At 40.2% G+C, this 71,155-nt stretch overlaps 3 protein-coding genes and 1 long non-coding RNA gene across 10 annotated transcripts; 2 read left to right on the forward strand and 2 right to left on the reverse strand.

The window, feature by feature from the left end:
• The first annotated feature begins 4,134 nt into the window (after window positions 1-4,134).
• On the forward strand, window positions 4,135-5,408 carry LOC137097277 (uncharacterized). The gene is made up of 2 exons (XR_010910109.1): window positions 4,135-4,882; window positions 4,968-5,408. It is a non-coding gene; the product is annotated as an uncharacterized lncRNA (long non-coding RNA).
• A 3,879-nt stretch (window positions 5,409-9,287) lies between these two features.
• CBX3 (chromobox 3) lies at window positions 9,288-27,786 on the reverse strand. Of its 3 annotated transcripts, none has more exons than XM_060782057.2 (6): window positions 27,679-27,778; window positions 24,413-24,463; window positions 19,823-19,965; window positions 17,788-17,953; window positions 15,709-15,803; window positions 9,288-9,888 (listed from the first exon to the last, which is right to left on the reverse strand). In XM_060782057.2, the coding sequence occupies exons 2-6, from the start codon at window positions 24,434-24,436 to the stop codon at window positions 9,762-9,764; spliced, it is 555 nt and encodes a 184-aa protein (XP_060638040.1). In that variant the 5' UTR covers window positions 24,437-24,463; window positions 27,679-27,778; the 3' UTR covers window positions 9,288-9,761. The 3 variants fall into 3 exon arrangements, with proteins under 3 accessions (XP_060638040.1, XP_060638038.2, XP_067326348.1); XM_060782055.2 differs by lacking the exon at window positions 9,288-9,888 and adding an exon at window positions 13,090-14,965 and having other exon boundaries at window positions 27,679-27,786; XM_067470247.1 differs by lacking the exons at window positions 9,288-9,888; window positions 27,679-27,778 and adding exons at window positions 13,090-14,965; window positions 24,211-24,303.
• Window positions 27,787-27,820: 34 nt separating this feature from the next.
• HNRNPA2B1 (heterogeneous nuclear ribonucleoprotein A2/B1) lies at window positions 27,821-40,867 on the forward strand. 4 transcript variants are annotated; one of them, XM_067470248.1, is made up of 13 exons: window positions 27,821-28,012; window positions 32,731-32,841; window positions 34,501-34,647; window positions 35,360-35,570; window positions 35,894-35,995; window positions 36,074-36,154; window positions 36,295-36,357; window positions 36,847-36,966; window positions 37,592-37,714; window positions 38,467-38,549; window positions 38,712-39,629; window positions 39,906-40,010; window positions 40,581-40,867. In XM_067470248.1, exons 1-10 carry the CDS (start codon window positions 27,836-27,838, stop codon window positions 38,526-38,528), a joined length of 1,197 nt encoding a protein of 398 aa, XP_067326349.1. In that variant the 5' UTR covers window positions 27,821-27,835; the 3' UTR covers window positions 38,529-38,549; window positions 38,712-39,629; window positions 39,906-40,010; window positions 40,581-40,867. The 4 variants fall into 4 exon arrangements, with proteins under 4 accessions (XP_067326349.1, XP_060638043.1, XP_060638042.1 ...); XM_060782060.2 differs by having other exon boundaries at window positions 36,092-36,154; XM_060782059.2 differs by having other exon boundaries at window positions 27,821-28,003.
• A 3,171-nt stretch (window positions 40,868-44,038) lies between these two features.
• NFE2L3 (NFE2 like bZIP transcription factor 3) lies at window positions 44,039-55,845 on the reverse strand. Of its 2 annotated transcripts, XM_060782061.2 has the most exons (3): window positions 55,209-55,845; window positions 49,623-49,700; window positions 44,039-45,395 (listed from the first exon to the last, which is right to left on the reverse strand). In XM_060782061.2, the coding sequence occupies exons 2-3, from the start codon at window positions 49,686-49,688 to the stop codon at window positions 44,319-44,321; spliced, it is 1,143 nt and encodes a 380-aa protein (XP_060638044.2). In that variant the 5' UTR covers window positions 49,689-49,700; window positions 55,209-55,845; the 3' UTR covers window positions 44,039-44,318. The 2 variants fall into 2 exon arrangements, with proteins under 2 accessions (XP_060638044.2, XP_060638046.2); XM_060782063.2 differs by lacking the exon at window positions 49,623-49,700.
• Window positions 55,846-71,155: the final 15,310 nt, after the last annotated feature.

A 71,155-nucleotide genomic window follows, 5' to 3' on the forward strand; every position in this document is an offset into this window, starting at 1 on the left:
TTGGATCTGCGTTCTGGATCAGGGTAGGTTTGGCAAGGCCTGTGGACTAGACAAGCTCAAGGCTTTGGGTTTATGTGCAATCAAACTATGTTAAGCCAATCAATAAGATCTTCGCACTATAGGACTTTTACCAACATGGATAGAAACACCTTGACATCACAAGAAAAAACACCACCCATCTGCCTCTCCAAGGACCCCATACTACAGTTTATACCCCCATGAAGACATGGGCTACATTCCTGTGCCTAAACAATATCCAGAGGACTCCTTAATTGTGGGGATCTAGAAATCTCTGGGAGGGCATAAAGAATGGGAGTGGGCGTTAAAAGGAGGAAATTGGAAATTGGGTGTGGGAAGAGGGTGGTAGATCTATATAGGTCTTTCTTAACTTGTAGAACTAGACCCATATAGGTTCTTTTTTAATTTGTGGAATTGTACAATATAATAATTTTAATTCAGACACTACCTGACTCAGACACTACCTCAGCCCTGTTGACTTGTAAATGCCTTTTTACATTTAATGTTTTAACTCTTTGCTATTATTAGATCTAGTAGAAAACATGTCCGAAATGTTTGATTTATATATTTAAATTTCTAAGTTTGTTATTTTTAGTTGTTCTATAAGTACACCTGATGTTGTTTATTTTATTGTTTATGAATTTAACTGTTATGTTATGCCGGCATTGAATGTTTGCCAATTTTCTGTTGTAAACCGCCCTGAGTCCCCTCGGGGAGATAGGGCGGTATAGAAATAAAGATTATTATTATTATTATTATTATTATTATTATTATTATTACATTTCATGACAGGCATAATTGGAAAAATGCTAGACTGAAAATAAAACTATCAACCTCATTCTGTCCTCATACTAATTTATGATCCAACTAACATGGTAAAATTCTGCACCTCAAAAGGAGTATTAAAAAGCTGGAAAGGGTGTGGAAAATTGCAAAAAACCTCATAAGTGTTGACATAACACTAATCAGAAGAAAGGTTATAGTTTAGAAATACTTGGGGGAAGGGAGGCAGAGACAATACATGAGCAGTTGCACACCTGGAAAGAAGGCCTTATTGGTCAGTGTAGACTCATATGATGCATACTGAATGGCACTGAATTAGATTATATGCATCTACACTGCCATATAATCCAGTTCAATGGAATTAATCTGCATTCTGAAACTGCAGTTTATGACAGTGTAGATGGGGCTGAATTACCCATGGAGTTGGAAGAGAACCCCAAGGACCATCAAGTCCAACCTTCAGCTATACAGGAACATAGACTCAAAGCACCCCTGACAGATGGTCACCCAGTCTCTGCTTAAAAGCTTCCAGAGAAGGAGTCTCCGCCATGCTGCTTGAACAGCTCTTACCGTCAGGAAATTCTTCCTAATGTTTAGGTGGAATCTCTTTTTCTGCAATTTGAATCATTTCAAAAATTGCTTGCCTTTTGCAGACAGGTGAAAACATCTCTTTGCCATCTGGCATTTAGGGATCAATAAAGGGGAAGCTGAGTGGGATTTTGGAGACTGTGTAGTTTTTAACTGTCATTTTAATTGTGTTTTAATTTTTATGCTTATGCTTTTTTTCTTTTTCATATTCGTATTTACATGTATTTGGTTTGAGTCTTAATTTATATTGTGTCATGCTTGCCTTGAGTCCCTATATTGTGAGAAAGGCAGGATAAAAATAAATTAAGCAAGTAAACAAACAACATTCCAAATATTTACTTGTTGGGGAATGAACTCTACAATATGCCTTGTTTACACTCTTCCAGATAGGCCCTATGTGATGGCACACCAGGAACATCTATTAAGAAACCTAAATGTGTCTGGCTATTTTCCCAGTGACCATCGGTATGCCCTAATTACTATAATTCCCCCAAAATAAAACTCTACAAACAAGAATAAGTTTAACAATTGTTTACTAAATAATCAAGGTGAATTACAACAATGTACAAAGGTGTGAATCTGAGGTAAAAAACAACTATAATTTCTATGAGGTAAATACTCTATAAACTCTGGGGTATGTACTATCTAAACTATCTATCTATAACTATCTATCTATAGGGCAAATACAAACTATCTATCTATAAACTCTAAGGCAAATACGTGATTAGGATGGCCTGTTCAAATTGCTAGGCCAGACCAGACACTATCTGGCAACTATCTATAAGCTAAGACTAACAAAGAATGGGAAACGAAGTTCTATAACCAGCCCATTCTGGCTCTGAGTCAGAATGGGCTGCACCAACCGAACTCGGCCTCTAGGGGGAACCTAAGCTCTCCCCTAAACTTGGTAAAATGGAACAGTCCAACTGAGAAATAAACAGGCCGAGACATCACACCCTATATCCCAGGATAAGATCCCAGTTTTTCTGTTTATCCCAGATTATCTGGCAGTGCGTAATGAGATAATGGATTATAACCTGTTAGGATCACAACCTATTGGGGATTATGGATTATGACCAGTTACTATTGGGTAGCAGGAGCCCCCGGTGTCATAGTGGGTTAAACTCCTGTGCCGGCAGGACTAAAGACTGACAGGTTGCAGTTTGAATCCGGGGAGAGGCGGATGAGCTCCCTCTATCAACTCCAGCTACTCATGCGGGGACATGAGAGAAGCCTCCCACAAGGATGATAAAAACATCAAATCATCCGGGCGTCCCCTGGGCAACGTCCTTGCAGACGGCCAATTCTCTCACACCAGAAGTGACTTGCAATTTCTCAAGTCGCTCCTGACACGACAAAAAAAAATTAAAAAATTGGGTAGCAGAGTAATGGATCATCGCTCAGCTCTTAGATATTTTGTTTCTATTAAATGCTGTCAGCAGACAAAGAGTCAAGTAGACTTCTTTTAAAATAACATGTATGTTTTACTCATAATTTAATGTATTTAAACATACAGGCACATTTCTTGTCAGGTTAAACTTTAAAACGTTGCAGTTTATAGTTTTAACTTATTATCTTTAACAATTTCTTTAAAAAACTATATTTTTCTGTACAGTTCTCTTTCATAAGTCTACTTTCAAAGGAACTCAAGCATCAAGTTTTCTAACTTCCTACACTGACATCTGACTGAAAAAGAGACTTCTGTACTCAAGATGACTCAAGGCTTAACTGTCTTCTAACACTGACTTCTGTATTCTAACAGACTCAAGCCTTAATTGTCATTCTTCAACTGTCATCATGTTTTAAAATGCATTCTAAACAGTCACCAGATGTGCAGCCCCTCCCTCTGCCACAAGTATATAGAGCTAAGGAAACTACAAGCCAAATGAAGCATACACTTCAGGAAATTTGGTCGTGTCAGGAGCAACCTGAGAAACTGCAAGCCGCTTCTGGTTTGAGAGAATTGGCCATCTGCAAGGACGTTGCCCAGGGGTTGATTTGATGTTTTTATCATCCTTGTGGGAGGCTTCTCTCATGTCCCCGCATGAGGAGCTGGAGCTGATAGAGAGAGCTCATCCCCCACTCCCCGGATTTGAACCTGCGACCTGTCAGCACAGAGGTTTAACCCACTGCGCCACCGGGGGCTCCGACTTCAGGAAATAAAACGACACATTATAAACATTAAATAGAGGAGGCTTGAGAAGGTTGCTATCTCTAACAGTGTAGACTCATTTAATTCAGATTAAAGCAGAAAAACTGGGATCAGATTCTGAGCTATAGGGCCTGTCTGGAAGGGTCCTACATCACCCCGACTCAATTAAAATAAAAGCCATTATTCCTGGTCTAATGTGCGTTCAGATCGCAGGCCCTTGAACTGTTTTCTGCCTTTGTTTCGGTCCTGCAGGGATTTTGGACTTCAACTCCCAGAAGACCCATCCGGCGGATCCAAAAGCCAGGAATTCTGGGAATTGAAGTCCCAACTCTAAGAAGGCAAATTGTACATGCTCCCACTCTAAAGTGTGCATGGAACTAAGCGCCATGGACCTCCGTGGGGTTTACAGTGGACAGAAATAGACTGGACAGGACCTTTAAAAAAGAAAACATAATTTGGGATGGTCCTCTTTCTAATATGAGAAAGGGAAGATAGAGGATCATTTCCGGCCACGGGAAGGGAAGGAGGGGCGACTACAATTCTATTTGCGCATGCGCAATTCTCCTTCAGCTGCTCCTGGGCAGGATTTGTGAAGCTGGTGAATGCAAACTGCGCATGTGCGAATGGAAGCGTAAGGCCGAATTGCAGGTAGAAAAGTCTTATTGCAGGATAGGGATGCTCTGCAGCATCTTCATTGTAAGAAGGAATGCTGCTTGGCATCACTTTAACTGCCACCCCTCGATGTCAGGGACTTCTAGGAGTTGAAATTTGGTGAAGCACCAGCACTCTTTGGCAGAGAAGGCTAAAGACCTTGTGAAACTACAGCTCCCAGGATTTCATAGCTTTGAGCCATGGCAGTTATCAAACAGCGTCAATTCTACAGTGCATAGGTGCAACCCTAGTCCTCTGCAGTAATCAAATCACTAAAATATTCTAGTTAGTTTCTCTAATTTGAGTAGATCCATTCAATCTGTGGTTGGATAGTGGATTCGTTCTTGGAAATCTACTGATTCTGCTATAGCTGGGACTGACAATATGCTTTAGCTAGTGAATCATAGGTAAAGGTAAAGGTAAAGGTTTTCCCCTGACATGAAGTCCAGTCGTGTCCAACTCTGGGGTGTGGTGCTCATCTCCATTTCTAAGCCGAAGAGCCGCCATTGTCCGTAGACATCTCCAAGGTTGTGTGGCCGGCATGACTGCATGGAGCGCCGTTACCTTTCCACCGGAGCGGAACCTATTGATCTACTCACGTTTGCATGTTTTCGAACTGCTAGGTTGGCAGAAGCTGGAGCTGACAGCGGAAGCTCACGCCGCTACCAGATTTGAACCTGCAACCTTTTGGTAAATAAGCTCAGCACTTTAACCCATTGTGCCACTGAATCATATCAGTCTGTAAAACCACATTTCTCAAACTCTAATCTTCTAGGTGTGTCAGACTTCAGCTGGAACTCCTGATCATTGTCCAAAGCAGATTTCTGGGAGACTTGGCAAATTAGAATTTGGGACTCATTGTTGTAAAAAGGTAAAGGTTGTCCCCTGACATTAAGTCCAGTCATGTCTGACTCGGGTGTGGTGCTCATCTCCATTTCTAAGCCGAAGAGCCGGCGTTTCCATAGACACCTCCAAGGTCATGTGGCCGGCATGACTGCATGGAGCGCCGTTACCTTCCCGCCGGAGCGGTACCTATTGATCTACTCACATTTGCATGTTTTCGAACTGCTAGGTTGGCAGAAGCTAGGGCTGACAGCGGAAGCTCACGCCGCTCCCTGGAATCGAACCTGCGACCTTTTGGTCAACAAGCTCAGCAGCTCAGTGCTTTAACCCACTGTGCCACCGGTAAAGCAAATAAAATTAGAAATAAAACCTGTTCTAATGCTGCCGGAAGACTTTCATTTCACACTAGAACTAACAGGACTAGCTAGCCTTTGGGAAATTGCTATGATTCATTTAAAGGAACTAAAATGTTTCTTCCTATGTATCTAATTTTGCAGTACTTTTGAAAAAGAGTGTCAAGCCATATATGGTTGAGACTGTGGGTGCAAAATTGGTGGATACAGGGGGCTGTCTAGTTTGAATCTGTTTTGGGATGTAGACTGATAGGAATCAAAAGTAACTCTCAGTTGGGGTAATTCCACAAAAATATGGCAGAGTGCCAGAAGCACAATTCATAACCAGCAGATGCTTACGTGTAGAGAGCAAGGATTAATTTCCATTCAACAGGATGGAACAGGATTGCAGGGAGCCACAACTTTGTAGGTTTATATGTTTATTAAAGTCAAAAGAAATCAATTATGGATAGAAAAGGTTCTTGGAGCTCACTAGCTTCACTGAGCTATCTTCTAAGGAAAAGAAAAAAGATAAAATAACAAAATAGTCATGCATCTACATCTTGCCTGGAGAACAGCAAGATGCATCCTCACTCAAGGAAGACAAAGGGAAGTGAGAGGCAAAAATGGAGACAGGCTGCACGGCCAGCCCAGGGCAATACAAATATCTTTAGAAGAGGAAGTTACCACATCCCTCAAAGATATCACATTGGTAAGTATTCAAAAGGGGAGAAGATAGTGGCATGCAGGAGTAAGACAATGCCCTTTCTAGATATAGGCATGCATAGGGAATTTGGGGAAGGAATCCCTCACTCTAATCTTTGAGAGCTGGAGACTTGTGCAGTCAGTGATGTGGCCCAAGGGAGGGATCATTTCATATGACCCTACCTTTTGTCCCAATACAGACAGAAAGACAGACAGACATGCACACACATTTAAGGCTTATACTCTCACCCAAACTATTCAGCTTGTATGCAGAACACATCATGCAATGTGCAGGCCTTGACGAATGCAAGACTGGGGTGAAAATTGCTGGAAGAAAAATTAGCAACCTTAGATATGCAGATGACACCTCTTTGATGGCCAAAAGTGAGGAGGAGCCGAGGAGCCTTCTAATCAAGGTGAAAGAAGAAAGCGCAAAAGCTGGGTTGCAGTTAAACATTTAAAAAAAAAAACAAGATTATGGCAACAAGAATGATTGACAACTGGGAAATAGAGGGAGAAAACGTGGAGGAAGTGACAAACTTTGTATTTCTAGGTGCAAAGATTACTGCAGATGCAGACTGCAGCCAGGAAATCAGGAGACACTTACTTCTTGGGAGGAGAGCAATGTCCAACCTCGATAAAATAGTGAAGAGTACAGACATCACACTGGCAACAAAGATCCGCATAGTTAAAGCAATGGTATTTCCCGTCGTCACCTACGGATGTGAGAGCTGGACCTTAGGGAAAGGCTGAGCGAAGGAAGATAGATGCTTTTGAACTGTGGTGTTGGAGGAAAGTTCTGAGAGTGCCTTGGACTGCAAGAAGATACAACCAGGCCATACTTCAGGAAATAAAGCCCGACTGCTCATTGGAGGGAAGGATAGTAGAGAAAAAGTTGAAGTACTTTGGCCACATCATGAGAAGAAAGGAAAGCTTAGAGAAGACAATGATGCTGGGGGAAATGGAAGGAAAAAGGAAGAGGGGCCGACCAAGGGCAAGATGGATGGATGGCATCCTCGAAGTGACTGGATTGACTCTGAAGGAGCTGGCGGCTGACAGGGAGCTCTGGCGTGGGCTGATCCATGAGGTCAAGAAGTCGGAAATGACTGAACGAATGGATCGAATGGACAACAAAGAATCTAGAAGTTTCAGTTGACTTCTCTAACTCATAGATACAGCTAAAATTCATATCATGCACTGGAGGAAATGTATGCTGCCCATTTCATTCTGTTAGTCTAAGATATTCCAAGATCTCTTTACATAGACTCCACCCAAGTGAGATTAAATACTAATATAATCATATATTTCATCAGTCTACACTAAATTAAGCTGTGCCCTTTTGCAAATTGAGATAGCTACTAACATGAATGGGGGAGTATTGAGTATCTGTGTATGACATCTTGGGAAATTTGAGATGAACAGTGCCATTGCACTTTTATGTCCTCCTTATGGACTTCCCACAAGCAACCTGTGGGATATTATATGAACAAAATGTTTTAATTATATAGCTTTTAGCTTGATCCACTTTGAACTCTTATGGGGTCTTTGTTGTTAAAGTTCTGCTGAGGTGTAAGCATAATTCAGAAACAACATTCCTGCAGGGGTTATTTCATATTTTTGTTATTTTGTCAAGTAAAGATCAAAGTATATATAGTAATACTTAACATTCTCAAATTGGGATATGTACCTTGCATCCATACAGTAGAATGAAGAGAACTTTAATGTTTTGTGCCTTTCTTCGGTAAAGACTTGAATCTGGTGCCCTACCCTTAACTCACTTAGGTGATCCCTTGTTGTCTGAGTATTAAGGCTTCCCAAGTGTAGTGTCTTGGCAGTGGATACATAGGTGGCAGTAGAGTCGTATTCTTGACCCACATGTTTTTCCACAGTGAGGGCATCAGTTTCGAGGTGGAAGGTGGTTCGAGTCAGGGTTGGCTTGACATGCCTTCCTCTTGGCATGTTTCTCCCTTTTGTGCCTCTTCGAATTCCGCAGCACTGCTGGTCACAGCTGACCACCGGTTACAGCGCTCAAGGGCCAGGGCTTCCCAGTTCTTGGTATCTATGCCATCGTTTTTAAAGTTAGCTTCTTTAAATCTCTTTTCCTGTCCACCAATATTCTGTTTTCCATTCTTGAATTGGGAGTACAATAACTGCTTTGAGATATGGTGATCAGGCATTCGGACAACATGGCCAGTCCAGTGGAGTTGATGGTGTAAGAGCATTGCTTCAATGCTGGCGGTTGGGATATCAGAATGTTCCATTTCTTCCTATGTACTTCTTCAGTAATACCAGACATCTCTTCAGCTGTTTCCAAACTCCAGCCCAGGATAAACAGTTTCTCTGCCAATGTCACCTTCTTCCTAAGTCTGTAAACTGGGATGGTGCTAGTTGTGAAAGGTTGACGTTACCCCTAGAAAAGTTTTTGTTAGCACCAGGGGTTACATGACCTCTTCACAGCCTGCCTGCCCCAAAAATCTTCACCTGGGTCTGCTTCCTCAGACAAAAAGTCTGACACAGCAAATTCAAGTAAGGTAGTTGTTAATTGATGAATTTTCCTAAAAGTCATAAATTAGAATTAGAGTTGGAAGAGACCACACGGGCCATCCAGTCCAAAACCCTGCAATGTAGGAAAAGCACTAAGTACCCCTGACAAATAGATGGCTATCCAGCCTATTTTAAAGCCTCCAAAGGAGCTTCCACCACTTTGAAGCAACGAGTTCCACTGCTGAACGGCTCTTACAGTAAGGAAGTTCTTCCTACTTTTCAGGTGGAATCTCCTTTACTGTAATTTGCACTCATTGCTCCGAGTCCTAGTGTCCAGGGCCACAGAAAACAAGCCTGCTCCCTCTTCTTTATGACATCCCAGTCTGGGGCTTCCTCAGATTGTGAGGCCAGTGTTACACATGCAGGCACAGTACTAGTAAGCATTTGTGAATTCTACTCAGGAGATGCATTTTGAATGTGTTTTTTTTCCTACTAAAGCAAGTGAAAAAGAATAATCCATCCTAGGATGTCCTCTCATGCAGCACAATTGATTGGCCTTTCAGATGTTGCCAGACCACAATTTACTATTTTTTTTCTCACTACTCTCAAGTAATTGTAATGATTAATCGCACATTCCTCAGCCTTATATTGGAGCATAACTATCAGCAATTAAAAATACCACAGCTTGAAGACTTTGCACTTCACATTGCTTGGCAAAAAAGGAACAAAAATATAAAACTATTTTATTGATAACTCACCAGTATTTACAATAAAGTAAACAATATACATTGCACTTTCAACTTACTACAAAGTTTTAACCTGGTCCCTCTAGAACCAAGAAACCACAAATACTAGAAAGAATCATTTTACAGATTTCAGAGGACTAAATAGGGAGAAAGATGCATGCACGTTTGCTGTATACTGGATTACAAAAAAGCTTTTGCATTTGAATAAATTGCCATTAAGGGTTACTATTAACTAGCAAGGTTTTTTATAAAACACTTTAACTAAGATGCAGGAAGCAGTATCAAATGCTCTCCAGTAATAAAGAAAACAAATAGCACAGATAGCTTATCGCTTCTGTTTATGCAAAACACATTACTTCAAAAATAAGCAAACTCGTTGAATTAGAATAGCTTCCCACATTTCTGGTAAGTCAAATCCATATATATTTATATATAAAAAGGAATGGGGGACTCAAATAATTATTGTGCTTCATCTTCTGGGCATGAGTGCCAAGTTAGCCGTTCTTCATAAAAAGCAATGACGATTTGAGGGCATTTTACATTTGCCTCTTTGGCCAGCACCAGGTCTGCTTCATCAGAGTCTTTCCTGTTTCAAAAGAGAATTCGGATTCAATATATTTCCTTAAAACATATGATCATAGTTCCCCACATTTAAACTTTAAAGCATTACTGCAAACACTCTCTAAAAGCATGGTGCATGTACCATGATTTTTTTAAAAAAAAATTCAACCCAACTGTATTACTGTAAGGGACTTTATTACTAGTTGTGCCTGAATATAGTTCTCAACCATACATTTATTAGAGGAGTTGAAAGGATTCCTCATCAAGTCATTCAAAACAGGGTAATATTTGAGAAGTCTGAGGAGCTGCATTTCTTCAGCATGCCACTACAAGAATAAGATTCTAGATAGCACTCATACCAATAGTAATGGCTAGGTGGCTATCCATAGGATGCAACTTGTAAATTGATAATAACTGAGAAGTGAGGTCATTGATTATAGTTGTGAAGTAGCATTATGTTAGTATTAGAAGTATCACTATGACTGTTTCTGTGGGACAGTTTCAAATACATATACATAAAACTGGTCTGTTACTTCTAAGATGCATGGAAACATAAATACAGCCAAGCAAAGAAATGCAATGTATAATTCATTTTCTAGGATTGGTATGTTTTTATACCCAAATATGTGTCTTATAAAATGAAAAGTATAACAATTTCAGACCACAAACCTGTTATGCTGGCTCTGGCCAACAGAAAAGAACGTTTAACTTTCACTATTGTATTATGAGAAAATAATCTCAAAAGCAAAGAGTTAAAATTATTTCTGCAGAGAATTTGAATAAGGGGACTGATATAAGGATCGTTTGGGATGCCAGTAAAGCTTTTATGAGAGGCTTTTTTTATACAACAAAATGCTGAGGCAGAGAGAAAACATGAACCTGATTTCAAGGTGCAACCAAGAGGAGAAAGAAGGATCTCCAAAAGAACCCATCGAACAACCAACTGATTTATGAGATCAAAAGGCTATACAAACATGATTCCAATTGCCGAGACTGAAATAAATAAATAAATAAATATGCAAAACAAATATTTTGAATTCGCAAATAAACCAGGAAAATGGATGGTCTACAAATTGTGAAAAAAAGAGATGAACCCGATATTAAAAATTAGAGTAGGAAATGAAGAATTTACAAATCAGGACAAAATTAAATCAGTATTTTACAATTATTATGCATCACTTTATAAGGCATCAAATTCTAGAAAAGGGGACTTGGAAAAATACTTATAAAAACCAAAAAAATTGATGCCTGATGAAGAGCAAAGAAAAAGATTGGATGAGCCAATAAGAACAGAGGTACTGGTTGAGGTATTTCAGGAGATACAAATTAGGAAAACTGCCAGATCTAGATGGATTGACAGCACAATACAACAATTCTCTGTAAGTAATAAAATATGAGACACTTGGGAGACAAAAAAATATAACTTTAATTCCTCAAGAAGGTCAAGATACTGAAGATCCAAAAAACTACAGGCCTATATATTTGTTGAATAATAAGTATAAGATATTTGCAAAAATCCTAATAAAGAGATTGAAAGAAATTTTACAAACTTTAATACATGAAGATCAAACTGGATTTTTACCAAAGAGGCATTTGAATGATGATAAGAGGTGCGTTTTGGATATTTTAGAACAGAGTTTCTTAAACTGTGCTCCTCCAGATGTTTTGGACTTTGGCCCCCACAATTCCTAACAGCTGGCAAACTGACTGGGATTTCTGGGAGCTGAAATCCAAAACTCCTAGAGGAGCACAGTTTGAGAAACACTGCTTTAGAATATGAGGATGCTCCCAGTGAAAGACAAGAGGTTCTGTTTTTTTTTTTTTTTTTTTTTTTTGGATGCTGAAAAAGCATTATGGATCATGGTCATTTGTGGGTCATCATGAAGAAAATGAACTGCAGACTAAACTTTCAGGAATTGATCAAGCAGATGTATGTCAATCAAAGTGTACAAATTTTGATTAATGGAGAACTGACAAAACAATGTGATATACAGAAAGGAATGAGACAAGGATGTCCTCTTTCACCACTCTTGTTTGTAATGATGATAAATGTATTGAATAGAGCAATAAGAGCTAAAAAAAGGAGTTAATACAAAAGGCCAGAGTTATAAATAAAAAACAGTTTCAGATAATTTAGTGATATTTTGAGAAGATCCTTTGGAAAGATGTCAAGATTTAGAATTAATAAGGAATAAAACTGTTGTTTTGACCAAGAATATGCCTAAATGGAAACAAAAAAAAAATTAAGTGAGAAATTGGGTTTTCAGATAGCTCTAAAGGTTAAATATTTGGGAATTAACTATTTCTGTTAAAAACTCAATTATGGCGAAGTATGGAAAGATTTTAAAAGCTTTCCTTAGATCAGTGGTTTTCAACCTGTGGGTCCCCAGGTGTTTTGGCCTACAACTCCCAGAAATCCCAGTCAGTTTACCAGCTGTTAGGATTTCTGGGAGTACTGTTATACATGATCACAGCAGCAAAAATAATCTATGCCCAGAGATGGAAAGAAAAAGATATACCAACACAAGAAGATTGGCTTATGAAAATATGTGAATTAGTGGAGATGGACAAATACTGACTAAGCAGAAATTCTTGACTAAATCCAAGAAAGATTTGGATATATGTATTACTTTTATATAGCAAAGTTGGGGACAATCTTCAACCATTAGTTTTCCGATATAGAAGAGTATAATTAATTGTAGAAAGGTAGAAATAAAGTGATATTTAAAGAAATCAACAAATAAGATGTTAAAATAAACATGCAACATGCTGGAGGCTTATAGTTTAGCAGGTGTTTGCTTAGAATGTGCACAGCTGGCATGTAGATAAACTTTTGTATATTATGAAAAATTGTTTTATGGTAGTTTTAACTTCATTTTGTGTTGTTGTATTTTTTTTTGTTTATATGTCTGAATAAAAATCATGAAAAAATAAAAATAGAATTCGTTAGTTAAATTTAATAAAACAAAAATTCTACCAAACAAAGTTTAAACATGAAACCGATTCCCAAAAGGTTTGAATAATCATCTGTACAGGCACATTAATACGCTTAATTTTGATAGATGTAGCAAGAGAATCCAGTGTTCCCTCACTTATCACAGGTGTTACATTCCAGGGACGGTATATTTAGTTTAATATTATTTTAATATTTATACATTATTTTAGTAGTTATATACTTTAAGTCTTTATAAAATTAAACTAAACCCTTCCCACACACTTATAGACTACATAACCCTTTCCCTTAATAACCTTTCCCACACTGTTCTGTACAGTACATGTACTGTACCTGTTTCACTTGAAACACTCCTGTATCTTCGACATGGGACATAGCAACTTCTTCAGGTACTTCCGCTAAAGACGCTGGCATCACAGACCTCTTCGTGTGATTTATGAACATAGTTGTGGGGAGTTGCTGGCGCTGCTTCTTTGCCTGGGTTAGCATGGTTCTGTACGCTGACATGCAGCTGTCAACTGAATTCCTGAACTGCAATGAACGAATCATATTGGTATCCCAATCTTCAGCGAGTTGCTGAAGTTCCTGAGCCTTTTTGTGCAAGGTTGCAAGACGTTCAAGCGTTAGGCCAACCACCTCCTCTTCCTCAGCCCATTGTCCTTCCTCCTCCTCCTCTTCACTTGCTGACTTGGTCAGCTCCTCCAGGTCTTCGTGCGTCAATGGTTGACTGTGCATGTCAAGCAGATCATTCACATCTTTGGCAGTCATATCACTAAAACCCTCTCCACCCAGTATTTTTGCCAGCCTCACAGCTTTATCAACTGCAGAATGATGGATTTCATTTGGAGAGAATCCCTTGTAATCATGTACTACTTCTGGCCACAATTTTTTCCAGCACACATTTAAAGTCTCAATTTTCATCTCATTTATGGCCTTCTGAATATTTTTCAGACACGATGCAATCGTGTAGTCACGCCAGTACGCTTTTAGTGAGAAGTCTTCATCCATGTACATTGCTTCAACGAGGCTTTGAAGGAAATATTTTGTGTAAAGTGCCTTAAAAGCGCGAATAACACCTTGATCCATTGGTTGAATGAATGATGTGGTGTCTGGCGACAAGAATTCTACCTGGACCCCATCATGCGTTATGTCAACAGCATGGCCTTCAGCATTGTCCATCAACAGAAGCACTTTGAAATCAAGGCCTTTCTCTGCCAGATAAACCTTAACCTCCGGGATAAAGCACTGATGAAACCAGTCCCTCGTGAGGATTTTCGTGATCCACGCTTTAGGGTTATGCATCCAATGCACAGGCAACACATTCTTATTTTTGTTCTTTAGGGCTCTTGGATTTTTGGCCTTATAAATAAGTCCTGGTTTTATCATAAATCCTGCAGCATTTCCACACATGATCAAAGTGACTCGATCTTTTTGAGCCTTAAAACCAGGGGCTCTGGCTTCCTCCTTCATTATAAAAGTGCGAGATGGCATCCTCTTCCAAAATAAGCCCGTTTCATCCATATTAAAAACTTGTTCTGGTAGATAGCCCCCTTCTTTTATTATCTCCTTAAACGTGTTGTTCACGTAATCCTCAGCTCCAGCTTTATCCGCAGAGGCAGCCTCTCCATGCAGAGAAACGCTCTTAAGTCCACAGCGCTTCTGAAATTTATCAAACCAGCCCTTGCTGGCAGTGAATGTGCCTGCTTTGGTGGGAGAACCAGTTGATGTCGATGCTCGTGCTTCATCATTGTCGCCGTCATCCTCTTCTTGTTTAACACAATTTTGGTCCTCTATTTTCTCTGCCATGTAATCGTAAAGTTGCTTGGCTTTAGTCCTTATGGTGTTCGTAGTCAAGGAAATATTTTTCTTACGACAATCATTAATCCACAAGGCTAATGCAGATTCCATCTTTACGATCAACTTATTACGAGGAGTAATTACCCTTTTCGCCATCTTGTTGAAAGTCACTGTTGCTGTAGACCTGATATTCTTCTCTTCCTTCTTAATATAACGAACAGTTGATTCGTTGATCCCATAATGGCGGCCAACTGCAGCATACGATCTCCCTTCATTGAGCATGTCGAGAAGCTCAACTTTCTCTTTTATTGTAAGCATCCTTCGCTTACGCTTAGGCTCGCTGCCAGAATCCCTAGAAGTTGCAAAACATTTGGGTGGCATCATAGGGCTTGAATAAATTCAGTCTCCAACAAAAATTTCACAAATAGCATACACAACACCGCAGACAAAAACTACGCACATGCGACAGTCCGATGCCAACGTGAAATGGAAGAGTGGAGAGGGGTAGCTGTACACGAGGTTTCTGTTTTACCGAGTACCCCTCCCCCCCCTGCGGCTTCCCCACCTGCCTCCCTGTCAGTGCGGTGGCTGCAAAGGAAGGAAAGGAAGCAAGCCCTCCTCGCCTTTCCCTTCGCCAGGTGAAGAGAGAGAGCGCGAAGGAAAGGCCCTTGAAGGCTGGAGGGAGGACCGAAGAAGGAAAGCGCCTTGGAGATCGGCGGCAGCAAAAACCCAGAAAACAGCAAAAATACAGCGGTGTATATTTTAAATTAATATTTATTGAAAAACCATGAAACAGCAAGCGAACCGAGAAGCAGTGAGGGAACACTGTACAGATAAGGTTCTTTCATAAATGAAATTGTATTTCTGTGAACCTACGTATCACTAGGCTTCTTAATCACAGTGGCCAACTGAATATTGCACAGTATTTCTCAATTTGTCTAGTCTTAAAGAACCAGCATTGTCAAAGTTTGGGGGAGGGGGGATCACCCCAATACTGATAGACATGTCATTAAATATAATACTGTTATAAAATAGCAGTACAATTCTCTATCAAGGTAAGCCTCAAATTAGTTTCCGACGCCAACAACAACTTACCATTTCATAAGAAACATAAGTTCTCCACTGCTATCGGTGGCTCCAATTATTCGCTCAGGATCAAGTCCTCTTGCAAATCCTCTGGGCTTATCAACCTGTTTGATAAAATATTTAGAGTGTAATATGAATGTATTTTCCAACTATATTAATGTATTCCTCCAAACAAGCTCAGGCGATTATCTATTATGTCATGCAGTCTCAGACCCTGGGCTCTACCAATCCCTGTGTGCTTCTATCACTTGTGTACGTAATACAGGAGATATGTTGAAATACGTGTGAAAGAGAAGAATGTGTCTTCACTCTTACAGCCATCACAGGATACAGTGGGGGATAAAAGGATTTAATCAGATACCAATTGTACAAGTTCTCCCACTTAAAAATATGAGAGAGGCCTGTAATTGACATCATAGGTAAACCTCAACTATGAGAGATGACATGAGAAAACACATTCAGAAAATCACATTGTCTTATTTTTAACCAATTTATTTGCAAATTATGGTGGAAAATAAGTATTTGGTTACCTACAAATAAGCCAGATTTCTGGGTCGCACAGACAGGCTCCTCTGTCCTCCACTCATTACCTGTAGTAAAGGCACCTATTTGAACTTGTTATCAGTATAAAAGACACCTGTCCACAACCTCAAGCAGCCACACTCCAAACTCTACTATGGTGAAGGCCAAAGAGCTGTCGAAGAACACCAGAAACGAAATTGTCACCCTGCACCAGACTGGGAAAACTGAATCTGCAATAGGCAAGCAGCTTGGTGTGAAGAAATCAACTGTGGGAGCAATAATTAAAAAATGGAAGAGATACAAGACCACTGATAATCTCACTCGATCTGGGACTCCACGCAAGATCTCACCCCACGGGGTCAAAATGATCACAAGAACGGTGAGCAAAAATCCCAGAACCACACAGGGGAACCTAGTGAATGACCTGCAGAGAGCCGGGACCAACGCAACAAAGGCTACCATCAACACTCTATACTGCCAAGGACTCAGATCCTGCAGTGCCAGACGTGTCCCTCTGCTTAAGCCAGAACATGTCTGGGGCCGACTGAAGTTTGCTAGAGAGCATGTGGATGATACAGAAGAATATTGGGAGAATGTCATATGGTCAGTTGAAACCAAAGTAGAACTGTTTGACAGAAAAACAGCTCGTGGTGTTTGGAGGAGAAAGAATGCTGAGTTGCATCCAAAGAACACCATACCTACTGTGAAGCATGGGGTGGCAACATCATGCTTTGGGGCTGTTTCTCTGCAAAGGGAACTGATCCGTATACATGAAAGAATGAGATTTTAATGTATCGTGAGATTTTGAGTGCAAACCTTCTTCCATCAACAAGGGCACTGAAGATGAAACGTGGCTGGGTATTTCAGCATGACAATGATCCCAAGCACCCTGCCAGGGCAACAAAGGAGTGGCTTTGTAAGAAGCATGTCAAGGTCCTGGAGTGGCCTAGCCAGTCTCCAGATCTCAACCCTACAGAAAACATTTAGAGGGAGTTGAAAGTCCATGTTGCCTAGCGACAGCCCCAAAACATCACTACTCTTGAGGAGATCTGCATGGAGGAATGGGCCAACATACCAGCAACAGTGTGTGCCAACCTTGTGAGGACTTACAGAAAACGTTTGACCTCTGTCATTGCCAATAAATATAACAAAGTATTGAGATGAACTTTTGTTATGGACCAAATACTTATTTTCCATGATAATTTGCAAATAAATTTGTTAAAAATCAGACTGATTTTCTGAATGTGTTTTCTCATGTTGTCTCTCATAGTTGAGGTTTACCTATGATGTCAGTTACAGGACTCTTTCATCTTTTTAAGTGGGAGTACTTGTATAATTGGTATCTGACTAAATCTCTCCCCTCCCCCACTGTACATGATACTTCACCTGACTTCACTATATCATCACAACTCCTTAAAGCAGATCGGGTCAGGTGGGTAGGTGAATGGCCCAAGAACATGAAGACAACTAAGTGAGTGAACAGGGATTTGAATTCTGGTCTGATAATATTATGCCTTACTAATGTACTCAAGAATCTATCACAATGAAAATAAAAAAATAACTTACAGATTCCCTTTTTTTCTTTGCTTTGCTGTCATCGGCTTCACTATCTGAAAGAGATTTTCTTTTGGCACCCTCCGTTTTCTCTTTACCAGCTTTCTGAGAGTTCAAGAATGCTTCTATTAGCTCTGGACAATCTAAATTTTCTTCAGGTTCCCATGTGTTATCAGCACTGAAATAACATTTATGAAAAAAAAATATAATATAAACCATAAAGAGATAAACCTGAATTCAACACGCCATTGTAGTTAAACTGTAGTTCATTAACAGGATGCTACTGTCTTCACCAAAGCCCTATCCCCTCCGCCCAATTTTATACAGACTAATTGCTGTAACATTGCTTTCCCACTTCAAAGACAATTAATTATAATGTATAAGTTGAAATGGATATAGTACAGATTGTTAAATGTTGTAACATATTATCAAGTCTACATATAGCAACTCCAGAAGCAGTGCTACATATAATTTAAATTATGCTAGAAATGCTTAGTGCATGTAAATCTGGCAAATGAGAGGAAAGACACAGTCATTTCCATGCTGTATATGTACACGTATGCAAATGAGAGGCTGATTGCTTACTTATACAGTAAGTATATAAGAAGAGGCAGCATAACTTCCTTTTTTAAAATGTGCGCCATTCAGTCGGTTGAAGACGTAGCGGAGCACTAGTGGTCTTGTTCAGTTCAGTCGCTATCATGCGTTGGAACAGTGAGGAGCGCGCTTTTGCCATTGAGGTCTACTTTTTGAGCGGATTTGGAGTGGCCGGCCCACTCTCCAGATTTGGCCCCTTGTGATTTTTTTCTGTGGGGTCCAAGGACCCCACAAGACTTGAAGGCCAACATCCAGGAAGAAATTGCCAACATAACGCCAGCTATGCTGGCAAGAGTAATGAGAAACGCCAGAAATCAGTTTACTGAGTGTATGGGGAATAGAGAATGGGGGACGTCACCCACCTAATTTGATCTTCAAAATTACGTAAGACAAAACTTTAGGTATGCGCCAACATTATATATATATAAAATTCTGATTCATACAATGGGTTTTATTAAGTTTTGAAAAAAAGGAAGTTATGCTGCCTCACCTTCTAACTGTGGTTCTTCAAGAAGCCCCTGTGAACTCATACAAATGACTCATGGTGGCTCTTCAACATGGCATACCTGCTAGTGAGTACCAGGCTAATTAACTATAAATACAAGTCTCTGAGGGCACAAGAAAAAAAGAGCATACTGCTTTCCTATAGCTGGGGTTCTTTGAATGGCTGCCTGCAAATGCACACAATCTCCCGTCCTTTCCTCTTCTGGGTCTTGCTTCCCTAATTTGATTTGATACATTCTGCATTAAGAATACACTATGGAGGTAGTGAGACTCCCATCCAAAAGATCACTGGTTTGTAGAAGTTTCCAAATATATGCTGCACAGAGTAATCCATACGAGGGAAATAAAGACTACACAGAAAAGTATTTCTGTATTATCAAAAAGGTTATATTTGCCTTTAGATACTTTGTAATAATTCCATTTTGCAAATACTGTAACACTGTACTATTTATAGTAACCAAGTACGTAGTTGGTGTATTTTCAACCTATCATTTTTTAAAAAAAATCTGACAAAAATACAGGTAGTCTATTTTCACTGCTAACATTTGAACTTTTTCTTGAAAAATGACTAAGTGCTATTACTAAATTAGTCATATGCATCATAACAATACCAACGCATTCTGTATTAGTTAGGCTTACCTCTAAGACAAATGGTAAAAGACCTTCCTCTAGTTAGTGTAGGAATAAGATATGGACACCATAAGTGGTGTTTTTAAAAATGTTTACTACATGCTATCACAGAGCCAAATAGGTATGCTACCATTATAAAGCAAACTGATTTTCAGAGCCGGTTACAGTAACTCTTTCAAAACATTTTGCTTCCTTTCCAGCTTTACCCATATGTGTCTAGTATCCATGCTACCTGTGTGCAGCTGTAGTCAAATACCCCTGTACCCTCCCCCCAATACAGCTCCATCTTAGAAAAAATAGTTCTTAAGTCTCTTACTCAGTAAATCCTTTCCACTTCAAGAAGTATTCAACCTTGCCATTAACTACACGCCGGTCCAGGACTTTTTCAACAACAAATTCTTCAGGTTCTGCTTCTTCAACCTTTTTACCTTTGCCATTCTGTTTCTTCCCCATTTTATGCTGCAAAATAAAACCATTTGGAAAGTAACACCTCCAAATAGCAAAACTATTTCATATTTTGTTCAGTGAAATACCACAGAACTAGTTTCATATAGGAGGCTTTTAGAGCCCCGGCAACCAGTGTCACCTCGTTCAGAATATTGTTATTCCATTCACACAGATACAAGTTAATTCCATTCACACAGATCAGTGAGAGCAACTTGTGGACATTCAGAAGTCACTGGATTGTCTCTACAACAATTTTTCACTAGTGTCTAAGCGGGATAATGTCCAACAATATCTACAGGACTCCAGGTTGCCTTCTGTCAGGACAAAAAGCAAGCCAAAATTTACTGTGAAAATGAGTACAAAAGATAGAAGGGGAGCTTTTCAAGATACACAAACACTAACCAGAAAGGGAGGGGCATTTTTCATGTACTATATTTGAAACATTTCTCAAAATTTTAGGGTCCAGCCTTCATTAGGGACACTAAAACATAATTATATAAAAGCTTCAGAGTTGCTCTCACCATATTAAGTTGAAATTTTTCCATAGACACAAAAGCTCACTGTGTGAAGTGAGGATGGATGCAGCTTTCATAATCAGGCTCCATAGATTTAACATACAATTGACAATGGATTTAAATGAAATTCCATAGAAAGCACTAAGTGGCCCAACATTACCTGGATAACAAGCCTTTACATCCACATCATCCTCAAAGCATTTTAGCTTCAATACAGCACAATTAAGCTGATATGGTTATTTTTTTTACAATGTTGCTATGTATTGGTTTGAAACCATTGTATTAGTGTCATATAACTGTGCAATTCTATTAGTAACAAATGCAGAGTTGCGAACACAATTTTCAATGCATTCCTTAAGTGGTCATTCAAAACAGCAAAGATAAGTAAATCATGTTATTTAGTGATATTTGCAAAAGCACAATTCTGTGATAAAAACAGTGAGAGAAACAATCTAGGATCCTCAAACTCCAAATCCTCAAACTCTAAATTCTGTGAATCCAGAGGACTTCAGACTTATTTTTTAAAAAAACATAAACCTGCCCCCCCCCCCCCCGTACTACAGGGACCCTCTCCAAAAGTAATGTAGTTTCCAAAACTGAATCATATACAGGCAGCCCCCAAGTTACAAACAAGACTGGTTCCGCAGGTTTGCTCTTAAGTTGAATTTGTATGTCAGTCAGAACAGGTACATTTTAAGTGTATTCCAGCCAAATACATAAAAGTTTTGGGTAGCATTGGGAAGGGCTAACACCCCTGTGATGTTGGTTTTGCTGTTCATGCCCCTGTTCAGAAGATTTCACTGCACTTTCTGTGCCTGTGATAATTGGATTTTGAAAAATGTAGCTTGTTGTGGAAACAAAGATTGGTGAGAAAGTGGAGGCGCCGTTTCTCCATAACTCTTCCAGGAGTGGATTTCTTTTCCTGGAGTAGATTTCTCTCACTTCCTGTTGTCCCACCCCCATTCCTACCTGTGAGTCATTTGTAAGTCATATGTTTGTAACTGGGGGACTGACTGTATACTGCTTAAAAATGGGCAGGAAGAAATATCATAAAAGCCTAAACAGATATTTAGATAATAATGTTACTGAAATGTAATTTTGAATGCATCCCGTCTTCTGGCTTCAAAATGGTAGCAAATCAGAAATGCTATATTTCTGGAAGTTTTGAAGCCATTATGTATATTGTAAGCATACACGTAATCGTAGCCTGAAAAATACAAATGTTTTATTGTAGTAACATACATCATGGGTATTTCAGCTGAGAAATAAAAAGGCTGATAATGACTGAGGGACTAGGCAATAGATTAAGGAGGCTTGGTTCTCTAAACCTAGCAAATAAGTTCTCTGAAGCTGCAGTTCTGAACACCAGTGCAACTCTCATAGGAATGGGAGGAGAGTAAGACTTCATTTGGGCATCAGGCAGTACAGATACTTTTGAGTACATCTATTACCCCTGTTCAAACAAGCCCAGTTGTTTTCTGCTCAAGCTCTAGGTGAAAAAAAGGTTGGGGTTCATTTGTACATAAGCACATCTTGACCAAATGAATTTTAATTGGAGATGGGCAAATATATGTGATAGCCATGTCTAATTTTTGAAACTTAATCATCCAAAAAAGGTTTCTCTTTCACGATCCAAATGCACAGGGTGGACTTTTTACTTGTTAGACAAGAGGGAGCAAGCAGAACTATAGAAGGCTCTCCCTCGTGACATCAATGTACAACCCCAAAATGTACAGGTGTTTTAGAAATATTACAACTGTCTAGAGAACACTTCAATCACTTCTAAACTGATGTAGGTAATAAGGGAAGTTTACAGCAAACACCAGCATGCAGGATCATATGATTGGCTTATCCTGTCTAACATTGTTTTGCAGTGGTCAAATAACTGTATGTGGGAGCCCTACAGCAAGACATGAATGCAGCTGCACCCCCTATGCTGCATTGGACAGAATCCTGTTTTTTGGTATTGGATACAAAACATAACCCTCTTTACTAGTAGCTACTGATGATCCTAACTTCAATGTATGTATTCCATTCTCTTTTAAAGTCACACAGGCTGTTAACTGCCTGCCTTCATTATCCTGCTACATATATCATGGTTTCCAATATTATACTATATAGAAAAATTGTCCTCATCACGCATAACATTATAGATGTCTTTCTTACTCAGATTACAAGAGAATCCTCCTAAACATTAAGAAGAACATCTTTACTGTATAAAGGGAGTGGAATCAGAAGATCAGGGGCTATCTTCATGCAGGGCAGTGTTGAACTAGATGGTCCTTGTGGTTCCGTCCTGATACAAGATTCTGTGTTTATACACTCTGCTTTCTTTTAAACTTAGAAGTCCCAATATACTGCTGTTCTGCCTCACATGGAAGTTGTTTTAGTGCCTTGATTGTTCTAGGTGTCCTTTTCAGTATTTCTTTCACCCTCCCAACATCTTTTATAAGATGCAACGACCCAAATTGTACATACCATCCCAGAGGAAATTGCACTATCTATTTGCATTAGAGCAGTGGTTCTCAACCTATGGGTCCCCAGATGTTTTGACCTTCAACTCCCAGAAATCTTAGCAGCTGGTAAACTGGCTGGGATTTCTAGGAGTTGTAGGCCAACACCTGGGGACCCACAGGTTGAGAAGCAATGCATTAGAGCAACGTGATACTAGCATTTTTTTTTTTAAAAAAAATATCATTTCCTAATTATATGCAACATAAAAGTCTGCTTTTCTTTTCTGGTATGTAACATGTATCAACTGTCCTTGGAGTTGATAAATAAAACTGCATTTTTTTCAACTTTGTCAAGAAAGTGTAATTTAAAAATTCCATTTTAATCTTGTGTCAATTATTTATCAATATAATGTTTGCAGTTGAAACAAAGTGGCCATGTAAATATAGATGGCATCAGCAGTAGTTTCTTTACTGCTACTAGATGTTGTGTTTCTGCAAAACGTTCTCTTAAATCAATGGCAATATATTTTACATTTAGCATTTTTCTCTGAATGAAACTTGGGTCATTCCTTCTGCTACACAGAAATGAATAATTGCATCATGTGTAGAGCACGCATCAAGTATTAAAACTTTTACCTGAACCTGGCAAATCCACTGATGCCAGAATTTGTATTCTTTCCAGTTGCCTTACTTTCACAATCTTTTATTTGGTACAATAACAGGTAAGCTGGGCCAAAACGGTTCCGGCTCAGCTTACTTATCCGAACACATCTCCCCCTATGAACCAGGATAGCTAAGATCTTCTGGAGAGGCCCTGCTCTCAGTTCCACCTCCGTCACAGGTGGGGACTAGAGACAGGGCCTTCTTAGTGGTGGCCCCTCAACTGTGGAACTCTCTTCCTAGTGATGTGAGATCAGCCTCCTCCCTCCTGACATTTAGAAAATATGGCTTTGGAACCAGACATTCGGAGACTAGCTACAATGCAATAGACAGCTGGAAATCAATGTGACTGTAACTGGAATGGCTCAAGGACTCTGATTACAGAATTTGTGGTTGTTTTAATTGCTGTTTTCAATCCTGTTTTAATTGTATTTATATGTGCTCGTTTTTATGTGTAATTAATGTTAAAATATTTATAATTTGTTATTTCTGTTTTGATGTGGCATCTAATTGTGCCAAACTGTAAGCCGCGATGAGTCCCCCTTTGAGGGTGAGATAGGGCGGGATAAAAATATGGTAAATAATGCTGGGAGATGTGGATGTATCTTTTTACACTAGTGGTTCCCTACCTTTGGTCCTCTAGAGTTTTCGGACTTCAACACCCAGAAGTCCCAGCCATCTTATCAGCTGTAAGGAATTGTAGGAGCTGAAGTCCAAAATACCTGAAGGACCAAAAGTTTGGAACCAGTGTTTTACACAGAAATGCCAACAATAAATCTGAAGAAATATGGTGATAAAATCCTTACATATTTTATGTGGTTGTGAACTTACCAATGTAGATTTATTGGTGGCCATTTTTATTGCAGACTTGCTGAGCTTTTACTAGAAAAATGCATGACAAAAGGAATGTGTATTACTCAGAGAAAGGCATCTGAAAACAAATATGGTCCCTTTTTTATCAATGTGATTCCAAAATTCAAGTACATTAGCAACATTTGAAGTTATATTACTTATGACACTAGGCATTTGGAGTTAAGCATTACCTACAAAACATGCCATGCCTTTTCACTAACAACATCACACATTCTGATCTCAAACCAAACATTTGCAAAGAAAGCTTATACTGCAAAACCTCAAAGTGGGGTGATATCATGATGCTGGATTGCAATCCCCTGGTTTCCCCATAATTAGCTACACCAGGGCTGGGGATGCTGGGAACTGAAGTCCAGAAACATTTCAGGGGTCACAAAATCAGCCATAATATCAATATATACAACATTTATCTATGTCCCTCAAAGGCCCTACATGGCTTGATGGAAGGGGTCTCCTAGTGTGTCTCCCTGTTGATACTCCAGACCTCCTCTATTTGTCATCTTCCTCTCTGAGTAAGCTATCGGAACGCTGCATCATAAGACTCATGGGCCATCAATATATGTCATTTTAAAAAGAAAGGGGAGACCATTTCTGATTTGGCAGGATTTTAATTTGGATAATGAAGTTTGATTCAGATCCATCAAGCCATCTTGGAGCCTTTGAAGAACAACCATGTATAGTACAGGTAATTCTAACAGTTCAGGAAGATACAAGATTGCGGTCGAGTAGACAACAAATACATGCGTGACCTAGGAATCTTAAACATAGGTTGATTTGATTTTTTGGGGCTGTATGGCTATGTTCCAGAAGCATTCAAAGTCTGGCGGGAATCCTTTGTTGGGAGGTGTTAACTGCCCCTGGTGGTTTCTTGTCTGGAATTCCCCGGAGGATGCCTGCCCTACATGTGGGCAAAAATGTCAGAAGAGAATGCTGCTGGAACATGGCTATACAGCCTGAAAAACTCACAGCAACTCAGTAATTCCGTCCATGAAAGCCTTCCAACAACAAATCTTAAACATAGTTATAGAACATACACACACAAAAGGTAAAGGTTTTCCTTTGACATTAGGTCTAGTTGAGTCTGACTCTGGGAGGTGGTGCTCATCTCCATTTCTAAGCCAATGAGCCGGCATTGTTCGTAGACATCTCCTAGATCAGTGGTTCTCAACCTATGGGTCCCCAGATGTTTTGGCCTTCAACTCCCAGAAATCCTAACAGCTGGTAAAGTGGCTGGGATTTCTGGGTGTTGTAGACCAAAACACCTGGGGACCCATAGGTTGAGAACTACTGTCCTTGGTCATGTGACGAGCATGTAAAGAGTGGTGACCTTCCCGCTGGAGCGATACCTATTTATCTACTCACATTTGTATCTTTTTGAACTGCAAGGTTAGCAGAAGCTGGGGCTAACAGTGAGAGCTCATTCCTTTCAGTCAGCAAGTTCAGCAGCTCAGTGGTTTAACCCACGGTGCCACTGGACACATATAGAATAATTCATATTACAGTCCCAATGCCTTTTAACAGGAGTTTCTTTGCAAACCGATGGGGTGGATCAACCAAGAGATGCATGAAAGCAAATCCACCACCCAGAAAACTCTGCAACCCAGTAATCCACCACCTTCTGCCTGCTTCCCTTCCACTTTCAGCCATCCTTTTTTTTGTAGTGAGTGCATCCTTCCATTCCGAAAAAAATGGAATGTAAAGAGTAACGGCCTACAGCAAAGCATTGATGCTAAGCACGAGAAGCAAGGAAAAGGGGGGGGGGGGAGAGAAAGGATAGAATCCCACAATCTATATAAATAAAAATGTAATGTTCATTTGCGGGATTAACATAACTCAAAAACCACTGGACGAATTGACACCAAATTTGGACACAATACACCTATCAGGCCAACAAGTGACCATCACTCATAAAAATACTGAAAAACACAGCAGAAGGGACTTAAAAAGCCACAAATGCAAAGAGATGTTACAGTGCATGTGCAAAATGAGTACCCTGGACAAACAAAACACACAATAGCATATCCACACTTTCTTCCAGACTAGAGCTCCCAGCATCCCCTAGACCAGGCCCTTTAGGAGAGGAAGATGATGCAAATGCACTGCTTCCAAGCTGCAAGTTTGCTTCTCCTTGGATTTCTTTGAGAGCATACCAATCCCTGCATACCTCCAATTTCCTATTCCTGTACTGCAACTCCCAGGAATCCTCCAGATAGATAGTCAGTGGTTCTCAACCTGGGTCCCCAGATGTTTTGGGCCTACAACTTCCAGAAATCCCAGCCAGTTTACCAGCTGTTAGGATTTCAGGGAGTTGTAGGCTAAAAACATCTGGGGACCCCAGGTTGAGAACCACTGGATTAGATGGAGAGAGAGAGAGATAAATAGACTGATCAGGAGGACTGCTGGGAGTTGCAGTCCAAGAATAGAGAAGGAAGAAAGGAGAGAAAGAGGAAGGGGAAGGAAGGGAAGAGGAAGAGAAGAAAGGAGAGAACGAAAGAAAAAAAGGGAAGAAATGAAGGTGAGAAAGAAAGGAGGAGAGAACGAGGGAGGGAAGGTTGGCCACAGCAACGCGTGGCGGGTAAAGCTAGTCCAGGAGAATAAGACTGGGTGAAAATGCCTGGCCAAATATCCCAAAGGGACCCCATCCTTCTTTTTGGCCCCCCATTTCCAAGCATAGAGCTACCCATCTGAGGACCTGACGCTTGGAGGGATGTCACTCCTTTTCACCGCCTCCAGCCTCCGTTTCATCGGGCCTCTTCCTTTATGGAAGGAAAGGAGAAATGGATCTTACCAGTAAATGGCGGTCAGGCCGCCATTTACACATTTAAAGTTGGAGAGTGCAACGGAGGAGGGTCTTGGGTGGGCGGCCTCACATTATCCTCAAGCTAATTTTTGAGGCCTACTGCAAAACGCCCCATTTTGTTTGTAAAGAGGCCTACTGCAAAAGGCTTCATTACCAATCCCTTTCATGGGTCATAAGGCGGCGTTTGAAGAAAAAAAAAGGGAAATGGAGGAGGGGAGGAGAAAGGAAAGGGAGGAGGAGGCCACGCCTGAAGCTTTCTCGAGTTACATAAATATATATATATAGGTAAGCGGCCCTTTTCCCCTCAGAGCGGCTCATGCTGTTCTTGCAATTAGGATTATGATAAAGGGGCTTTAAAAAGGAGGGCAGGTGGAGATGGGAGGGGAAAGGAAGGATAAAATAAGATAAAGAGAAAGATACGGACTTCAATGGCGGCGGCCCAGCGTCTGCTCGGCTCCTCCGAACTGTGTTGGCTCCCCGCGCGCTGTGTGTGGAAGAAGGCGCCGCCGCCGCCGCGAGGGGAAAGGGGCGGGGCCTAGGGAGAAGCCCTCCCCTTTCCCCCTTCCCGCTCGCCACTGCGCATGCGCCGCCGCCATTATCTGCACCGCCGGTCGTTAGCCGCTTCACGCATTTCGTCTCCTGCCGCCGAAGGAGCCAAAGCGCGCCTCCCGCCTCTCTTCCCTCACTCTATCGCGCCCTTCGCTGTTTCCTCAGCCGAGATGCCTCGCGGAGACCGGGAGAGCGACTGGGTGAGTGAGGTAACGGACAGAGTGGCTCGGTTAATAGCCGGCTTTTACTTTGAAGGGGGGAGGAAAAAAGAAACTCCGCCGCCATTGTGTCCCTGTGAGTTCGAGCGAGGGGAGAAAATGGCGGCGGCGCAGGAAGGGAAAAAGCGCGCGCACAAACAGGGAAAGGCAGCGCCTAGGCCTGATTTTGAAAATTGTTTCCAACAGAGCTGATTTAATGCCCGATTCCTCACCGCGTCATCCCTGGGATTTTGTTTTCTCCTCAGGGAAAAGCGATACAAAACAGTATTGATATGATTTTTTTAAATAAACGTCATTTACGAAGGGATTTTAAAAATATATTTTACTATATCGAGCCACTACAAAGGAGAGGGGTTTCGTTAATCCATCGCCTACCCATCCCCTTTTTGGCGCGATGACACTTCGTGCTTCTTCGGCTTTTTCCGGAAACCGCAAAGAATGGATTGTTTGTCCGTTCGGGTTTTTCCGGAAATCGCCGAAGGGGCTGCGAGGGGGAATCGGTATTCTTCGGCAGTCTTCCGGAAATGGCCGAAGGACCCTCCCTGTGGTGACGAAGCGCCTTTGAGCTGTTGTCGCACACTGCACGATCACTTGTAAAACATTTTTTTTAAATAACGGTCGCATACTTCAGTCTGAAGTAATGTTTTGAGGAAAAGGGCCAAAACGGGGAATGAACAATTCGATATGGTTTAATAAATGGACATCAAAGTATTTTGTTTAAAAATGCGGAGGGGAGAGGAATGGTGAGGTAATTTCCAAGTACGTAGCAATCAAGGCCGCCATAGCACGAAAGACGAGTCCTATTCTCGAAGCGCGTTACTCCAAGCATGGTGCGTAGCATAGGAAGCTGAAGCGTCAGCGCCCCGGGTTGGAGATTGCGGCGCGCCTGCGCGAACTGCGGCAGAGTACGCCATTAGCGTAGGTCTTGGAAGCAGTGACGCAGAAACGCTGGGTGGCGCACTTGGCGCGACTGGGATGCTTCTAATGAGGCCATTGGGGAGGGGGAGGAAGGTTCTGGAAAGGCCCGCAGCGGTTGGGAGGGGGAAGCGGCCGTGTTAGTCTCTGGCACCCCCCTTAAGCCCCCCCCCCCAGGCCCACGGGCCATAGTGTGGGTCAGAGACCGTCTCTCTTTGTTCCTGGCGGGGAGGGGGGTGCTATTCGAAGACCTCCGCCTGCTCTTCTCCGCCTCAGCGCGAGAGCGGGCAGGGTGCGCGCGCAGAAGAGCAGAGCAGCCTTTCGTGGCCTTCTGGGAACGACCCCCCCTCCCCCCGCCTCGTCTTCTTCGGCGCCATTTTCTCTCCTACTCCGCTGAGGACTTGGGATTCACGGGGACGTCACATGGCGGAACCATTTTCAGCGGGAGTTCAGCAAGGGGGCGGGGGAAGGATAATGTGCTACGTAAAAATACCTAACACGAACCGGTTTTTTTGTCGTCCCCCTCCCAACCAGATTTGTCCAGCAGAGTTAGTTGATCACGCCCCATAAGGGCTCTTCCACTAAGCTCTATATCCCAGAATATCAAGGGAGAAAATCTCACATTATCTGAGTGGGGTTTCAGATAATGCATCTGTGTGGAAGGTCCCTTCCACACAGTCCTATATCCCTGAATTTCAAGGCAGAAAAACACACAATATCTGCTTTGAACTGAGTTATTATGAGTCCACACTCAGATAATGTGGGATTTCTGCCTTAATATTCTGGGATATAGGGCTGTGTGGAAGAGCACAAAGAGTAACCGTTTTTGCATTGCACCAAATCTTCTGAGGGCCTTTCTGCACATCCCTATATCCCAGAATAACAAGGGAGAAAATCCCACATTATCTGAGTGTGCTTTCAGATAACCCAGTTATCTGTGTGGAAGGGACCTAGTTTTTGCATTTTCTAGAACAATTGTCTCACCAAAGGCCCTTCCAAACGCAAAAACTAGGGCCCTTCCGCATAGATGTGTTATCTGAAACCCCACTCAGATAATGTGGGATTTTCCCCCTTGATATTCTGGGATATGGAGCTTCGTGGAAGAGCCCTTAGTTGATTACGTATGGGGCGTGATCAACTAACTGAACAAATGTAGTGGTGGTGGGAGGAGGGGGGGAGAGGGACAAAAAAAAGCCCCTCTGAATTTCAAGGCAGAAAATCCCACAATATCTGCTTTGAACTGAGTAATTAGACTCCACATTCAGATAATGTGGGATTTCTGCCTTGATATTCTGGATCAGTAGTTCTCAGCCAGGGGTCACCAGATGTTTTTGGCCTACAACTCCCAGAAGTCCCATCCAGTTTACCAGCTGTTAGGATTTCTGGGAGTTGAAGGCCAAAAACATCTGGGGACCCCAGGTTGAGAACCACTTTTCTGGATATTTGGCTGTGTGGAAAGGGCCAAAAAGTGCCTTTTTGCATTGCACCAAATCTTCTGAGGGCCCTTCTGCAGATCCCTATATTGCTGAATATCAAGGTAGAAAATCCCACAATATCTGCTTTAAACTGGGTTATCTGATTCCACACTCAGATAATGTGAGATTTTCTCCTTTGATAATGTGGGATAGGCTGTGTAGAAGGGCCCTGGTTTCCTTTAACATTGCACCACTTTACTGTAGCAATTTGGGTAATCTTCCATCCTGTTCTCAGCTTGACCACATTTCATAAAAATGCAAATTGCTCACCTGAAAGTTGTCTGCTGGCAGAAGAAATGAAAACAAATTACCTCTATTTGTTGGCGTAGGCCCCACCCACACTGCCATATGAGTTTACATTGCCATATAATCCAGTTCAAAGCAGATAATCTCGATTTTATATGGCAGTATAGAAGGGATAGGTTGGGATTCTGAATCTTGTTACATTTGTGAAAAAATAATATGCTTTTATAAATTGCTTCAAACAAAAAATGAAGTTAAACTAGATGGGCTCCTGAAGTTGAATGTTTGACAGATAGTGTCAAATCCAAAATGTAGCCAAATGAAATAGGGGTTTTTTTGTATATATTTCTGTATTTTTGGAGATATAGTGAGCTGTGGGTCCATGTGTCAACCTAATTAATACCTCATTATTTAGCATATGTTTCTGCATTTCAGTTGAGAAAGATGCAGGCTTTCCTACTTGGCTGCTTGCATCTGAGTAATTATTTAGGATGCCTTACACTCTGTATTAACATTTAAAGACACAAGAGCCTAAATCCAGGTACTAATCCCAGTAAGAATAGACTCAATGAGGCTGCATATGTAGGAGTAGTAGTTGGATTTACAGCAAGGAATTGCAACTTCTTTAAAAAAAACCCCACAGTGAGTGGCACACAATCTAAAATGTTTTTCAGTGGCTTGATATTTTTAGGTGAATATTGTATCATTGTAACTGATTTGTGTTCAGACACTTCAAAATCTTTTTCTCACTTATTTTAAATAAACATAATTGATACAGTCAAGAAGTCAACACAGTTCATGTCATTCCTGGTGCAGGGGAAGAAAAAAATTGTCAGGCCATTTTCATAAATAAGGGCGCTTAAAACAATCAGATAAGAAATGCAGGGGCCCAATCTTTTTTCTTTTCTTTTTTCTTTGCAGGTTAAGCATAAGGCAAGCCTCTTTGAGATTACTTCTGTGCGTTAGGAACGTGAAGCTTGCTGTTTGAGCTGTGAAGGAAGCTTGCAGTGCAACACTCAGGCTGAATTTTTTTATTTATATATAGCAGAGTTTCTTATTGATGTGGAGATTGCCCACTTTAGCATTAAACTTACAATTTAGCAATGGCTTACTTAGAAACATAACATGGATATATAGAAGCACTGGTCTGCCTGTTTATTAATTTTTAGATTGCCAGTGTTGTATGTTGAGAATATAAAAAGATGTGTAGTTCCATGGTCATTATAACCGAAAGGAGTTTCTTTTGTAAAACTGTAAGAGACAGATATCTAGAACTTGGCCATATCTAAGACAGAACTCATGCCTGTAGACATGTTTGTAACATTTCAAGATACTTCTGTAAGCAGTTACAATAAATAAAAAATATGTATTAGTTTGTGACACTTAAGTATCTACTAGGGGCATAATTATTTATTTATTTATTTATTGCTTGCACTTATTTACCGCCACTCTCAGCCCAGGGGGCGACTCGTGGCGGTGAAATAATAATACCTTAACATTTCAGGTTATAGTACTTCTGTTAAATTTTAAGATGTTTTGGCTCATGAAAGTTATTCCTTTCCTTGCCTGCTAAGGAGAGATGGGTGTGAAAGCCACCTAGAAAGTTAGGTGAAGTTCACAAGGCTTTGACAAGGAAAGAGAATAACATAATTACCTGGTTGCTTGGATAGCACACCTACACATAACTTTTATATACTGTTAGAGCCAAAAATAAATCAGGACTGCTACTAGCGACAGTCTAAGACTACTCAAGCAATTAGAAATATATTTTACACCATATCTGAAAAATCTTTTAAGATTTTCATTTCTATTTTTTCTGTAAGCATAACAGAACAGATTATCCATATTTGGTTTCCAGTTAGATTAATACCTTATTTCATGAATCCATTTCTAAAGGAGGTTTTTCTGTTGACCATCAGAACTTAAGATTCTGTATTTTTAATGTGTTATCCCAAAAATGTGTTTGGCCAAAAAGATAATATATTCCCTAAATATGTTGGGGAGAGTTCAAATCTGGCACTGTGAAATTATTTAGTTTGTGCTATGTTGTTATTTTTTTTTTTTTGTTTGTATTAGAGGGAAAAGGAGCAGTTCCGCAAACTGTTCATTGGTGGCTTAAGCTTTGAGACAACAGAAGAAAGTCTGAGAAACTACTATGAACAATGGGGCAAGCTAACAGATTGCGTGGTAAGTTGTATGTAATCATATTTCTTTGCAGTTTTGAATTGAATTGGTTTAAGCCAGGGGTTCTCAAAATTTTAAAGCCACTGAGCCCTTTTTGAAGGAAAAGTTTCTCATGGATCCCCAAGAAACTTTTGGAAACTGGCCACATTGCAGATGGATGGAGAATGTTTGTGATAACTATTTTTTTAAAAAAAATGAACAAATGGGCCCTCTGCAGGGCCTCTGACTGCTTCATGCAGCCCTAAAGGTCCACGGAGCAGCATAGTTTGAGAACCACTGGTTTAAGCAATCTGATCTTTGTACTAACCTTTAGTATAGTATTAATACACACTTTAGTACAGCATTTTAATTAAATAAGGAAATAGATTATTTGTGGTAACAGCAATTGGGTTTTTTGTTGTTGTTAATAAAGATCGTAAAGATTAGGTTGGAAAGAGCTATAGGCTATCATGGTCACTATAAAGAATAACATACCTGTAGCAACCAGAAAGTATAAGTTTAATTTTAGTTTAGCCACAACTAAGCGTGTCGCCCATACCATGAGATTGGTCATAACTGTGCTTATTGGAAATTACTTTAATTTTGGATATCAAAATGTGGAGTTTCCTTGTCCCCCATTGGCCACATCATGTTTTTCCTTTGTTTGATAAAGTTCTGTGTTTGATGATTCATGGATCATTAAAAAATTATTGCAATTCCATCAGTTGGGGGTGGGGAGCATGTGTATTTTGTCCAGACTGGCCTACTCAACTTGTGTGCCTCTGATAGATGTTTATCTATAGCTGCTTCCTGGATTTTCTTCCCATCAAATAATTTTGATTGCACTGTATTCAGATTTCAGAAACGATACTCCTAGTTGTATATTAATATTACCATGTTTACTCAAATCTATTGCTCACCTTTTTGTCTAAATTACCTTGCCTTGGTGTTCTAACACTGTTGTTTTGAAAGAAAAAGTTCTAAGCATACAGCCACTGTAATGCACACCTTTGGAGGCCAAATTACAAAGAGTGCACTTTTTAGGCAGCAAATACTTTTTTTGTTTCAGGGTTTTGAAAATTAAATTCAATTGAAATTCAATTAGTAAATAATAAATGGGAGTGTTTGATTTTGTTGGGGTGGGGGCAGATGTGTTCAGGAATCTGTGAAGAAAGGTACAGCATATTGAAGAATCTAAGAAAAATGTATATTACAGTATGAGTGTAGTGTGCGCCCAAACTATACTTAAAAACCAAATAAACAAGCATTAATTGTGGGGCATTGAATAGTACAGGCGCTGAACATGATTATTTACTACAAAGAAAGCTAGGTCTTAATGAAAATTCACCACTATGGAATTTTGCTTTTTAATAAATATTTAAATGTTTTTGTGCTGTGGAATAGAGTTATGTCAAATGGGTGAGCTCCAAAAGGTAGAGTCCTAGTCAAATTTGATGTCTTTCATATGAATAGAGATGACCCTCCTCTTACCTTTCAATGCTTTGGAGGAGGTTTCTACAGGTGAACTTGGAAGCTTAACGCAACAGGAAATAGTGTATATCCCTGAAAATACAACTGAGTTATCGATGCTGGGAAAGTAAGAAAACACCAAAAGAATAAGTACAGAGGTAGTTGCTTAGTATTTCAGAAAATATCATAATTGAAATTCATATTTCTTCTTAGGTAATGAGAGACCCTGCAAGCAAACGTTCACGAGGATTTGGGTTTGTGACTTTCTCTTCCATGGCTGAAGTTGATGCTGCCATGGCTGCCAGGCCTCATTCAATTGATGGAAGAGTAGTTGAGCCTAAAAGAGCTGTAGCCCGAGAGGTAAGCTTGTTCTGAGACTGGAAGACTCCAGTATGCTCTCTTTTCATTGCTTACCGTGCCTTTTAAAATAGTCAGGTGCAGTTGAGCTAATGTGCAATTGTACTGACCAATTTAATGCTTTTGAGTGTATTTGAGTGCTAAACAATTGTCACAACAGTAAATACTAATAAAATCTTGAAAATTATTTAAATGTATCTCTGAAGATAAGGTGGGCAATTGGGGAAAGGAGCCACAGTAGCATCCAGGAGACTTTTTAGAGGACTTCAAAGCATAATCTTTGAGCCCCCAAATTCCTCTAGGGAATCAAAAGGGCATTTCCCTCAAACGTATGGACCTTGGGCCATTTCAGACCCAGTTTTAACTAAATTGGTCCACAGTTGCACAAAACATGTTGGTAATGCTCTCAAATGCTTAAGAGGATTTTTAAAAACTCTTGCTTGATCCTTGAAGTTCAAAGGGCCTCCATACTTGATGAAAATGCCCACCACAAGCTGTAGAGTGCTTGGTGAACATTTTGAAACAAAATTGGGAATAAATTGATTCCCTGGGAACTGCATTTGTTAACTCTTATCCAAAATAGCAAAGAGATTCATACATGGCAGCTCTCATTGTATTGTCAAAATCCCTAACATTCAATGTAGCTTTAATAAAGATAATAACTCAAAGACACAATTTGTTTTAGGTTATTTCACAGTTTAATTTTTTTTAAAAGGAATCTGGAAAACCTGGAGCTCATGTGACTGTCAAAAAGTTATTTGTTGGTGGAATTAAAGAAGATACTGAGGAACATCACCTTAGGGACTACTTCTCGGAATATGGAAAGATAGACACAATTGAAATAATTACAGACAGGCAATCTGGCAAGAAGAGAGGCTTTGGATTTGTAACTTTTGATGACCACGATCCCGTTGACAAGATTGTGTGTAAGTAAATAAACAATAAGTAGCTTTAGAGTTACTGGATTTGGTTCTCTTGAATTTTCTGATACCATTCTGCATATTTAATATGTCAAAATAGATACCAGATGTGTGGGTTTTTCATTATTATTAAATATATGAATATTTAAAATTATAATATTTATAAACATTGAAGTCATTCGGTTGCTGCACTTTATTTCTCTGGCTTGGGTGAGAGCTCTGTTTAATAGCCAAGAACATCAAGGCTTTTTTTTGTAGGTAGGGGTCAGCTTAGCTCATACTGAAATTGTTTCAATTTGCATTTAAGAAATTGTCTTTTTTTGTTTTAGTACAAAAATACCACACAATCAATGGTCACAACGCAGAAGTAAGAAAAGCTTTATCTAGACAAGAAATGCAGGAAGTCCAGAGTTCAAGGAGTGGGCGAGGAGGTATGTTGTGTATTGTGTTATACTTTATGTTAAGCATTTGCAAAATTATTTAAAGTTGAGCATGTAAAATACTTGCAGGGAATTTTGGTTTTGGAGACTCTCGTGGAGGCGGTGGAAACTTTGGCCCAGGACCAGGAAGCAACTTCCGTGGTGGATCTGGTAAGTCAGATTACTGCCGTCTCTCTAACACCTCTTTCACTTATCTGTGATACTTTTCTTACCAGTCGTTGCTCTGTAATCAACATGTGGGGGAAGCACTGGGTTGACAGTCGATAATACTAATTTCTTACTCTTGACAGATGGCTATGGAGGTGGCCGTGGTTTTGGTGATGGATACAATGGATATGGTGGAGGACCAGGAGGTTGGTATAGTTAGATTCTTTCATTTGAGAAGCTATAGCATAACTGCAGAGTGAAGTCACAATGAATTGAGGGGCATTTGCGATGCAGAAATGTTAAAGACGAAAGCAGTCTGCAAAAATGTCTATATGTATCTTATTTTGAATTTTGTTTACCAAACAATTTGCTTTGTTCTTCAAACTCTTTGCAGTTTGCCAGAACTTTTAGGAGCTCTATCTGCAAAAAACATTCAGAAGTGACACATTCAAATCTTTTTTGGGTTGAATGTTTATCATTTAAATCTATACTCTTGTCAGTTGCAGGATAATATTTTCCCATCCCTTAACTACCCACACTACTACTGTGAAGAGCTTTCTACCCTTTCAGTGCTATTTTTAGAGTTGCAGAAGTCATTTGACCAAACTCTGCTGTAAGATACTACTTTCCACTGTATTTACTATATTACGACTAACTACAGAATCTAACATATTCATCATTTAACTTTCTGATAGGTGGCAATTTTGGAGGCAGTCCTGGATATGGAGGAGGAAGAGGAGGATATGGTGGTGGAGGGCCTGGATATGGCAATCAGGGTGGGGGCTATGGAGGCGGCTATGACAACTATGGAGGAGGTAAGATAGGACAATAATCTTGAGGCTTTATGCATGTTTCATGTGGGCAAATAACATTTTCAGTGCTATTGATAATCTCAAATCATATTTTTAAAACTGCAAGAGTGAATTAAAAGGTATTTCATTAAGTTTTGGCAGGCTAGCAAAAACATGTTGCACTCTTGGGAGAATCATCCCTCTACCATATATAGGGTATTTCCTTTTGAGCTGTTTGATGTGAAGTGTTTTTCCTACATAGAGCAGTAAATAGCAGGAAACAAATTATTTTGAAAATGTATGGAGTGTTCATCTTAAATTGGAGTAGGAAATATTTAGCCTTGCACAGCTTGTTTTCTGTGACACATTTGGGTAGAAGGGATTTTTAAAAAAATAGGATTGTAGAAGCAGGAAAGGACTTCTTTTGCATGCCACATCCGTATCTCTCCATTGTAGATTTGGTAGAGGGGAAGAAGAGATAGGTAATACAGGCAGAGGCAGGGTGTATGGCGTGTGTTGATCTGCCTTTATCAGGCAGCCTCCACTTGATCTTTCATCAGCATATAGATAATGATATAGATTGATTTGATTGTGTAGCAACTTTATTTGCTGGTGGCATTCGGTTATTATGAAAAAACTTTTATTTCAGGCAATTATGGAGGAGGAAATTACAATGACTTTGGAAACTACAACCAGCAGCCCTCAAACTATGGTCCAATGAAGAGTGGAAATTTTGGTGGAAGTAGGAACATGGGAGGACCATATGGTGGAGGTATGTTGCAGCAGGACAGCTATATATTTCCCAGCAACCTTTGACATAGGTAGAGCATATAGTAGAAAATTATTAAACTACCATGCAAGAAAGGAATGTGATTTTTCCCCCTTCCATACTTTGAGTACAATTTGTGCTTGTGACTCTTCTATCTTTCTAAATGTGATGGCTCCTTTCAAAGATTTCTTCTGTAGATTTCTCTTTCGTGGGAGGGTCTTGTCTCCAGAAGGGAGACAAGACATTGTCTTCTGCGGCACTAAAATTCTTGCTAGTTGTGACAGATTACCAAAGGGAGTGATGTCTTCCCATTGCAACTCTGTACCTGAAGGCTTTCTATTATGTTTCCTTTGTAATAGTTAATTCTGCTATTTCACACTAAGCAGAAAGTTAGGAAAGAGGACTTTCATGGTGATCTCAGTTAATAAGACTCAAACTTGTTTCTTCTTACACCACCCTTTCTAGAGTTTGTTGAGCAGTCAAATTATCACTGATCGTTGGAGACGTAGATATGCACCATTTGAAATATGCAATGGCGTTTTGTATTATAGTATTAAAAACTGAGAGGCAATTTTGGTGTTCTGAATTTTAGATTTCATTCATTAGATTTGGGTAGCCGCTGTCTCTTTTATTATTGTTCTATATGCCCATGAAAGCTACTGAAAACATAAAATTTGGTTTCTGTTTTTAATCTACCCTGATATATGTGCTGTTGCTCAGTATTGATTTTGCCTTGTCCAATGTCTGAAATGCAGGAAACTATGGTCCTGGAGGAAGTGGAGGAAGTGGGGGATATGGAGGGAGGAGTCGTTACTGAACATCTGAAAGCTTTTCATGGGTGAGTGTACCACTTTAAATGCTAAAATTGCAGTATTTCTTGATTTAGTTGCAGGGGTAAAAAAAAGCTTTTAGGTTCATATTATCTTTCCTTTAAAAATAAAACTGGGTAGATGGACAATTTCATAACCTATTTTTTTACTCTTTACTTCTGTTGAAACAGGCTTCACTGTATAAATAGGAGAGGATGAGCCCAGAGGTAACAGAAACAGCTTCAGGTTTTCGAAATAACATTGTTAAGGAAACACTTATCTCAGTCATGCATAAATATGCAGTGATATGGCAGAAGACACCAGAGCAGATGCAGAGAGCCATTTTGTGAATGGATTGGATTATTTAATAACATACCTTACCGTGGAGGAAGGATTGTAAAAAATGCCTTTGAGACAGTTTCTTAGCTTTTTAATTGTTGTTTCTTTTTAGTGGTCTTTGTAAGAGTGTAGAAGCATTCCTTTGATAATGTTAAATTTGTAAGTTTCAGGTGACATGTGAAACCTTTTTAAAAAAAAATTCTCAAAGTTTTGAAAAGCTATTAGCCAGGATCATGGTGTAATAAGACATAACGTTTTCCTTTTAAAATTTTAAGTGCGTGTGTAGAGTTAAGAAGCTGTTGTACATTTATGATTTAATAAAATAATTCTAAAGGAAATGCTGTGTAATTATAGATTTATTTTAATAATTACATTTTAAATTAAGGCAAGGAGTGGGTAGTAGAAGGTCCCACGAATATACAAAGTTACTGTTGTACATGTACAATGTTGGTCAGATAATGTGTTCTGTAAATCACCAGGTTTAAAATACCTAGATAACTTAAGGGATATCTCTGCAAGGAGAAACACCTTTTTAGATCTTTTAGATGCTGCTTCTTCAATGGCAAGGGAAGGAAATATCCCCAGCGAGGTACTCTTCCAGGGACACAGGTCTAGTGCAAGAGAACTCTTGAGAACGGCACTAAGTTCAGCCAGTCTTAAAAAGCTGTGCTGTACTTCGGCAAAGCTTTAACTACCGTAGTTTTAAGGATGCCAACGAGAGCTGAGGGTGTAGAGCAAAATAGTTCTAAGCTTCAGTTAAACTTCTTTAGGTAAGATCTTATTTACTTTTTCTTTCTTAATATTCGAAAAAACAAGAAACTAATACTATATGACAGTGTACTGTTTCAGTATAGTGGTTATGTTATCTAGTTTAACATAGCAATGAACCAAGTTAACAATTGTATATTGGAAAATTAAGATTTCTATTTTTATTTATTTTGGGGGTGTGGGGTTATATTCTGTTTTTTGTTCCTTTGTTTTGCTATTACATTTTCGTTTATTTTAATTTCAGCTGCTTAACCTATCTTTTCCCCTATGGAATCTAGCTCTATGCATCACGGACAAGCAATAGACCTGCTGAGCAAATGAACCAGCCACGGGTCCATTAATACTTTGCAAGGGTTCCATCCCTGCAATGGTTAGTTAAAATGGTATGTTATAACTCACTTACACAGTACACATTTTCATGTTTCTGACTTGCATTTTCTTAAAAGCCTAACTGCTTGAATTCTGGATGTAAAATAAGATAGTTGTACGCATTCAGAGCAGCAAAGTCTTTTGCTTGTGGGAATGACTGTGTTCTACAATTTAGGTTTAAACATAAAGTTAATGTAGAACTTCCGATGTGGGAATACATTTTGTTTCACCTATTTGTAGCAGATTGTTCTTAAAGCTGTGTAAAAAAACATCAATAAGTTAATAACAAGGATAAAATATTTACTTGGTTTAATTAATAGTTATATTTGCAGATACTCCATGTTCATATTTATGGTTATCTCTGAAACATGACACTGAGCATTTTGCTTCGATTGGCACCGTGTTTAGTTTTGTACAATTGCAAATCAGTCACAGATTTCTGTTCTGCTTAAAAAAAACTTGCCTATTACAATCTGCATATTTGAAAAGGCCCGGATTTGCCTCATTTGTTGAAATTTTCCAGCCAGTAATACAAAGAGGCATACTTGGTAAACATCTTCAGATACTTTCTTTTTCTTTGGCAGGAAGGTGCCAGGCTGCAGGTAACTAATGAAGAAGTGGTCAACCACAGAAACCTCAAGAAATAAGATATTTCTATTGTCATCACAAAATACTTGCTTTTACTTGTTTTAAAAAAAAACACCTGGGAGTTCAATTACTGCAGCCTGCTGTATAATGCTTTTTAAAATACATAAAAGTACAGTTGTAACTGTTTTTAAATTTCATTGGGCTAGGACATCAAGACTAACATGGACAGTAAATTTTGTCATATTTTTTATAAATGATATAATAAAACTTTTATATAAAAATACTCCTAGTCTGATAACCTTTTGGCACATCACGTGGTTAAACCACAATTATCCCATGACATGGGACATGTTTTGTGTTTTCTGAACTAAGTCTTCAGTAATGCAAATACTTGATTGAATGATAGCATACCTGCTAATAGTGAATTCCCACTCCGGCTGTACAGCAAAATAAAACTGCAAATCAAAAGCATGGGGGGGTGGGGGGGGGGGTGGGGGGGGGGAAGAGAACCTTAAAAAACATCACTCACTGAATATTGGAGATGGATGAACAGAGATGGAGTGTCCTGAAAATATATGAGGATGGCTTGCTTCTGCAGTGTACCCTACACAACATTTGGTAGATCTCATGAGTAATCTACTAATGGCACAGGGAAAGATACTATTGCAAGAAGAGTTATAGAATCAGTTGTGCCAATGTCCTCCATCAAATGAGAAGACTTTTCAAATGTGCCTCTGCATTCAACATACATTGCATTCTTCTGGAAATAAACTAGCTGTAAATAAAAGTCACTGCTGGGAAGTGATAATATTTGTAGGTCTAAATCTAAGCTGGAAAATTGCATTATGTCAGTGAATAAAAGTCACCAACTGTTGGGTACTTAGCCGCCCCCCCCCCCCCCCCCCCCATAAGAAGGTTATGTCATTTTTCCATATTATTTGGGATCCAATCAGTTGAGAGCAAAGCTAAAGGGTTTGAATCTGATTTTGGAGAAGCAAACCTGTCTTTTGAGGGTGCACTCGTCATTACACCTGGAAAGATTCCGCCAGAAGTATATGATCTACATTGCATATAGAAGATTTTCAAATATGGTAGTATGTCCCAAAGTTTTTAAAGCACTGGAAGATAAATGTGTCAGCATTTGGCCTTATGAGTAACAAAAATGGAAAGTAATGACATCTCTTTTAGTCTAAAAATGGGTATGTCTTGTGCTTCCCTATTTATTATACATTGCACCTATATTTCCTATCCGTTTTGAAGAACTTGGGTCCTAAAATTACTGGATACTGGTCAGGACATGTGAACAGCACAGAACCATGGCCAATAGCTGAATAATTCTCAAAAGGCCAGAATTAGAAATGTGTCTGAAAAACAAGGGTGTTTCAAAAAGTTAGATCCAATTTGAAATTGCTACCTGCAACCATGAAGTGCCATGAATGAGTTTCAAAGGATTACCACTAGATGCCTCTCCCAGCACACTGAATCTCAGTCATTTGCAAGATGGCAGCCCGGCAACATAAGGTTGAAAGATACTTTCAACTGGTGGAGTGTCTTTTTTAATATTTGTTTCTGACTCAAAGCTCTTAGTAAAATTTGACGACTCATGAAACCTTTTGAAACCTTCTGTGTAATTATAACATTTCCATCTTGAAATATACCACATTGAAATTGGGCCCATCATTTTGAAACACCTATATTGTAAATGGTGTGCATGTGCTTTCAAACACCCCAATAATAAGTTTTCTTACGGAATATTAGAGATTTTTCTAGTTCTTCTGAAATACAGCCTATAACATCTGGTATTTGTTCATAGCTTTCCATCCAAAAGCTAACTGTAGCTAACTCTACTTTGGATCCAAGAAAAGATAGGATCTGGTAACCTTTGGTGTATTAAGGCTACAATGAGCTGCACGGGCTTTTGCAATAAATAAATTGCAAACTAAACATAAGTAGTTATGACAGAACAGAGCAAATGTATTGGGATTTTTTTACAGGAAATATACTTCAAATTCTGAGCTTATTTTAAGAATTATCTCCATACTAAGGCTGTCTAACACAACAAATGCAAATTCTTCAGTTCTTTGGTTGTGTAACTAGTCTTACATTTCGTAAGTGAATATCAATATCTCAATGTTGAGGATTGGATACAAATCGGATCCTAATCAAAAGCCTTGGAATGCCCTATTTGCTGAAATATGCTAGTGAAGAGTCAAGGTGATCATTTTGCAGTCTACATTTTCATTAAAATAAAAAGGGATAGCTACACAGTGCCTTTTCATTTTGATGTTGGATTATTTATTTATTTATCATGTCAGGGGCAACCAGACCATTGTATTACATTTCTAACAGAACAAACCAAACAAAATGTTGGATTAAGATTCTGGAAGACCAGAGTTCAAATTCTACTTGCCCACAGAACTCGGCTGATTCAGGCAAGTCACACAGTCAGCTTTGTAGGAAGGCAATAGCAAAATCCCTTTGAATAAATTTTGCCAAGAAAACCCTCTACTAAGGTTCTCAAAAGTCAGAAACAGCTTAAAGGCACAGAGCAGCAGCAGAGGAGTCTTCAGTTTAGGAATTTGACTAAACATAGTCTGTCAATATACTAAGATGCTCCATGTTTAAGATAGACATGAGGTAGTTGCAATAATATGTTAGGTGGGTGTGGTAGGTTTTTGAGGTTTGAATTTGAGAAACCCATTTGCCCCAAACTGGCAGCAGAACAAAAATCTTGAGTATCCCAAAAGCAGTTGTCTTGCCCCTAGCTTTGAAAGCATGTTACGAACCATAAAGGGAGGAGGATTATTTATAACAGGGTTTAAACCTTAAGAATTTATCAAGATAACGCATGATATGAAAGAATATGTGATTATATATTATGCAATAGAAATAAAAATATTCAGATCAAGGAAGGCTTGCCATTTTGCAGAAGAAACTCAACTGTTTTAGCACCAAGTGTTCACAGCCATAAGGATTCAATTCTATGTATAATATTTGAAAATATTCTATACTGCATTAAAATTTAGAATAGCTATCATAGAAAAAAGTAACAGGCTGATTAAACTTATTTGTAAAGGGCGTACTTTGGAAATTTAAAAGTGTCCTTTGGTAATATAGCAGAGCATGGTAGGTTATTGTCCTGTAGAAAGTTTGACTTATAATAACAGCTAAAACAATACATCCCAACCTAAAACAATCCACCTGTGATTTCTATCATTGTTGCTTTCTAGTTTATGTCATTTTGAAAAATGTTCATTTTGCAGTATGACCCCAAGTAAGCACAGTCATTGCTATAGCAGTAGTGTTCCCTCCTTTATTATGGGTGTTCTGTTCCAGGACTACCCATGATAAGTGAAAATCCACGAAGGAGGGACGCTCTGTCCACTCAGCAGCAGCCTCTTCCTCCTCACCACCGCCTCAGGCTGCAGAGGCGGTGAGGAGGGGGCAGCTGCCATTCTCGTTGCCTCCACTGCTCCCCACCTTGGAGATCCCTTGGACCTCCCAAGGGGCCTCCGAGCAAGGAGCAGCAGAGGCAGTGAGGAGGAGGAGGCCGCCACCGAAGAACCTGGAGACAAGCCCCAGGGTAAGGCCCAGCGCCTGGCTCCCCATCCCCTCCTCTTCCTCCTCCACCTCCCCCCACGGCTCTTTGTGGGGGAGGAAAAACCAGCAAAACAGCAAGTCCGCAATAAACAAACTGCAAAGTAGCGGGGTAACACTGGATAGAGTATATTGATCTAGTTAGCAGGTATTCCTTTATCACCTCTTAGTCTATTGAAAATGTCCCAACAAAGATAATTTATTTTTTGCTTTATACTGCTAATTGATCTATTGCGCTTCGTCTTTTGTCTTTTAAGCCTTTCCTTTTCTGTTTGAAGGTGACATACATCATCTTTCAGGTTCATAATTACATCCAGTTTACGCTTGCGGCAGTTTTGAGCAGCAACTTTGTTTTTCCCTCGCCGTCTTATGTCACGAATGAGTGAAAGTTGATTATCTGTCAGACAATATTTCGACAACATGCTATTAAAGGAATCAACGGGCAAAGACACAATATCCTTTATGGCAAATGGGATCCTCAAGGCTTTTGCACAGTATTCATCATGGCCTGGGTTTCTATTTATTTTACTTAGGTTCCTCATTGTGCCTTTACTTAATTTCTCCAGCCATATATCATTCTCTGACATAGAGGATGCCTCCTGATGTGTGCTCTGGCTGTATGTGTGGTCATGAAGCACATTTACAAGTGATTCTGTGCCTTGTCCATAATGACTTTGATAATCTGTGAAACCATACTGGCTATATTTTAGGGAGTAACCTCCTACCATTCCTAAATCATGTATCAAAGATTCTGTATCACTATCACAGGTAAAATCAAATGATGAACTGCTGTGAGTCAAGTCTAAGGAAAAGTTTGACTCGGAATCAGAGTCTTTCAAAAGGCAGGAACCTTCCAGTGAATCATTTTTTTCCTCCCAGGCTAAAGATGTCAGGTTTACTTCATCAAATCCATTTGTATCCACGCCCAAGAACAAATCCTGGTTTGTTAGGGTCCAGTCATTAACATCTGATGAAAATATCCCTAATAAACTTGAACTAGGAAATCGTGTTGTGTTCAAACTGGCTAAGCTGCAACTTAAAGCTGAGGCGTCCATCATCTCCAAATTCTTTTTCTCTGCATTTATTGTATATGATCCCAAAGTTGTAGCATCATGAAGGTTCACATCATGGTTAATAGTCTGGGCTGAATCTTCAGTGTTATCCAAGTCTGACAAACTCATCCTCCTGATATTACTGTTATTTCCCACTTCTTCCTGAAATTGAAGAAAAAATGAAAATATGTTCTCTATGCACATACTGTGTAGTAAGGCCTGCCCCTTTCCTTATCCATTGAAAATATTAATGCATCTCTTATCTCTTTACATTTCTGGAACAACAACCCTTATTTAGAACATCTAGCTTTAGCTGTTCCCGCCGAATGTCAAAAGGGACACCCTGTTCTCACTGAACTGCAATGCAACCAAAAGAGAGAACACACAACCCAAATAGTATTTTTCCTCTTAAGTTTTAAATTTACTGTCTTTCAAAACCGGTTTTTGCAGCTAGACATGAAGTCAAACTGGAACAGGTCAAGAAAATATGTCATCCAGAAAAGCTTTGTGTTGTTCACCATCCAAAAAGTGGTAGAGCTAGAGGGAAGCAGGACATTGATTATAACTGGCTGCTTCGTGGCAGCACAACTGCTAGTTGTGCAAGACAACGCCAGTATTTCCAGTTCCCAGTGGGACAGTCTTGCTATTCTGTTGCAGGCAAAAACAAGTCCAGTGACACATTAAAGACTACTTGTCAAGCCCTGCTTTCAGGACTCAGCAAGGGGAAAGAGCAGGTGGAAGTTTCAGCTCATCTTAAGGTTTCATCTGCCAGGTCTGCCCTGTCTTGGTCCTGCAGGGCTGCATTGTTCCACGCCAGATCCTGAATCAGCAGTCTGAAGGCCATGGTGTAGCTTGCCACAGATCCTTTTCTCTTCTGCAGCTGTCTGGTTTTTCTGTTTGCAGTCTGCCTTAACACAATCACCCCAAGTACTCATTTCCTTCACAGGGGCCCCTTCTGCACTGCCATATAATCCAGATTATCAAAGCAGATAAATCCACATCTACTTTGAATTGGGTTATCTGAGTTTACCGTATAATCCATTTCAAAGCAGATAATGTGGATTTTATACAGCTGTGTAGAAGGGGCCAGAGTTATTCAGGAGGGGGGTACCTTGAAGGAGAAGGGAAGTACACCAGGCATGGGCAAACCTTGGCCCACCAGGTGTTTTGGACTTTAACTCCCACAATTCTTAACAGCCGGTAGGATCAGAACACCCGGAGGACCAAAGTTTGCCCATGTCTGAAGTCTCATTTGGTCTCATTTGGCTGCTGGCTCAAATAACAAGCTAATGACAAAAGCCACCTTGGTTTGGCCAGTCACAAAGTCAACTGGTCAAGTGTTAGATAAAGTTGGCACTGAGCTGGAAAAGCTTTGAATGAGTCTGCCTCTCCAGCAAACCTTTCTGGTAAAGCAGCTGGACACTTGACTCTAGAAGCAGGGAAAGGAATAGCCTGAACCTGACTGAACTGAGTTTGCATATTAGCTACAGCTGCTGACAGATATGACACTTGAGCCATTAATGTCTGATTCTGCTGCTGTAGCTCTTCCATGATTTTAAGGCTTGAAACTGGATTACTGAGGGGTTTTGCCTGGGTTTCTGACAAGTCCTATTCTGTAAAGCAGAGCAAGATTTTTCCTAAAGTATAAGCCAAAGGCTGGCAACAGAAAACAAAAAGAGAGCTTTAATGAAGCCAGGCAGTCTGAGGTCCACAAGAGGAAATCCATCCGAGGAATCCAAAAGAATAAACTATCACGAACTCAAGGTCAGGTCTCCTATTCTTGCCTGTGTTTTAGGAAGAGTTATCCTTGTGCTTTTCTCATGAAGCTGCTGAAAGTGACTACTCTCAGGTTTGGCCAATTGGGAGTTGCACCTCTAAGACTCAGCAGCTGGCATTTCCTGCCTGCTCTTCCCCTTTGCTGTCAGAGCAGGGCATAGCACTACCAAATGTATTACAGTAAAAGCTTTTGTGTACTTTAGCCCATCGATAACAGCATTTCAGGTAAGTATACAGTCCCCTTGTACTCAGTGGGAACATAAGGAAATCAAGTGTAGAATACACTGACACCACTGCCATTGGAAAAGGGGGGTATTTTCCTTGGAGGAGCGGTGACTTTACAGGAATTATGCTAGGTTTGTATAGACCAGGAAAAATTTATAAACACACAAATGTATTTTTTGTTTTTTGGCTTTTAAAGTCTCTTCTGCTGTGTTTTTCAGTGTTTTTATGAGTGATGGTCACTCATATATATGTGTTGTAATGTATTTTTGTTTTTTGCCTTTTTAATCCTCTTCTGTTGTGTTTTTCAGTGTTTTTTGAGTGATGGTCACTCCTTGGCCTGATATATGTATTGTGTCCAAATTTGGTGTCCATTCGTTTGGTGGTTTTTGAGTTATGTTAATCCCACAAACGAACAATTCATTTTTATTTATATAGATTACTAGCTGTGCCCTGCCACGCGTTGCTGTGGCCTATAGTAAAACTTATCAAAGTTGAGGTAGATATCTGGACTATTATGAAAGAGAGGTCCCTACCTATTCCTTCCCCCTTTTCCTCCCCCTTTCTCTCCTTTCTTCCTTCTCTACCTCTTTCTTTCTTTCACTACTTGGTTTCATCCTTCTCTCTTTCCTTCATTCCCTCCCCCTTTCTTCCTTTGCCTTTCTTCCCTCCCTGTTTGCTTCCTTCTTTCACTTTTTATTTCCTTTTATTTTACCACCATCATAACAATAACAATAATGCAATGCATTGCCTCTGGGACCTGACACCTCTCCCATTCCTCCAGGGTCTCATAGGAACAATAGCATAATAATAATAATAATAATAGAAATAATAATAATAATAATAATAATAATAGAAATAACAACCTTTACCCGCCCCGTGTTGCTGTGGCCAATCTTCCCTCTTTCTCTCCTTCTTTCCCTCCTTCCTTCCTTCCTTCCCTCCCATCTTTCCTTCTCCTCTTCTTTCTCTATCTCTTTCCTTCCTTCCCCCCTTTTCTTTCTTTTCTGCTGTCTCTCTTTTCTTTCCTTCCATCTTTCCTTTTCTTTCCTTTTCTTCTTCCTTCTTTCTCTAACTTTCCTTCCTTCCCCCTTTTTCTTTACCTCCCTTTCTCTTTCTTCCTTCTTTCCTTCCTTCCTGTCTTTCCTAGATTTTGACAGGGCGGGAAGGGGCGGGGTGGGGTTTGGAGGGGGCGTGAAGTAAAAGGAGGTAAGATTGGGGTGGGGGAGTGATGGAGCGTGGGGTTGCATGCGTGTGTGTGTGCAGCGGCGGGGGGAGTGATGGAGCGTGGGGTTGCGTGTGTGTGTGCGGCGGCGGGGGGGAGTGATGGAGCATGGGGTTGCGTGTGTGTGTGCGCCGGCGGGGGGAGTGGGGTTGCGTGTGTGCGTGCGGCGACGGAGGGAGTGATGGAGTGTGGGGTTGTGTGTGTGTGTGCGGCAGGGGTGTGTGTGTGTGCGGGAAGCGGCGCGGCGGGGCTTGGAGTGGGCATGGTTTCCGCAGAGGGAACGTTGGCCGGAAGGGCATGTGCGCACGCCAGGGAACTTGCTGCTGGGCGCCAATGCGCATGCTCAGTTGTTTTGCCGTTTTGTGAGTGTGTTGTTGTGTTGTTTTTCATTTTGAGTAGATACGTTTGTACCTTGTGGGTTGTGTTATGGGCATGGGAATTTTGGTTAAGTTTCGTTGTGGTTTTTTTGAGTTTTGTTTTTTTGCCGTTTTGAGTGTGTTGTTGTGTTGTTTTTCATTTTGAGTAATATGTTTGTACCTTGTGGGTTGTGTTATGAGCATGGGAATTTTGGTTAAGTTTCGTTGTTTTTTTAGAGTTTTATCCTTTTGCCATTTTGTGAGTGTGTTGTTGTGTTGTTTTTCATTTTGAGTAGATATGTTTGTACCTTGTGTGTTGTGTTATGGGCATGGGGATTTTGGTTAAGTTTCGTTGGGGGATTGTTGAGTTTTGTTGTTTTGCCGTTTTGTGAGTGTGTTGTTGTGTTGTTTTTCATTTTGAGTAGATATGTTTGTACCTTGTGGGTTGTGTTATGGGCATGGGAAATTTGGTTAAGTTTCGTTGGGGGATTTTTGAGTTTTGTTGTTTTGCCGTTTTGTGAGTGTGTTGTTGTGTTGTTTTTCATTTTGAGTAGATATGTTTGTACCTTGTGGGTTGTGTTATGGGCATGGGAATTTTGGTTAAGTTTCGTTGGGGGGTTTTTGAGTTTTGTTGTTTTGCCGTTTTGTGAGTGTGTTGTTGTGTTGTTTTTCATTTTGAGTAGATATGTTTGTACCTTGTGGGTTGTGTTATGGGCATGGGAATTTTGGTTAAGTTTCGTTGGGGGGTTTTTGAGTTTTGTTTCCTCGTTGGATGCCCCTAACAAATTTATATATATAGATAACACTTACTTCCAATGCATTTGCAGTCAGTAGCAGTGGGAAGTAACCTTCCTGGGCTGGAAAAGAGTTGGCCATGCTTCTGTAACTCTGCAGAAATCGATGAATAAATTAATCTCACACTGAAACCGTCATGTCTAAAGTGTTGGATTTCTCCTTTATAAGAGATTAAAACCTGCTTTATGTCCATCTACTAGTGTAGCAATTTGAGCATTGAAGATTATGATTCAAATCCCTGCTCTCTCCTGAGTGACCTTGGGCAAGTCACACCCTCTCAGCCTCAGAGGAAGGCAAAGGCAAACCCTATCTGAATAACTCTTACCAAGAAAACCCCATGACAGATTGGCCTTAGGGTTATAACTTGAATGCACACAAGAAGCGCAACCCTCACAAATGGGGCTACAAAACAGGACTTTCCTAGTTATGGCTCCTAGATCATGGGATGTCTCCCTGGAGAGGCATGGTTTCATCACTCCTTTCATTTTGCAATCACATCAATTTATTTCAGAAGGCTTTCAGTCTGGAAATGATTACTGTATTTTATTGCTCTACTCGTTTTAATATTATTCAATATGGGATGTGTTTTTAATTATGTCATGCTTTTAAAAAAACAGAGTGGTGCAAAACATTAAGAGAAACATATTAATAATAAATTAACTGATTGCTTAGCAGTAATATTTAAAACTGCTTTTAATTGGAATGTTAGAAATAATGCTGAAGGAACCACTTATGCATTTCTTCAATTAAGCGTCATGCATGTTACAGTACACGATCTTGTAATATCTTACAATGTCTTTCTTTTGGGCAGTTCTCAGGAGATGCTCAGCATTAATCAGAACTGAAAATTAGTCAGCACTTGCTTCACTGAACCCATCCCTCCAGGTCAGGGGTGGGGAAACTTGTTATACTGCTATCTAAAGAACTAACAGAGATGGAATAATAGCCAAGTAAATTGTTCAAATTTCCATTACAATGGGTAAAAACCATTCCAAACAGCAAGTTCATGTGTAAAACAAATAAATTGATTAGAACTTTTCATATGTTTGAAAAATTGCTTTCAAATTCGTAGGTATCTGCATATACTGTATATACTCTAGTATAAGCCTCAGAAACACTCCCGTTGGTGGCAGACTTGCAGAAGTTGACTTTTGGTGCCATGTGAAATTGTTCATGACTTCAAATGTGAATCCTTTGAATACAAATGTGATTGTAAATCCAGTTTACAATTTCATAACTGCTGAACAAGCTGCTGGCCAATACACTGCAATCATGTTGTTAATGTAACTCATTAGAATTTATTGAACTTTATATTAAAATTTATTGAATTATATTAGAATCAAAACATGTATTAAGTGTGTGGAAAGTGATATCATACACATTATGGTCACAATCCACAAGCAAGTTTGACTCCCATTAATTTCATTGTGCCAAAGCAGGAGTGGAGGACATGGGCCCTGCAGATGAATTTGATCTTAAAGTCCCATCAACCATAAACTAGGTTAAAAATGGGCAAAATTATAACCCAGTAACTTTCGCAATTTGAAGTGTGCCTCTTACTGTTGCCCTATATGCTTTGAGTCCAACCTATCTTTGAGGCCACATCTCCTTCTACAAACTGGTGCGAGTATTAAGATATGCTGGGGAGATCCTTCTTTCAGTCCCACCACCATCTCAAGCACAGTTAGTGGGAACGGGAGAGAGGGCCTTCTCGGTGGTGGCTCCCCGGCTCTGGAATACCCTCCCTAAAGAAATTAGATTAGCCCATCTCTCTTTCCAGATGAGTCTAAAAACATGGCTCTTCAGACAGGCCTTTGATCCTGAGTAATCCATGTCCAATGTGATGAATCATTGATAGTACTGGCCCACACTTTGATTGATTGTTATGACAGATAGCTAGCCAGCAGGTTCCACTGCGTTTTAGGAATTTTATAATTTTTATAATGTTATTAATGAGATGTTTATGCACTGTTGATTATACTTATGTCATTGTATTATATGTACTGTATTGATTGTCTGCATGTGGCACTTGGAGTGCTTCTGTGAGCTGCCCCGAGTCTCTTTGGGGAGATGATGGTGGGGTACAAATAAAGATTATTATTATTATTATTTATTATTATTATTATGTGTGTGTGTATATATATATATATATATATATATATATATAATTTCTTATGAGTTTTTCAATTAAAAAGATCTTTGTGAATTGAACATAAAGATAAAACAGATGAGACATATTGTGTCCTTTTAGACTTAAAGGCAATGCGTGGAATACAGGCTCAGTTGTTTGGAGGATTAGGAATCAGGATGTAAAACTGACATTGCCTTCCTCTTTGGTTAATTACACAACACACCAATCTGCAAGTATTAGTTTCTTTTTAATCAAGAGGTTATTAAAAAAGCATAATCTATTTCATATTAATGCCAAGACAGCTACTCCCCTGGGCTTTACCAAGAGCGGTCAGGAAATGAATATAAAGACAAAAGAAATATTGATACTTGAAAAACCAAATAAACCTGAAACTAAATGTACTAAGAAAATGCCACTCCTGGAAGAAAAGCAGGTGCAGGTGCAGAAACCACCATATCAGGTGTTCTGATAAGCCCTGGTCCCTCCTCAAGGCCCTCCTCTCAGTCCCACCCACTGTCACAAGTGCAGTTGGTGGGAATGAGGGAGGCAACCTTGGTGGTGGCCCTCCCAGCTTTGAAATGCCTTCCCCAGGGAGATTAGGCAAGCCCCAACACTGCCCTCCTTCCGTAGGGACCTGAAGACCTGGCTGTTCAAGCAAATTTTTGAGAAAGCCTAGTCCCTAGCTGATCTATGCAATTGTTATGCAACCTTGCACTTTATCCCATGGTTACAGCTTTGCACTTATCCCATTCCCTGTCCAATCATTTACACTACAGCCTGGCCACAGTTTACAGTAGCTTACTGTTATTGGTTGATGAGCGCTGGTTTAATTCAGTTTTAAGTTGTTGTTTATAGTTGAATATATGTTTTATTCAACTGTATTTTTAAATTATTTTTATGTTATGTTCTGTTTTTGGCACTTTTGGGCCATGTGTAAGCAGCCCTGAGTCCCTTTGCGGAGATGGAGGTGGGATACAAGAATAACATTGTTGTTTTTGTTATTATTATTATTATTATTATTATTATTAGATACACAGCAAGATTAGTACACAGCAAGATCACTATGCTGGCTTTTGTATTTCATCACATGTCAGACACTTCCCAAGTGTCTAGGACTGTGTGATGTATTGGCGAATAATGCATGCAGATCTGAGTAGGGTGGCCGTTTACAGCTGACAGATGGTAATTTTGTCAGTACTGATTGTTTTTAAGTGCAGGCCAAGGTCTTTAGGCACTGCACCCTGTTTGCAGATCACCATTGAGACCACCTTTACTGACTTGTGCTGGAGTTTTTGCAGTTCTATCTTTAAATGCTCATACTGTGTAAACTTTTCCTATTATTATTATTATCATCATCATCATCATCGTCGTCGTCATGTGAACTACCAATCTGAAAAAGCTGTTTCCTGGAAGTGGATTTATAGGCAAATTTAATACGTATTCTACTTCTGCTTTAAAATAATGACAATGTGGAGGAGCTGAGAAAAGACTCTTCTTTTCTATGCAAAGAAGATGGGAAAAAATATCTGAGTCAAAACCTGAACACTCAAGGCCACACCAAAAGATCTGGCACTACTGTAATATATTATATGGAAAAGAAACCAAACTGGTGAGGTTGGTTCTGAGTGCCTAAACTCAGCCTTTTCGTCAGCCTCAGGTAAAACAAGAAGGCGGTGTTTTTGAATTTGATGGATTACCTGTTTCAACACACTCAGTGTTCTGGGGCAAGGGATGCCGGGATTTCAGAAGACATTTCAGAAGCAAGCTACAAACTCCTATACATATTTTAGAAAGCAAACTATGTAGAATTGGTTGAGACTTGATGAGAGATTCATTGAAAAACCATAGCCATACTGGCTGTTAGGAATTGTGGGAGTTGAAGTCCAAAACACCCAGAGGGCCAAAGTTTGCCCATGCCTGCTCTACAGCATAGTCATATCGTGTGTGGCAAAACTTTCCCAAGATTTGACCATAGCCCAGAACACTTTTAATGGGCCAGGCCATGGCTCTCCAGGGTGCTGAAAGTCTTTCTTAGCTTTCTTCTCCCTTCCTTGATAACTAGCCATGAAGTCAGGTCAGTTCCACAGCATCTCTTTCTATTCAGACAGGCTTTTCAAGATAGAGATGTTTAAGATCTAGTCAATGGGTGTTGTGGTTTTGAATATGTTTAGATGGATTTGAACTATGACTTTTTTTAGTGCTGTTTGTATTTATTTCTGTTTGAATGGTTGCATATGTGTATATTTTAAATTGTATACTAATGCTTTTATGTCAAGATGCTTTGAATCCCTTTTGGGGAGATAAAGCGGAGTATAAATAAATAAAATAATGTATTGCTGAAGGCTTTCATGGACAGAATCACTGGGTTGTTGTGAGTTTTCCGGGCTGTATGGCCATGTTCCAGAAGCATTCTCTCCTGAGGTTTTGGCTGCATCTAATCATCTCCCAACAAAGGATTTCCCCAGGCAGTAAGAAGCCAGACCTTGAAACTGCTAGAGCTTTAAATGCTCCCCTTTGGGGAAATTAAGCAGAGTATAAATAAATAAAATAATGTATTGTCGAAGGCTTTCATGGCTATAATCACTGGGTTGTTGTGAGTTTTCCAAGCTGTTCTGGCCATGTTCCAGAAGCATTCCCTCCTGATGTTTTGCCTGCATCTAATCACCTCCCAACAAAGGATTCCCCCAGCCACTAAGAAGCCAGGCCTTGAAACTGCTAGAGTGTTAAATGCTCCCCTTTGGGGGTGGAAAAGAGGAGCATAAATTAATAAAATAATGTATTGCCGAAGGCTTTCATGGCCAGAATCACGGGGTTGTTGTGAGTTTTCCTGGCTGTATGGCCATGTTCCAGAAGCATTCTCTCCTGAGGTTTCACCTGCATCTAATCAGCTCCCAATAAAGAATTTCCCCAGGCAGTAAGAAGCCAGACCTTGAAACATCTAGAGCATTAAATGCTCCCCTTTGGGGAGATAAGGCAGAGTATAAATAAATAAAATAATGTATCCTCAAAGGCTTTCATGGCCGGAATCACTGGATTGTTGTGACTTTTCTGGACTGTACTGGTATGTTGCAGAAGCATTCCTTCTTGACTTTTCGCCCGCATCTAATCACCTCCCAACAAAGGATTCCTCCAGGCAGTAAGAAGCCAGACCTTGAAACTGCTAGGCCATTCAATGCTAATCAAGAAACATTCACACCTGCCTCATACAGACAAGAGTTCTTTCTCCCACCCTGGACCTTCCACAGATATATAAACTCATTTTCCTCGTTTCCAACAGACCTCACAGCCTCTGAGGCTGCCTGCCATAGATGCAGGTGAAACATCAGGAGAGAATGCTTCTGGAACATGGCCATACAGCCTGGAAAACTCACAGCAACCCAAATATAATAATAATAATAATAATAATAATAATAATAATAATTTTGAGGCAAGCAAAGAAAGATCAAAATCAATACTTTCGTTCAACTTACTGTTTTGATCTGGTAGGGATTTATATCCTTCCTGTTGTGTCTTGTTGTCTTGCAAGCCTTTTTCTGAAACGATTTTGGAAATCCTTCTCTGGGACTCAGTCGCAGAGTAAACCCACGGAATGAACTGCGTGCAGGTTCCCTATTCCACACCTGATTCAAGAGAAAAACTCTGTTCCACCTGGATTTCAGCCACTCTGTCAGAATGGGATGGAAATGACAGTATCCCAAAACGTAAGGAATCTCCTCAAGGTGCTGCTGGGTACTTTCAAGCCTTGCCTGACAGTCTACGTGCCAACATTAACAAAGGGTCTCCCATTCGCTCCTCTGCCCAAATCTGGGGAAAGAGAGAAGGCGGTTTCAGCTCCGATCCGCGGGAGAACTCAGCAGGGAGGTGAATCCACCCATTCGGAAGTTTAGCAATCCGCCCAAAGACGGCCAGGCGGGAGATCCTTCCTCCTCCTCCTCTGCAGCCGACCCGCGAAGATGAACCCCGAGGAAGAGGCCGAGACAGGCAGGTTTCTTGGTTCGGCGCCCACGGGGTTTCCTGGCTCCTAAGCTCTCTCTTGCCCGAGCCGGTTCCTGTCTTCCTTCTCCGGAGAGGGAGGGAGGTTGGGCTCAAAACGCCTCGCTGCTTGGCCCTGGAAGCCCGCCTTCCAGCCCCTCCTCCTCCTCCTCCCCACTCCTTCTTCTCCTTCCTCCTCCTCCTCCCTACTTTCCCCTCATTTAACATCTACATACTTGAACAACTCTTGCATAGCTATACAATATCTCTGACCAACCTACAGCTCTAATTAGATGTCACTAAGCTACAAACTGATACAGCCATCAGTTTTGAGAGCAGACTTCATGCTTCCCTTTTGTTCTCTATAGGTAAAGGTAAAGGTAGTCCCCTGACATTAAGTCCAGTCATGTCTGACTCTGGGGTGTGGTGCTCATCTCCATTTCTAAGCCGAAGAGCCAGCGTTGTCCGTAGACACCTCCAAGGTCATGTGGCCAGCATGACTGCATGGCACGCCGTTACCTTCCCGCCGGAGCAGTACCTATTGATCTACTCACATTTGCATGTTTTCGAACTGCTAGGTTGGCAGAAGCTAGGGCTGACAGCGGAAGCTCACGCCGCTCCCCGGAATCGGACCTGCGACCTGCGACCTTTCGATCAACAAGCTCAGCAGCTCAGTGCTTTAACCCACTGCACCACCGGGGGCTCCTTTGTTCTCTATAGTTTAAGGTATTTTCCCTTTCCTCCCCTTTCCTCCTCCTCCTCCTCCTTCTCCCCTTAGAATCACAGAATCAAAGAGTTGGAAGAGACCTCATGGGCCATCCAGTCCAACCCCCTGCCAAGAAGCAGGAATATTGCATTCAAATCACCCCTGACAGATGGCCATCCAGCCTCTGTTTAAAAGCTTCCAAAGAGGGAGCCTCCACCACACTCCGGAGCAGAGAGTTCCACTGCTGAACGGCTCTCACAGTCAGGAAGTTCCTCTTCATGTTCAGATGGAATCTCCTCTCTTGTAGTTTGAAGCCATTGTTCCGCGTCCTAGTCTCCAGGGAAGCAGAAAACAAGCTTGCTCCCTCCTCCCTGTGGCTTCCTCTCACATATTTATACATGGCTATCATATCTCCTCTCAGCCTTCTCTTCTTCAGGCTAAACATGCCCAGCCCCTTAAGCCGATCCTCATAGGGCTTGTTCTCCTGACCCTTTATCATTTTAGTCACTCTCCTCTGGACACATTCCAGCTTGTCAATATCTCTCTTGAGTTGTGGTGCCCAGAATTGGACACAATATTCCAGGTGTGATCTAACCAAAGCAGAATAGAGGGGTAGCATTACTTCCTTAGATCTAGACACTATGCTCCTATTGATGCAGGCCAAAATCCCATTGGCTTTTTTTGCCGCCACATCACATTGTTGGCTCATGTTTAACTTGTTGTCCACGAGGACTCCAAGATCTTTTTCACACGTACTGCTCTCAAGCCAGGCGTCCCCCATTCTGTATCTTTGCATTTCGTTTTTCCTGCCAAAGTGGAGTATCTTGCATTTGTCACTATTGAACTTCATTTTGTTAGTTTTGGCCCATCTCTCTAATCTGTCAAGATCGTTTTGAATCCTGCTCCTGTCCTCTGGAGTATTGGCTATCCCTCCCAATTTGGTGTTGTCTGCAAACTTGATGATCCTGCCTTCTAACCCTTCATCTACGTCATTAATAAAGATGTTGAACAGGACCGGGCCCAGGACGGAACCCTGTGGCACTCCGCTCGTCACTTCTTTCCAAGATGAAGAGGAAGCATTGGTGAGCACCCTCTGGGTTCGTCCATTTAACCAATTATAGATCCACCTCACCATAGTTTCGCCTAGCCCACATTGGACTAGTTTCCTTGCTAGAAGGTCATGGGGGACCTTGTCGAAGGCCTTACTGAAATCCAGGTACGCTACATCCATGGCATTCCCCGCATCTACCCAGCTTGTAACTCTATCGAAAAAAGAGATCAGATTAGTCTGGCATGACTTGTTTTTGATAAATCCTTCCCTCCCCCTTCCTCTTCTTCCTCTTCCCCTTCTCCTCTTCCTTGCCTTTCCTCATCCCTCATCTTCCTCCTCCTTCCTTCTCCTCTTCCACCCCTTTCCTCTTTATCCTCTTCTTCCTCCCCCTTCCTCCTCCCCCTTCCCTCTATTTCTGCTTCTTCCTTCTCCTCCTCTATCCTCCTTTCCCCCTCCCTTGTCCTCCTCTTCACCTTCTTCCCTCTCCTCATCCTCGCCTTTCCTCTTTCCTCCTCTTCACCCTTTTCCTCCTCTTTCCTTCCTCCTCCTCCTCTTATTGAACACTGATGGAGCAAACACACTCTCCTGAGGCAGGCTGTTCTTCCGTTTTCGCCATCTGCTTTTCTGGCCCTGGAACTCAACAAAAAAGTTCCTGTTTTGTAGCAGATTTCCTATGAGGCGGGTGAGGTGGTAATCCTTTGTGATATTATACATTTTTCTAAGGAGGAGGTGGTGGTTTACAGTATCATAAGATGCTAACAGGTCTATGAAGACAGTTCCTGTGATCTGCTGCTTTTCAAAGCCATCTTCTATCTGCTGAGTCAGGTTCAGCATTTGTGATGTACAGTTTTTGCCTTTCCTGAAGCCAGCTTGCTGTGGAGGACCTAAAGACTTCTAGAGAGAACACTTCTCTGGGATTTTCTTCCAATGCAATTCTACAGTCAGCTTCTAGTGGACATTGACTATAATCATGCTGGAAGACCTACAAAATCCTTGAGAGGTGTTCTCTCAGGTAAAAAACAATAAAACTATTTCTTTATTTGCAATGTTTCACTTTCATGGCAGTCTTATGCTTCTAACCCCAGGAAATATGGAAAGCTGACTCTCCTACATTCTTAGCAGCTGATAGGCCAGGAGCCTTCAACTTGAAACCGGCACCAACGTCCCTGCTTTCTTCTGCCAGGTTCCACCTATTTCACATGATGAAACAAGCTTGCAGGAAAGAAAAGAAGTGGGAGAGATAGTGTCAAAATGACTATTCTTTTCCTTTGGCACCAACCAGTTTTGGTAACAAGTGTTATCATGTCCCATGGTGATATCATACAAAGAAAAAGAAAGTATTGGGGGAGAAATTAGTCTCAGATCTTTGAAAACTAGGTTGCTTTCAATTAAAGATGATCTTTGTTAAGGAAGCAGCAGTTTTCCCAGGTCTTCCTTAATTTTATCAGACTTACTGCGCTATGATAGGAACAGTGGACAATACCAAAATACAAACTGTCTGCTGTTGTGTTTCTCTAATTTAATAAAAACAGGTTTAATTGTAATTCTTGTTTTAAATCCTGGGGGAGACTGCCTAAGGCACCATTTAAGAAACCTGGCTCTGGAAACAGCAGCTAATTAAAATTCTTAATATGGCAGGGAGACAGGCAAGATATTTTCTGCCACTGGCTGGGAGATCTTTGGAGGCATAGTGCCCAAAAAATATATTTTTCAAACTCTGAAGAGAGCTGACAGAATACTGAAATATTTAAATATTTTTTTAAATAATCTTTATTAAAGTTTTTTTCATTAAAATCATAAAAAAGAGAAAAGAAAAAAGGTGAGAAAAGAAAAGAAGGAGATAAAAATAATTGACAGACAATTACAAAAAAAGGAGGTGTATTTCTTAACTCCCGGGTATCTTCTTTGAGGTTTCTACCTTTTCCTTCTTCTCGCTTTTTCTTTGTTCTTTCTCCCTCTTCTTTTTCTTTTTCTGTCCTGGTACATATGTCTTATTTCTTCAAATTATTATTATTTTCTTCTTCTTTAATTTTAAATATTCTGTGACTTGATTCCAATCTGTTTCTTTCCTGGAATTACCCTTGTTTTTGGAGATCAGAAATGTGAGTTTGCCCATGTTTCTTAAGTCTTGTATTTTTATCATAGTTTAACTAACTGAACCATTTCAACTTCTGAATCACATATGGATTATCTTGGGTGAGATTTATGCATGAGTCTCCTGCAAAATGGTATATTTGTTGGAAATGACAACCTTCTTCAAGCCTTCTTCAAGCCTTCTCTAGAAATGTTTATTTATGATCCTGTTGTTTACTGTTTCCTGTATGTATGTTCTAGTATGCAACTTCCTTTACTCTATGGTTCCTGAGAACTTATAAAAAGGGCTGCAGACCATATGATCACTGCAGACAGACAGGCAGACAACTTCAAACCTCAGCTGTTTTGCTGTTAGAGATGTCCTGGCCAGATGGCACAGAGAATTATCTCAAACATATCTGAAACTAGACTGATAAGTTTTATACCCCTGTATGCTGAACACATGAAAGTTGTGAGTAACCCAAGTACATTATGTTTATCAAAGTCTACTTCATTTTTGTCTCTTGAGTACATGATATAAAACAAGTTGTTTTATGGGAGAGTGTATATAGATATAGATATAGATATATGGGCAACTGAAAAAACACTTCTAAAGCTCTGCTGTTTTTCTGCACTGGCAAATCTCTGTTTTTCCAACAGATCAGAGATAACAGGTTATTCAGTCTAACAGCTGAAGCCATTGGCTTGCATAATTATATCTGGTTGTATACCACAAAAAAGAATGTACTCTAAAGAGTTTTTGGCTCTTTTCTGAAAGGTCATGCTTTTCTTTAAAAGTTATGATCCCCAAAAGGTGCTTTTCTAAAAGATTATGAATGCAATTTTCCACAAATATTCACAGTCCCCTCTAGGGCTGTGAGAGACCAGGGTTCAAATCCCTGCTTGACTGTGGAAACCACTAGGTGACCATAGGAAAGGTACACTCTCTCAGCCTCAAAATTAAGCCATGGAAAATACTTTTCAAACAAATCTTGCTAAGAAAATGCCATTATAGGTTTGCTTTTTGGGTCACCATGAGTCAGAAATTATTTCAAGACATGCACAAAAACCCAATGTCACCTATTTTAGGTGAATCACAGTCCAGTGGTATGAACAAAGACAATTACTGTTATGAGCTATTTTGAGTCTTGTTTAAGAGAAGAAAGTGGGATATAAATAAACATATATAGTAACAATACATATATAAAACAAAAATCCTCACTACTGTAGCAAAAGGAATCTTCTCAGAAAGAGTTTTGAGAACTTGACTTTTGGTAAGCAGATTTATTGCTTTCACATATTAACACTAACCAACCACTGTGAAGGTCTGAAAGATCTGTAACCCATTACGCAGCCCTTTTGGCCAGCAGTCTTCATTTGCATCTTTCTGGAATCTATTGTATTCCACAGCACTCCCAGAACTCTGTAAACATGCTTTATACGTGAGCGTTTATTATCTGTACTGCATTTGAATGCTCATGCAAAAAAAAAAAAAAAAAAACCAACAAAAAACCCAAAAAACAAAAACAAAAAACAAACAAACCCCCTTCTCCAAAAAACCCCCCCCAAAAAAACAAAACCCAACAAACCCAAACCAGTTAGTTTTCAAGGTTCATTTCTTCCTCACCGCCTTCTTTTTGTCATCACAAATAGTGTGTATTACATTTACCATATTATGTAGGTTTCTTGGCAAGATTTGTTCAGAAGAGATTTGCCATTGTTTTCCTCTGAGGATGAGAGAGTGTAACTTGCCCAAGGTCATCCAATGGCTTTCATAGCTGAGCAGGGATTCAAACTCAAATCATTACACCATGTTTGTTCATCTGACAGCTCCACTATTTACAAACTCTTACATCCTTTAAAAAATGTATGTGCGTGTGATGAACCTTCTCCTAGCTCTTCATCAGCCCCTTATGTCCACGAAATGAAGTGCCATTGGGGAGTCGTTAACAGAATCACTCTATCCAAGAAGGAATGATAACACCATAAAACAAGTTTGTTTTGATGCTTTGATGGCTCTGGTTTTCTGCCAAAGTCCTAAAGTCATTTTCAGCCACCATATTATGGTAAGCAAAGATTCAGCGGAGAGGAGCAAATGTTATCGTCAGTCTTCAGAGCATGTGATAAAGGTTAATAGAATCTGTTAATGGGGTCATGTTTCAAAATATTTAAAATGGTGTCACAAAGAGGTTGTGATGAAGTGCTCTAAATTTCTATTACAGTCAATAGCTGAAACAGTGGTTTATGTTGGGCGCCACAATTTAATCTAAATCTAACTAGGTTTCCCCAACTTGGTGCCCTCCAGATTATAACTCTTACATTTCCAACCAGGATGGCTATGCTGAATGGGGATGGTAGCAGGTATAGTCAAATATATCTGAAGGCATCCAAGTTGTTGAATGATTACCTAGCAGCACACTTTGTCCCCTTTTCTACATGTGGCCTGTTATCGCAACATGCATTAGGTTTCCCTGGTTTCTGCCCCAATCTCTCTTGCCATCATTGCTTTGTTTAGGGGATGTAACAGTAAAACCCCATTATATGTTGTTAGCTTTTATTTTTTATCTACATACTTGTCCTATAAAAGTTAATCCTCCCTCATTTTCCCAGTTCATGCCACTCAATAATGCCATTTGCATAGAAAGCAGAGCTGTTGCCAGGGTGGTCTATTCACCTAGTCTCCTTACAACAATCTTGCTTGGATCATGAGATTTGGAGACTAGAAAGTAGAATTGTGCATTCAGGGTAAACCTTGACCTGTTTTGGGTTGTTGTAGGATTTTTCAGGCTATATGGCCATGTTCTAGAGGCATTCTCTCCTGACGTTTCGCCTGCATCTATGGCAAGCATCCTCAGAGGTAGTGAGGTCTGTTGGAACTAGGAAAATGGGGAGCTTCCCAGGCTCCCCTTTCCATACGCTCTAAGGAAGCTTCTTTTTACTTCCTGTTTTATTCTACTCTAGAGGAGGCACTTGGCTGCAGGCATAGGTAGGCAGGCAGGCATGCTTGCCTACCACACACACTCTTTCCAAGGCAAGGAGGCAAGTTCTGTTTCTTACTCTAGAGGAGGTGCTCAGCTGCAGGCATTGGTGGACACACACACTTTCTGGGCCTATATGCCACACATTCTCCTTGGGAAGAGAGTGCGTGTGTGGCGTCCAGGCCCAAAAAAGCATGCGCGCCTGCCAATGCCTGTATCCAAGTGCCTCCCTCCCCTAGAGGAAGGATCTCTTACTCTAGAGGAGGCATTCAGTTGCAGGCACTGGCAGGTGCCTGTACTTTCTGGGCCTGTTCGCCACACATGCTCTCTCTTTCCAAGACAAGGAGGCAAGTTCTGGGAGGTACTTGGCTGCAGGTCTACATGCTTTCTCTCCCAGGCTACACCACGCCAGCCAGCCACAGACTCTTTCCATTCCAAGGCATTTTAAGAAGGCTTTCCACTTCTAGGTATGGAAGAGCTATGGCTTCCAGGAAAAGGAGAGTAGTTTTCAGGGAACAAGGCTTTACTTTTTGTTTGCTGGAGGAGTAATAATAAAAAAGATGAAACTGTGATGCCAAAAACTAGACTTAGAACTAGGATTGGCTCCTTTTGTGTCCAGTTGATTTTCATACAGGGAGGGGGGTTCTCATTACATGCTCCCAAAGTACAGAAAGAAACAAAGGAAACAAAGGAAAAGGGAGAACCTATTTCCATGCACAACTCTACTAGAAAGGGAACCTTTGAGACTTGACTTGATTGGATTTTTTTGGGAGCAACCTTTAGGACTTGGGGTTGGTGGGGGGATCAACACAGTTAGGTTTCTTGCATATAGATTGGCCAGGGTCAAGCTACACATATATTGACAAACTTTTCTCTGGGGTCAGAGGTGCCATGCTCTGATCAAGATGGAAAGGAGGTGAGATTGCACCTGCTTTAGCATATGTCACATTAAGAAGCTCTGCTGCAGATCAAGATTACATAATTAATACAGAGGTCCCTAGCTTCTGCGAACATTTCATGTGTCTCTTTATTCTGAATGGGAGAGAGACTAGAATTTAACACAGTATAATCTGATTATTTTTTTTTATTTAGAAGTACATCCCATTGTATTCTGTGTGGCTTATGGTTGAGAAAAATCATATCAGATTTTAGTATTATCATAATTGCAATTATCTATTTCCTGCCCATTCTCATCCCCAGGGCATAAGTAGATTAAGCACTATTTTTAGCTTTATGTGATTATGTCCTGAATTTGTATGCAAAGTGTCGTTGTCCAAGGGGGATATTAAATTACAAAATCAATTATGTTATCAATACAAAAACTCAAAAGGTGAACTAAATCAGTATTTGTAAATTAAGACATTACTGGGACAAGCTCAATAAATATTGTACTCCATGTTTGTCTCCAGGTGTGCTGGGCTACAATTCCAGGCAAGCGTGTTAAAGTTAAAATTAAAAACACTGAGGAGTTACATGCCTTTTCTGGATATCACTCTCACAAATTCGGTGTTGTGTTAACTTCAGCCAGCCTCTCCATATTCACATATTCAGAATCCACGGATTCAACCATCCACAGTTCAAAAAAGTCTATATATATATGCACATACACATCCTAAAAAACAAATGTCGATTTTACCATTTTATATACAGTTCCTCCATTTTACTTTGCCATTGTATATAATGGGTCTTGATCAACTACAGATTTTACTCTCAATGGGGCGTCCTGGAACCAAACCTTAGCAAATATCAAGGGCCTGCTGTATATTGTGCTTCAAATTGTACATGATCTCCAGAGCGTTTTGAGAACAATTCCCAATGATATATTTGCATTAGAAATCATTATCATTTTGTATTTTTGCTTTGGACATGTTATTAGGCAAATTGATCTTGTTGTTTTCTAATACACTATTAAAAACAAATTATATGCAACATAAAAGAAACAGAGCCCTCTACTGTCTGACATTGAGTTTGCAATCTGAAGCATGGCATATAGGTACTTGGGAGGGAATAATCTTGCTGAGTGCAGTGAACTTTACTTAGATGGGCTGGACTATAAATTCCAGAATCCTGAGAAAACTAGTAATGCATTGGGATATCACTCATCCAGCCCCCCCCCCCAAAGGCATTTTCAGAGCTACAGAAATGTGCTGTTATTTTTGGATTATGAATTTGTGTTTTGATAGATGAGAGACATAAAATAATCTCCCTACTTTGGTCTTGCTGTTTTCTTGATTTGGCCAATCTATTTGCAGTTTGGTCTTCCTTTTTTCCTATTGCCTCCAACTTTTCCAATTGAGTCATTTTTCTCATAATATGCCCAAAGTGCAATAGCTTCTGATCAACCATTTTGATGTCAAGAGTAAAACCTAGAACTAAGCTGACTTGATTTGTTATAGGACTTAATTATTTGTTATTGGGTGGTTCATGCTCCAGCACCACATTGCAAATTAACTGATTTTCTCCCCTCTGTTGGCATAAAACAACACATTATAAGAACAGTAAAGTCTCTACTGAGTTACCAAACAGGGAGAATATTTACAACATGAGAACACAGGAATGCTGGAGCACCCAAACAACCACCATGTAAGTCTAGACAGAGAAGCCATTGAAATCCACAAGCATGTGGACAATTTCAACAGAAAGGAGGAAACCATGAAAATGAACAAAATTTGGCTATTAATATTTAAAAACTCTAAAATCAGGACAGTAAATAAAGAACAATGCTCAGAAATCAGGGGAATTCCAGACAGGAAAAAATCAGGGCCAGCTAATACCTACCAACAAAGGATTTCCTCAGGCAGCAACCAGCCAGGCTTTGAAGCTGCAAGGCAATTCAATGGTAATCAAGGTGGCCAGTTGCAACATTCACACTTGCCTCCAACAGACAGGAGTTCTTTCTCCCACCCTGGACATTCCACAGATAGATAAACCTCACTTGCCTAGTTTCCAACAGATCTCACAATTTCTGAGGATGCCTGACATAGATTTAGGTGAAATGTCAGGAGAGAATGTTTCTGGAACATGGCCATACAACCCAGAAACTCACAGTAACCCAGTGATTCCAGTCATGAAAGCCTTCGACAACACATTTACAATATGATTGGAACCTCGTTCATTGGCATTAGACATTCTGTTTATATCAGATCTGCAAAGTAGGCATTGTTTTGTGAATGCCAAATGTTTACGGTCCTGTCAATGAGAAGATGGTCTATTGTGTATTCCTGTTCTGATGTTATCATGTTTGTAAAGACTTGATGCAATTTAAGTGTACTAATATGTCCTGACTTTATGAAAGCATTGCATGCAGCAGCACCCTGTGAGCGTCAGAACTGTAAAATGCTAAAGTGCTCTAAACACTTCAAAACATTTCAAATTGAATGTTCATTCTTATAATGTTTTAATGTAGCTATTAAAAGCTAATGCAAAAGCTACAGTTCGGGAGCAACTTTTATGAGGAACATAAAAGTATGATGAAGCATTGAGCAAGCTTCTGAGGTCTTTGGATTTTTTTCTTCACAAGACATAGGTTGGGGTGCTTTAAAAGGCTAGGTGTGTTGAGGAACACCCCCAAAGTCTGTGGTTTTTAACAATGCCAATATGGAGTACAGAGGTTATGCATTAGGCTTTGACCTGTTTTGTGTCCTGGTTTTCGGTGGGGGCCCTGGTCCATTTTTTGGGAGCTTCCCAAAATCAGGAGGGCAGATATCTGTTTTCATTCTAGGGTGCCGAAAGATCTGTTTTCTATTGGCCCATTATGGTGGGGGGGGGGGGATAGAAGGCTCCCCTTCCCGTCATAGGCATTTGAGCTGTTTCTACTCTAGAGGAGAGGTGCTCAGCTGCAGGCAGGCATGCGCTTTAAGGAGACTTCTTACCTGTTTCTCTACTGAAGAGGAGAAGCTCTTGGTTACAGGCAGGTGTGCACAGCTTTGGTCCTGCATGCCACACACACACACACACACACTCTTTCCAAGGCAAGGAGGCAAGTTGTGTTTCTTACTCTGGAGGAGGTGCACAGCTACAGGCAGATGCATGCTTTCTGGGCCTGCACGCCACATACACACTCTTTCCAAGGCAAGGAGACATTGGTAAGTTCTGTTTATTACCCTAGAGGAGGCGCTTGGATGCAGGCAGGCGCATGTGCTTTCTGGGCCTTACGTGATCCACACACTCTCTCCAAAAGGGAGCTTCCCCTTACATGTTCCCAAAGATAACTAAAGTAACAAAAGAATGTAAATAACGAAGGAAAACAGATCTGCACACAACTCTATTATGTATAGATTTGTAATGTGAGTCTGCACTTGCCTATACAGAAGTGTGTCCCATATACAGACTCATGGCTTTATCAATATGGGATTACCTGGAATATTGTGTCTCCTGGAAATCTCTTGGGAAAACAGGTGGACAAACGTCAGCGTGCTGGAAGAAACAAAGACCACCAGCATAAAGCAATGGTCCTCCGCCATCAACTCCACTGGACTGGCCACGTTGTCTGGATGCCCGACCACCGTCTCCCAAAGCCGTTGCTCTGCTCCGAACTCAAGAACGGAAAACAGAACGTTGGTGGACAGGAAAAGAGATTTAAAGATGGGCTCAAAGCCAACCTTAAAAACTGGCATAAACACTGAGAACTGGGAAGCCCTGACCCTTGAGCGCTCCAGCTGGAGGTCAGCTGTGACCAGCAGTGCTGGAGAATTTGAAGAGGCACGAATGGAGGGTGAAAGAGAGAAACGTGCCAAGAGGAAGGCATGTCAAATCAACTCTGACTGAGACTGCCTCCCACCTGGAAGCCAATGCCCTCACTGTGGGAGAAGATGCAGGTCAAGAATAGGGCTCCACAGCCACCTACGAACCCACCCCCAGGACACCGAACTTGGAGGACCATCATCCTCGGACTACGAGGGATTGCCTAAGTAAAGTGTGTCCAGTTCTGGGCACCACAATTGAACAAGGATATTAACAAGCTAGAATGTGTCCAGAGAAAGCAAATGATCAAAGGTTTAGAAGAGGCATAAATCCTTAATCAGGCAAATAGCACAAGTAAAGTGAAATATAATAGTCTTTAAATGAGCAAAACTGGAGATTACGTTAAGTTCACTTACTTTTAGGATGGGTCAATAGAAGAATAATTAGATAATAATGTCTAATGATTGGCAGATATGTAATCTCCAAATATTATATCCTGAATTTGGATGGAAGAATAACCGTCTGCCCTCCAGATGGACTAATGCGTTTAGAGAGCAGGTGGTTAGAGGAAGCTGTGGTAGAAGATAATCTTTCTCCAGATTTAAGACTCCTCTTCTGAATTGCTATTAATTAAAGGATGCATAGTGTGGGTAAGGAACCTTTCAACCTTTTGGACTAGAATTTCTGCTGTCCCTTTCTATTGTCCATGCAGCCTGAGGTTTCCAGAGACTGAAGTCTGATAATTTTTCCTTCCTTGGTTGCTTTTTAAGAGGCCTTTAAAAAAAACAAGAGTTTTGATTTATCATATGCATAAAGATATCAAAATCTGAAACTAAACAGGCAGAGTCAGTTGATGCCATTGGAACAGTATATCACAGAATGCGTCTCGAAAATGACCGGCCAATAAATCTGTTAGGCAATTTAATTGGTGTAATTGATAAAATGCATGTTGTTTACCAGAGAGGAAATGAAATTACCTATACAAATCTAATTGAGATTTAGATTAGAATTTTCTGGGGCAACTTTGTTTCATGCAAATTGTGTTACTGCTAAGACCCCCTTGGTTGAGAATACATTACGGAAGTATCCTCGTCAGAAGTATATTTGTTTAACTTACCATGTCATGAACTTCTGTACTGGATTATGAACATGGGTTTCTCTACACTAGCAAAAAACAAATGCCTCTAATGAGGAAAGGCAAACATGTATGTTACATGCACACATACATAGTTTTGACTCAACTTCAAGGTTGAAGCAGCAAATTAATTTCCAACAAACTGCAGAATTGCTGGCTGCGTTTGTCCCATGTACACAGATCACCATTATTTCCACAGTTCAGGAAGAAAAATAAAGTTGGTACAAACCAGAACTACACTGCAAAATAAAATCCAGATTATCTGCTTTGAACTGGATTATATGGCAGTATAGATCCAGTCTTATTGAGTCTAAGGGTGCAATTAATGCAATTTGACACCACTTCAGTTGCCATGGCTCAGTGCTATGGAATCATAGTTGATGTACCAGAGTCACGAATGGAGGAGAAGAGGGAGAACGTGCCAAGAGGAAGGTGCGTCAAACCAACCCTGACCGGGACTGCCTTCCACCTAGAAACCGATGCCCTCACTGTGGAAGAACATGCAGATCCAGAATAGGGTTCTACAGTCACCTACGTATTCCACTATTCTTGGAAGGCCATCATACTCGGACCATGAGGGATCACCTAAGTAAGTAAGTTGTAGTTTTACAAGATTTTTATCCTTTTCTGCCAAAGTGTGCTGGTGTCCCACCCTTCTACTGAGGTTAGCTGCAACTCATTGCAATATGGGACAAAAATTGTCCATCAATGTTTACTTGAAGATGCCAGGAAGCTGGGATCTTAGCATGCAAAGCATGTGCTTATGAGCATGCAAAGCATATGAATGATTATTGTTTACATCCGTTTAACTAGCGAGGATATATGTTTGATACATGGCTGTTTTAGAGTCAATGCTAGTATGTTTTTTAAACTTTTAAAAACATTTTTATTGAGGGTTTTTATACATAAATAATAAAAATAGGTATTGGTACTTTAGGGGTAGGGAAGAAAAAGGTAGGAGGGAAGAAAAGAAAAAAAGTGGGAGAATGGGGGATATTGGGGGGAGGGAAATTGAGGGGGAATGTTGGGGGGGGGAATTGGGAGGGAATTGTTACTTCCATTCTTCTTCTTTGCATTACTTTATTCTTCCTTTTTTTCATCCACTTTATTCGTCTTATCCCCTATTCTTCCTTCTAATTGCTGGACCAATCCTTCTTACAGTTCTCTTATCTATTTGGGTAATTTATTTCTTCTGTAGTTTTCAAGTATTCTTTGAATGGTCGCCAGTTTGTTGGTATGTTAGGTTGACCCGAGTGTCTTTTTATAAAAAACATTAATCTGTCAATGTCCATGATTTCCATCACTTTTTCTATCCATTGCTCTATTGGTGGGATTTCAGCTGTTTTCCAAAGCCTCGCTTAGACCATCCTTGCTGCTGTAGTTAAATATACAAACAAAATGTCCTTATTTTTATCAAATTCAATTTCCGCATCAGTCATACTCAATAAGAAGTATTCTGGTTTCATTTGTATTTTAATTGATCTTCCAATGTTAATTGCCCATTTGATCATACAGTTTTTTACCAATTTGTTGTAACTGTACCGGCATCGAATTGTTGCCTATTGTTAACCGCTCTGATTCACCCTTGGGCTGAGAGGGGTGGTATATAAATGTAGCAAATAAATAAATAAATAGACTATATTCTTTGGCATATGCTATACATATTGCATTGGCCATTGGCTTAGTGCAGATGCAATTTTAGTCGATTAGATATATAATTTATTAAGTAAATATATCTGCCCCAGCCATTTCCCTTCCAAGTAGAAATTATTCTACGTATGCTCAGAGGCATTGATCGTAAGAAAGCAGGGGTCAATCACAAGGATCTTTGCTGTGTGAATCAGACTGCCTCCAGAATTTTCACTGAGTTCATGGAAAGAGGGAGTTCCAGAGACAGGGAGTGATCATGGAGAAGTCTCCCTCTCTCGTTCCCACCAAACGAGCTTGTGATGGAAGTGGGACCGAGAGGAGGGCCTCCTCCATTGACTGCAGTGCACGGGATGGTCTGTACAGGGAGATGCAATTAGACAAATACCCTGAACCTGAATCGTTTAGGGCTTTATTGTATCACATTTTTTAAAAAATGATCTAAAGTATGTGACCTTGCACTGCACTGGCATGTATTTATGTAAATACAACAATAAATCAGACTTAAAAAATAAATTATTCTGGCTCCAAGGGAGAGATTGAGCAGACAAACAAAATGAACAAAATGAATACAGATTTCATTGTGTGAAGCAGAGGGAACATCCCCCCGCTTCTTAGGAACATATTAGTCTGCCTTTGTTAGAAAAGAGGAATAAAATTGATCAGAAGCTCATACACTCAGCATTCATATGACTCTGCATTCCAGCTGTAATATTGTAATAAAAATGTTTGGCCAGCTATTGTTATGCTGGTGCTGTTTAGTAGGTTGCTTCCAATATTGCATTACAAAAATTACGTATTTCATATAATCAGGTCTGTCTCTTACTTAATCATCCTACACTACATATACATCTTTAAAAGAGACAGGTCCATAAATCACATGCATTTTTTCATTTTGGATCGTATACTAAGCCAGGCAGATTCTTATTTAAATTGCCCCATGAATAAATCTAATAAACCTTATTCACTTACATCATCTCAAACTTTAAATCTTGTTCTGACTGAGGTCATAAGTGAAATCAGTATTGAGGGCAAAACTAGCAGCTGTAACAACTGTAATAGCCTGCCAAATTATATTAAAGGTCTCAAATAACATTAAAAACGAAGAAGAATCAAATTACTTTATTCCAGCATGTTATGCTGAATCAAGCAAATATAGGGCTTAAACAGAA

The sequence above is a fragment of the Anolis sagrei genome, chromosome 6, assembly GCF_037176765.1.
Source record: "Anolis sagrei isolate rAnoSag1 chromosome 6, rAnoSag1.mat, whole genome shotgun sequence".
NCBI lineage: Eukaryota > Metazoa > Chordata > Lepidosauria > Squamata > Dactyloidae > Anolis > Anolis sagrei.

Coding starts and splice junctions, on each gene's coding strand:
- CBX3 (XM_060782055.2), bottom strand. CDS start 24,436: ATGGCCACCAATAAATCTACATTG. Junction 19,966..24,412: donor CCACCAATAAATCTACATTG/GTAAGTTCACAA, acceptor TTTATTTTGCAG/CATAAAATGGGGAAGAAACA. Junction 17,954..19,822: donor AAGTGGAAAGGATTTACTGA/GTAAGAGACTTA, acceptor ATGTTATTTCAG/TGCTGATAACACATGGGAAC.
- HNRNPA2B1 (XM_067470248.1), top strand. CDS start 27,836: ATGCGCCGCCGCCATTATCTGCACCGCCGGTCGTTAGCCGCTTCACGC. Junction 35,996..36,073: donor TTCAAGGAGTGGGCGAGGAG/GTATGTTGTGTA, acceptor AAATACTTGCAG/GGAATTTTGGTTTTGGAGAC. Junction 37,715..38,466: donor GGGAGGACCATATGGTGGAG/GTATGTTGCAGC, acceptor TCTGAAATGCAG/GAAACTATGGTCCTGGAGGA.
- NFE2L3 (XM_060782061.2), bottom strand. CDS start 49,688: ATGGCCAACTCTTTTCCAGCCCAGGAAGGTTACTTCCCACTGCTACTG. Junction 45,396..49,622: donor TGACTGCAAATGCATTGGAA/GTAAGTGTTATC, acceptor CTTCAATTTCAG/GAAGAAGTGGGAAATAACAG.